General features: G+C 45.9%; 2 protein-coding genes across 3 annotated transcripts in view; one reads left to right on the top strand and one right to left on the bottom strand.

The window, feature by feature from the left end:
• Positions 1-8179, top strand: part of SMNDC1 (survival motor neuron domain containing 1) — an 8645-nt gene extending 466 nt beyond the window's left edge. Inside the window, exons 3-6 of the mRNA XM_042863853.1 lie at positions 3182-3324; positions 4381-4542; positions 5546-5699; positions 6421-8179. Coding sequence (XP_042719787.1) covers positions 3182-3324; positions 4381-4542; positions 5546-5699; positions 6421-6558 — 597 coding nt within the window. The 3' untranslated portion in view covers positions 6559-8179. The remainder of the gene's footprint in view (positions 1-3181; positions 3325-4380; positions 4543-5545; positions 5700-6420) is intronic.
• A 6743-nt stretch (positions 8180-14922) lies between these two features.
• MXI1 (MAX interactor 1, dimerization protein) lies at positions 14923-68813 on the bottom strand. Of its 2 annotated transcripts, none has more exons than XM_042863708.1 (6): positions 68632-68813; positions 60003-60135; positions 40718-40747; positions 19872-19986; positions 18498-18669; positions 14923-16804 (listed from the first exon to the last, which is right to left on the bottom strand). In XM_042863708.1, exons 1-6 carry the CDS (start codon positions 68810-68812, stop codon positions 16641-16643), a joined length of 795 nt encoding a protein of 264 aa, XP_042719642.1. In that variant the 5' UTR covers position 68813; the 3' UTR covers positions 14923-16640. The 2 variants fall into 2 exon arrangements, with proteins under 2 accessions (XP_042719642.1, XP_042719643.1); XM_042863709.1 differs by lacking the exon at positions 68632-68813 and adding an exon at positions 60745-60867.
• Between the last annotated feature and the right edge of the window lie 2612 nt (positions 68814-71425).

Raw genomic sequence — 71425 nt, 5'->3', positions numbered from 1 at the left:
GTGGTTTTTCACCTTTCCTAGATGTCCCTGTGGCAACCGAAACGTTGGTTGGTAGGTTTACTAATTCATTTTCTCATAACTTGTTGGAATTATGGAAGGGTTGGTTTAGGGGGGAAAGAACAGCAATAGAGTTTCCTTAACGTTACAAAATTACGAAGGAAGACAGACGTGCCCTTCATCTGCCACCTGCAGTTTTTTTAAATGCTTGAGCATCCTGCCCTGTAAAAAGCTAAAACCATTTCTGTGCTTAAGGTACCATTCAGTGCCAGAAAGACCACCGGCTAATTTTAAGTGGGCTTTTAGATTCTTGTGTATATAAAGTTAGGTTGCTGTATAAGAAAACAGCAGTACTGTTCAAGTGTCGTGTGAGATGCTGCCTCCTTTCTGTTGTGGATTGCTTTAACATGATGAAATGTTAAGATGCATAAAACAGCCCCAGTACAAAACTGAGAAGCCATTATTCTGCATAGAAAAGCAGCACTAAGAATGATGCGTCAACCAAGATACAAGCGGTGCCTCAAGTTAGTGATCTTTAGAATTCCTTTAAATTACAAAGGCTTGCTGCCCATGGGGCACTTAATAGATCATCTTAATGTCCTTTGTTGTACACTGTTAAAAGCGTGTGTATATTTTTATATTTTTAAAATGCACAGCAAAACCCATATGGGATGATATCAACACGACCTCGGCTTTGATATGCAGAGATCATTGATGTGAAAGGACAACTTGCAAACTTTTTTATAAAAGCTTTCTGCACAGAATGGGGAAGATGTTTACACTTTCGTCCCCAAAAGGTTTGCTATTCATATGTTCCACCTTGCAAATGACATAGACAATGTTTTGCAGACTTGATATGTCAACCAAACAATTGTAAAAATGGGTTTGGCGAGTTGTGTCCTGACTGTGTAGCTTTTCTTCTGTTCAGTCTTTTGTTTAGAAAGACTTACCATGAAACTGAAAGATCCTTTTACATTCTAAATAGAGATGCACTTCAGCATTTTGTATACCGAGCTTATTCCTGATTAACAGGATTAAAATAAATATTACAAGAAATTTTTATAAATGTTTTGCTCTTTGCCTTCTGTTTCACTGAAGGGCTTCTTTGGACATCGTCCATGCAGCAAAGCAACAAACTTTGCATTTTGCATGAAGTAGAATTGATGACAGCCACCACCTTCTGTAGTTGGAGATGATGTTAGCAGGTGTCGCACTCTAAAATATCAAGTTCTGCCTGAGTTTTTAGAGAGCAGCTGGTGAGGAAAAGCCCTGACCAATTCACACAGGAATTCTCTGCAGGTCACACTCCTGTGCCAGAGACGTGGCAGCCCGCCCTGCTGCTCAGCTCAGTTGGCTGGACTAAGCTGCTGTGGTTGTCTCTCGTTCAAAAGCTTTCATTCAATCAGCTATTCCCTTAAGGACTGCTACAGAACTACCTCAGGAAGATTTTTACCCAAAGTTTGCTATTCTTTGCTTCATGTTTAATGATGCTTCATCAGATTTGAAGAATTCCTGGTGGACTGCTTTCCAGCTGCTCCCATTTTGAGTTCTATCACAAACCCCCAGCAAACGTGGTGAGAACAACTCACCACTTGTGTGTCACGCTGCTAGCTTGCGTAGCTGACGTGCTGGTACTCAGTTTACATGTATTTGACATGCTGAGATGACACCCATTTCAAACCATGCCTCTTGATTTTCAGAATGTAGTTAGCTGTATGTTGATTACCAGTTTGGGATTTCTCACTTGGAAGGGAAAATTATGCTGATGCTGTATTTTCTGAACCTCAGTCTGTTTTGGGTCAGCTATGATGTTACAGAAGATAGAGACCAAAGTTAAATAGAAGTAATTTTCAGCATGTCACTGTGCTTGTGGTTGCTACCCATTGTGATTACTGTTAAATTCAGAAACAGGCAGGTCCTTAAAACAAAGAACAGAGCTGCTGTTAGAGAGGTGCTGATTAATTAAGACATTAACAGCTGCAACCAACAAACAGGACATTCATTCTGGTTGTGTAGGCTATTGGATAAAAGTGCCCAGAAGGGTATGTTGTGTTTACCTGCTATTTGGGAACTGCTTAGGATCACTTATGTTCTTGAGGAATGAAGAATAGCTTCTTCACCACCTTCTGCTGAGCTAGTCTTAAGTCCACAGCTGAAACGAGCTGTGAAGCTGTGAGGAAAATTGAGGCTCTGCTGACCCTCACAACAGATTACTGTTTATCTGTACCTGTCAATAACTGAGTTATTTGCTGTTAGTTGGATGAGCTTCAGTGTTTCATGCTGTGATGCTCTTAAGGTGTGAAAAATTGTTATAGTGACTGCAGAGTTTCCTTGCCTTACATAGAAAATTCAAATGTTCCTTTAGATGCTGGCTCCTAAGTATTTGTTAATCCTAGTCAAAATCAGTGGTCTCAGTGTTGGGGAGTAAGAACATAATATGGGGTGGAAGCTGGGGGGAGAGGGCTGGCTGTGTGCTCCTGTTTGAGCAAATAGTGCTTAAAGGAAGTGGAGAAATTTGTTAAGCACATGAACTAAAACCAACCTAACACTTGCTGGATTAGTAAGGGAATGCTGACCTGAAATCTTGAGGTCACTGAATGTGGAGAAAAAGGAACACCTAAAATGACTTAAAGAAATCTATTTCTTTAATATGCATCAGAATGCTTTTTAGAAAAGAAAGGGCTTTACTGAGTGTCAGTCCTAGAAAGCACTGCGCTCTTCCACCATGGATTTGAGTGCATCAGTTCAGCCAATCCCCCTATTTCTGAATAAACTGAAAAGTGTTAGATTACTTAGATCTGCTGCAATTACAGCTGTGTATTTTATAGATGACTATATATAAAATAGTCAGCTAGTCCCAGTGCAGAAGGGATGGAAGTAACTGCTGGCTAGACAGAACAGGAGTGTTATGTACAGCAGAGTACAGAAACGTGCAGCCGCGCACACAGAACGTCACACCACTGTTATTTTAGTTCCTTTCCCTCAAGGCTGTCCAGCTGTATCTTTATGCCTCTAGAATGAAATTGAATAAAAATAATAGGTGCCTTAAAGTTTTATGGAAGGTATGGGGATCTTTACTGAGACACAGTGAAGCCCATACATCTCTTCTGTAGGTGTGCAGTGTTAAAATATGAATGGCAACAGGACTTGAAAAATTATTCTTTGTTACTTTTGTCTTTTGTAGGAAGTCATAGAACTGACCAAAGATCTCCTTTCTACGCAACCTTCAGAAACTCTTGCAAGTTCTGACAGTTCAGCTTCTGCTCTCCCCAGTCACTCCTGGAAGGTTGGGGACAGGTGTATGGCAATATGGAGTGAAGATGGACAGTAAGTGTAGAAAACTTCTCTAACCGTTACATGAAATAGTTCATGGTAAGAGACTTTCATTCAGCTTGAACTGCCCCTAGGGCAACCAGTAAGCAAAAAGAAACTGGGAAAGAACTACAGAATTAGCTCTCATGGTACCCCTTTAATAAAGATCAGTACTGCAGATATAAAGCAAAGAGCTGTGGGGTCATTTCCTAGAAATGCCCTGTTTGTTACTAACCTCACACAAGCACAGTAGCATTGGTGAACGACCATTTATTAATGTAATAAATGGCAGACTTTCATTAATTGATTTTATGGCAGTGTTTCATAAAGGTTTCAGGCTATTCGATTCATAGTATCATATTCATGTGTTTGTAATTTTTCACTATCAAGAAAAAGTGTTTTCTGTATCTCAATTTGTGTGAATAATTGGAAATTAGTTTTTAATTTAAAATGTTATTTTTTGGCTTTGAAATAACTGACTATGTAAAGTAGCTGTGGAATTTTTGGATTTACTCTCTGCTGCACAAGCATTTGAAGTTCTGGGAACCAAACCAGTTTATTCTGACTTCCTAATTTATGAAACTGTAAGTGTTGGAGAAGAAATATTTTTAGTGCCTGAGGTTTTCTCAACTCTTATTTATATGGAAGAGAATACGACCAAATCTTGCTAGTCACGAGCTACCGTGTTTTAAAACTTGTCACTGAATTCCCTGAAGGCTGTACTCTTGGAATGCTGTGTCTTACTGGGGCTTTCCCCAGTCCTGTGGCCTGCCAGAATTAGAAACAAAATCAAGATTTCTGATTAGACTGCCCAAGCATTAATCATTAGTCTCGATAACTGCTGAGATCATTGCTTCTTGATGCTTAAGGTCAACAGAACCTAATCTTTGTACTTGTGTCCTTTTGGCCTTAAGAACAACCTCTTGGTGTGATCTGTGTTGTCCCTGAAAATGAAGGCTGATATTTGCAAATTATTTTTACTTTATGCCATTAGCTGGCTGACAGTGTAGATGTTGATGGGCTGAGTATTAAACCTTTACTCACATGCTTACAGCCATGATATCTTTACAGGTGTTATGAAGCTGAGATTGAAGAAATAGATGAGGAGAATGGGACAGCTGCAGTCACTTTTGCTGGATATGGGAATGCTGAAGTTACACCGCTGTTCAACCTCAAGCCTGTGGAAGAGGGAAGAAAAGCAAAAGAGGACAGTGGCAACAAACCTATGTCCAAGTAAGTAATATGAAGGCCTAAACCTGAAAGCTATTTGGCTTCCCCTCTCCCCCCAGCTATGAGAATTGGCCAATGTAGAAACTTAGAATTATTGTACATTCACGTATTTGTTAAAAAGGATCATAAATCAACGTGGCATACAACGTTCAGCAGATTATTGTGGCTGGCACTGTATGTTACCTGTCCTGGTAAGATAACACAGGACTGTTTTACTCAGATTATGCTATCTCAAGATAACAAATATGTATGTGGGTAGGCTAACAGCCCAGGTGCGCTGCAGGCTGCTCTCAGATCTGGTACCTGGCTCACAAGTCAGTACACTTATCACTGCAAAGCTCCTGCCTGTGTCTCTCTGTTGATCCCATCACTGGGGAGATGGGCTTTACTCAGTAGCCTACTGTGCCTGACAAAGAAAAGTATTCAAGGCATTTTTCAGGTTTGAAAGCCTTTAGGAACAAAAAAAGGGAGTAGGGTTTCAGAACTTGACCTTACAGGGTCACTCTGAGGGACATGGTTTTGGCATAGATTTATATGTGAAATTCCTTATCTTCAATGAAATAACTTGCGCTCCTTTCCTTCCACCCCTGCCCAATACTGGTTAGTCTCTCAGAGAAGTTTTGACTTTGCTCTCAAACAAGCTAGTTACGTTTTCCAAACGCTTGATGCTTCTGAAACGTAGAAGTGCCAGAAGATATATCTCCAGTTCTGGAAATAAATTGGCTTCAGTCCCATGGGTTGCTGCATTTCACATGGTCTTTATCAGGTGGCCATTATTGTTATGCCCAAAATACATAAAGGAGCATTGTAACACTTTAGCATGGAGAGAATTTTTTTTCCTCCCAGAATTTGACATAGTTTACAAGCTTTGTTTTATGTATTTACTTAAGAATAACTGTTGTGCATGCCCTCCTTTCAGAGAGGTTTTAGTTTCTTACAGGATACTCTACGAATATAAAGACAGAGACACAAACATAAAGGATCTCTTTTTTTTCCTATCTTCCAGAAAAGAGATGATAGCTCAGCAACGGGAGTATAAAAAGAAAAAAGCTTTGAAAAAAGCTCAGAGAATTAAAGAACTCGAACAGGAACGAGAGGACCAGAAAGTCAAATGGCAACAGTTCAACAACAGAGCATATTCTAAAAACAAAAAAGGCCAGGTTTGTTTGCTTTTTGTCTGTATGTCAGTAGTTAAAGATCATAGAATTCTATGCAGTAACTTGGGAGAGGGGAAGAAGGTGTTTTTAAAGGTAGTTTGTTCACCTGTGACTTATTTGAAATGTGCAGTTGGTCATTTTGTACTTTCAAGGCCTAGTTTTGCACTGGATGACTTTGGGGTGTTCTTATGAGGCTGAGCTTGCACTTACCTCAAAGAAGAGGGTTCACGGTGAGTTGCAGTGCAGCGTTTGTTGGAGTTAAGATCCTGAGGCCTGTCTAAACCAACAAAGTCCTCTTATGTTTATGATGCTGCACACATGGCAGTACTTACTGTGGACTAGGAAGCACATTGCAGAGAAGTTAGCAAGGACATCCTGCAGCTCTACTTAAATTTGTGTCATGGCTCAGCCAAGAGAGCTGCTAGACGTGGTGCTAAATCTGAATTCCCCCTTACAAGCCCTTACCTTCCTCGTAAGGTGGTCTCTATTGAATTGTATTCATTATTGGCTCGACCCAAGGCTGCGAGGGCAAAGATCCCATCCAGCATATTCCAGCCCTGCCTCTTCTGCTAATAATGTCAGAGGTGAGTTAGCCTCTGGAAAGCATGCTTGCCTATAGAGTAGGAAGCTGAGGGTTCTGAAACGCTTCGAATAATAATGGTTGTCTGTTTCTAAAAGTGAGTCAGTCATCACTGAGAAATTGTATTTTCTCTTCCATTTGCAGGTAAAGCGGAGTATTTTTGCTTCCCCAGAGAGTGTAACTGGCAAAGTTGGAGTTGGAACATGTGGAATTGCAGACAAACCTATGACACAGTATCAAGATACCTCTAAATATAACGTCAGGCATTTGATGCCTCAGTAGCAGGGGAAAAAGGTCGAACTTCATCTCTGCAGGGCTTTTCACTTATCTTTTTATCATTATATTTTTCTAAAAGTAAATTATTTGTTGGCACATAGCAAGTAGTCCATTTTGTCACCATCACTTTGGCTTCAGCTGATATGAGCCTTAAATTTCCAACTATTGATTTGACTCTCCTCTTCGTTTTTTTTGGTAGTTGCATTACAATACATTCTGCGGGTAAATGCTTTCATGAACTGCTGCTACCTTTTATGCTAAAGCAGTAGTTATCTGAAAGTTTGATCTCCGGATTCTTCCATTTGTATGGATACTAAAGTTTTTTTTTCCTTAAGAAAAGTGGTGGTATAAAAATGGCACCTATAAAGCCTCCCTCATTTCTGTAGTCACAGTGCTGTCTGCTGGTCTCAGTGACAAGCTCTGTGTTACAGAGCTGCTGCAGCACTGGGAGAAAGATTACATCATAGCATGTAAGTCATGTGGAATTACAAAGGAGGTTCTAAATTACTCCCTTACAAATCCACTGCAGATAGTTTTGTACAGCTGTAAATGAGGGCAGGACAGGGCTGTTGTGATTTTTATTGCTAAGTATTATTCATGTGCTAGAAACAATAAATCCGACTTTAATTCCAGTCTAAATTTCCTGTGCTAAAAGTAGAGGAGATCTTTTTCTTTAATAGTCATCAAATTTTAACAGGAAGTTATTGAAACGTAACCAGAACAACATAGGAAGAGACTTCAGTTTCAAAGAACAGAACTGTGCTTAAAGCAATGCCCCCTTGCCCCAGGGATTAGAGGTGGGAGAACTGGACAGTTATGCTTTGGAAATGTCATCACCTCCCCTCTTGCAGTTTTCAAGCTTAGAGTTTTGATGGTATGGTCACAGACCTTGAGCAGACAGTAACATCTCGTGTCTGGGCTGCCTCCATCTCGTACAGTAGTACTAAAGCATAGCAGGTATGAATGCCTAGATCCCACTTAGTTGTGAGTGAGTGAAGGTTAGTCTCAAGTTTCTGTCCGTAAATAACTGACTGGCCCTAGTGTTCATTGTAACTTCAGCTGTCTTACAGTGCTGCTGAGCCCCTTCAGTTCTATTCAGGAAGCCACGTGTAAAAGCTCTTGCTTTTTTGTATTCCATGTGATTTGCCTTTCTTCTGTTATTTGTCTCCCACTTACGGTAGTGGTGCCATCTCTGAATCTGTAACGTGTTCAAAGAACTTAATGGGTAGCCCTGTATACAATGTAGATATTATTTTTGTAAAATCTAGGGCTGAGTTAATGGACAAGAGTACATCAGCTGTTTCTCCCATTAAATGATTAAAGGGTGCATCTTGTTCATTAACCCTGACCGTTATTTCCCTGTATATTATGTTAATGTAGCTCATTTTGTAATTTGTTACCTAGATCAGGTCACGTCAGCAATTGTTGATGCACTGATTGGTGGAGATGTCCATCAGTTACCTGAGTCACAACTCAAGCTAAACTCTACAACTGGTAGTTTAGAATCCATGCATAGAAAGAAGTTTTCCCTATAATGGGAGAAGGTGATTTTTATGAATACAAAGTGTGTTAATTTCAGTTTTGTATGTTTAACTTTTATTAAATAAAGTGTTTAAAATCTGCTGGATATACTTGTCAATATAAGTCAATATAGTATGAACATAATATATGTGTGGCTGGGCATGTAAATAATCATGCTATAGGTAAATGTAGCATCTGCAGATGCTACACAGGAGAGATGGAAAAAAAAATGGGTACAGAGAACATGAAACTCAAAAGTGAATCAAAAGTAGGTCACTAGCAATGCAAAATCAAGTAGATCCTAATTCCTCGTCTTTGCTGCTGGTTGGAGGTAGGTGTAAACTTTCTTCTGCCTAGAAAAACTCTCTTATTTAAACTAAAATAATCTGAGGGCAGAACCCACTGCTTTTTGGAGAAAGGGTTTGTACTGCACCTGCACCCTAAAGGCCGTGTCTCAGCTATGCCATTGGTAATAGTTCTGCAACATTTACATCTCCTTGGGGAAAGTCACCTGTTGTCTTTTACAGATGGCTGTGAGAGAGGTTCTGTGCTGCTTTCACCAGCAAAGGAGCACCTCCTCAAGGTTACACAAAAAAGCACTAAAATAGAACTCTAAGGGAAGGCTCATTTGCCTTTGTGGGAACTATTTGATCAGTTTTCTTTTTTTTTTAAAAAAAAAAAAACAACTTTGGAGAAAGAGAGATGGACCACATGCTATGTATGCTGACATGCTCATCTTTCAATATATTAAGTATAATAATAGATGGTCTATCACAGGACTGTTAGCTAGTTCCGTAAAGAGCTTATAAGTCACCAGACCACAATGGTATGTGAGCCTCCCTTCTGACAGCCCAGCCCAAGTGACAGCCAGCTGGTTTCATGGGCTTTGTGCTGATCCCTTTTCTTAAAAAACTAGGGAGACTCAAATAGAGTTGTTGTGACTTGAGACAGGAAAAAACCACCATTTTCTTTGAGTAACTTAGTGACCTTTTATGCTGTTGGCTGCCTTGTGAACTTTGCTGCAGGTGGGCACTGGAAAGAAATGCTAAGTAAACCTTTGATAAAAGCTTTTTTCCCTAAATGCCTTGCCTACACCAGCTTGTGGCAGTTCTATCACTGTGGCTGGAGTGGCCTGAGCTATGGAACAGAGAGTAGCTTTAAGACCACTTGTTTAAACAAACAACACCAAAACAAAAACCTAAGACTGCTATCTTGCCCACAGCTGTTCCTTGTAAAACTAGGTTACGTGGCTGTTTCCTCATTCTGCAGCATCGAGTCACTTCTCAGTAGGACTTTCAAAAACAGGAATCGTCAAGCAATGCCAAAAAAAACCTCCTTACTCTACAAAAGCTGAAGTGACCTGAAGTGGTTTCTGACACCCAGCCTCTCGGCAAGCAGAATAAGCACCTACCCCTGTGCTACCACCTCATAACAGACAGTACTTCAAAGATAACAAAATGAAGGAGGAAAAGTTTGCATTAAGCATAGGAGTAAAAAGCGCAGAGGCATTTTGGAAAGGTATGTCAGCATACATATTTGTTTCTTTACTGCCCAAGACTAGCACTAGAGGATGTCCATCCCTTGCTACAAAAAACAGTTTATCCAGTACAGCTTCAGTCTTGTACAGACTGTAATCTGCTGAGGAAATTAAGACAGTGCAGATCTGAGACTCGTAACTTACTGCCACCATTCAGAACAGTCCTAAGAGTAATGATTTTAAATGCTGTGAATGTTGCCATTGTATCAGTTAACATTTCTTAAATTACTAATTTTTACCAGCAGCTTAATATGTTCAACATAAAGATGTAAGAGAGGATTTATACTGACCAATGCAAGTTTCATGGTCATGGCAATCCACTGTGACTGTTGTTTCACTTATTTCTGGAGCTGTTTGGCCTCCGAGCTGTTTGTAAATACAAAGAAGGAGTTTGAACTTAAGCAATTACAATTCAACATGGGACAAGTTTAGAAGCCAAAAAGATGGTAAGTTTCTACACTTCCTCTACTAGCCTGAGTTGGCATATTGGCAGCACTTTGTGAAACAGCCACTACTGTGTGTCTTTTGCAATCAAAAATGGGGTTACTGAAAATGTTCTTGGGTCAGGCCCAAGGAAAGTACCGCTGCTGTGCAGGTGGTACTGCTCTGCATTGCACTGCTTGTCCAATCTTTATCTCATCTTCAAAAAGCTTCATTTAAATCACACTGCAAAAGAGACAGAGATGTTTGCATCATAGGTATGGTAAACATCCATGCCGTAGAGCCAAGCTAGCTACATATGACCTGATCGATTAAACGACTTCTCTTGACTTCAAAGGTTCTGACATTTCAGTGAAGGCAGCTACACAAAAGCACTCTATTTCCTGTTGTAAAGGAATGATTTTTCTGAGCTGAACTCACCTTGCTATGATTCTTTGGTCCATACAGATGTGCAAAGCTTTCCCATGATGAATGCTGATGGAAGATGTCTGGAAATGTCTCACTCTCACCTAGATTGAAAGATGATACTGCTTCCCAGAGAGAAATTCTCAGTGAGAAATCAAGTGATGTAGGCTTTAAGCCTTATGTTCTTAACAGACCTATTGAACATTCATAAGGCAATACTGTTCTGTATAGTCGACCACTACTCCAGAAAAGCAGAGAGCATTTCTCTACCAAACTTTCTAGGAGGAGATCCAAACCAATTCATCGTTTTGAGGCAAACTGCTCTGAAAAGGGGATAAACTGAAAGCATTTCCAAACCTTAGCAACACTTAAGCACAAACTAGATTACCGGTAGTCTGTCACGGAATGAATTACGTGCAAGTTCTGACCAGCAGCCACACTTAAAACCACCATAAAGTGATTTATGTTCATTTGATGACACGCATTTTTGCTGCGTGTTCCTCAAGATTGTAATTATTCATTGCAGGAATGCAGCCCTGCTGCAACATTCACAAACTCAGTGGACATCACAGAGGGGGCAGATTGCCCACAGCTGACAGCACACACACGGAGTGCCATTCCAGCTCACTACTGTTTCTTCCACCAAGAATCATGGCAGATGAACAGATGAATCTTACATCTGTCTTCTCCCAACCTACACCTGTCATTATCACTTCATGGAGGAGGCATGTGATGGCTCCTCTCTGCCTGATTTCTTAGCTTTATTAACACCCCATCTCCAGCATGCAAACACACCTCATGGCTTCACAAGCGCTGGCTGGAACCATTCTTCACTCCCTAAAAATGCGCTGAAGCCACTGCCCTCCCTCCACCAGCTGAAGACTGATGTAAACCTTGTGCAGTGCTTTGATTCCTCTGAGTAAACGTCATATTAAAATGAAACTTCGCTGCAAGACTGCAGCTTGCAACAGACTATAATCCACATTTTATGGATGAAGACACGGAGGCAACTAGGTGTCAAACGACTCGTTAAAGGCCAAATTCATCAGCTCACCCCACCAGCTCACTCTGTTAATCAGGATGTTTGGAAGAAAAAGTGGATGTGTGGAAACGTTCAGCTGCCTGCTTGGTCCCACTGAAGTCAGCATCGAGCCCCTTTAAGCAGCAGCATGGATTTTGGATTTACATTTGGCCTCATGACTTATCAGCAGAGGATCCTGACAGGCAAGTTCATGTGAGCTCCTTCCCAGTGGGGCAGCGTTCACAGAACAGCACCCTGCATGTCGAGCCCAGCTGCCAGCCCTCCTCCCTGCCCTTCCATCACACACACAGAGGCACGGCACTAAGGAGGGGTAAGAAAGGTGACCTGCAAAGCCCCAGCCTCTGTCCATGTCCCAGAGAGCAGCTGCTTCTTCCCAAGGCAATCCTTAGGCTTCATGTGGGTACCGCAACCAAAGGGAACAACTTTTTCCTGTGTGGTAGGACAATGTTAAAAATATCAAATATTACCCATAGCCTTAACAGCACGGTTAACATTAAAGGCTCTTCTTGAAAACATTTCACGCCTTTGGCCTGCAGGGACATCTGTTACAGCCCCACACAGCCAAGTGCTGCAGGCAATGCGTGCATCACCTTTCCATCCAGCTCTCAGATGCCTCTCCTGTACCCCGAGGAACACAAGTCTCTCTAGACCTCTAAAACAGCATCCTCCCTTTGGAGAAAATTCCTCAGCTTTGGTCAAACAGAGCACCACCACAACAGAAATGGTAAATACCATATATTTAGTAGTACTTAGCACAACCATAGCACCAATACCCACTGCTTCTGTATTCCTACCTCTGCCTAATAATTAAACACATCACTCCTCTTTTCAGAAGGAAACGAGCAGCAAAATCAGGGCTCAGCACAAAGGTATCATCATCAGTTAAACATTTCTGTACGTGTAGCTCCAAAGGGAAACATTGCATATGCAGTCAACCACTCTTCTGCCTGATGTTCATCCTCCCAGCCATCACTTAGATCTATCAGCCAATTTCAAGCACGTTTGACAGCACATCAGTATTTTCAACAGCATTCATTTTCTAGATACCTTGTGCAGACTGAAGAACACAGAGGAAGAGAGATGCACTCCTCTTCCCTGAGGGTCTGCAGGACAATTCAGAGGATTTATCTCAGATGCAGAGGAGTTTCAGTCACTATCAGAGCACAGAATTAATCACTCAGCAGAGAAATCTGTCCACAGGACAAAGCCCCAGGAAAACAAACAAACAAAAAAAACACTACCGTTTTTATTCTGTTATTTATGGATTCCCCCCCCCCCCCTTTGTTAATATTAGCAGTGCCCTCTCTAAATTCAGAATAAATTGCTGTAAAAGCAAAACAAAACAAAACAAACAACACAACCTTCCAGGAAGTTACCTGAATTTCTCTTTCTAGTGACATAGAGCTGGTGCCAGAAAACATATAACAATCATAGCTTACAGTGCTGGGGAAAACAAGACTCTTCCAATTAGTGAACAAAATGGTGAGGCCAAGTATTTCTTCAGTTTCAACAGAGCAACACAAAAACATGGGCTACAAACAGGGAGCAGAGAACAAAGAGCAGAAAAGGAGAGGCTGGAGCTCAGAGCCCAGTAACAGACACAAGTAAACAAACGGAATGAAAAGACGACGACAAAACCTGGAAAATGATCCATGCGTGCAGTCAGCCCGATTCCTGTTGACCCACAGATTTCTTGAGACAGACAGATTTGTGACCACCTTCCGTCAGTGACATGCCTCTAATGGAACGGACATTAAAATGACCTTCAAGTGACAACTCAACACAGGATAACCGTGACAAATGCAGCCAGATAGTCATCTCCACCTTGTGTGCAGACACAAGATGACATACTGTAATATGCTTGTGTCAAAAGAAGGAAAATGCTGGATGGTCTTTTTAATGGGTTTGTCCGTAGCAAAAGGACCCATCAGAGATGTAATTTGCAGAGGGAAGACTTGGCAGAACGAGCTTACGAAGGAGCTGAGTGTGTGCACGGGTGGGTGTGCTGCCTAAGAAAGCACATCTGATTCTGTTTCATAGGAAGAGGCACCGTGTTCTTGTAAAATTACCTAGGGAATAGATTTAGGGCTTCTGTTACAGTCCAAACATAAAAGTAGGCCACAAAACAATAGCATACAAGAAGAAAACCATAAAAAGAATATCACTCTATTTTGCAAATATAAAAGGGAAATGTGACTCCATGCCCACATTACGGCATTACTCCGGGTGAAAACAATCTGGTGGGTAGACATCTAGGGCCAATAAATCTTGCTCTATGGATTCTCTTAAAGCTAAGCAGTACGAAGTACCATCTTGGCTTTCCAAAGATGAGAAACTTGTCCTTACAGAAGTCCAGGTAAATGTCATCAGTTGCCCTTATGTTGTCCACAGATGCCACCCCACCACTGTAGGAGGCCATCAGATTGGTCAGGCACGATCTGCCCTTGGTGAAGTCACGATAAACTCATGTCTCCCTGCTACATTTTGCCCCAGTATCTGCAGCCGATACCAGACTCCTCCAAGCCCACAATGGTATAAAAGGTGGGAGATACTGGCCCTGTTGCATGCAAGCAAACATTTCAATCACATTTAATCCAACCACAGACGCATGACAGTTTTATACCAACTAAGAGAACAGAGCAACTCCTGAACTTCAGTATTTCTCAGGTGTGATGATTCTTTCCCCAGTGGCCATTTAAAACAAACAAGAATAATAGGAAGGAAGAGGTGTTGAGACAGCTAAAGAAAAAGGCTGTTAGATAAGTAATTCCCACTGGAATTCAGCTGCACACCACCAGGGCCGCCAGTGATCAACACTTTCAAGTAGAGTAATAATGAATAAATGAAGTCAGGCTTGCTAGAGCTGAAGATTCCTCTTCTTCATCACTACCCCAAACTCCTGTCATTCAGAGGTTATATGGGCCCCAAACAAATCTGAGCAGCACATTCTTCTTCCAAAACCCTTGGGCCCTATTAATTAACCTAGCACTCAATTCAGTCTGTGACAGACTCCTGTTCCTTCCAGGTCACCTCCCAGAAGGAAGAACAGATGTACTGAGCCACTGTATTACACACACACAAGTGAAGATAGATTTAACAACAAGCAACCTGATCCAGACATAATAAATTAAAAAATTAAAAATAATTAAAAAGAAAAAACAAGCACACCAAACAAACAGAAGCTTATAGCCATGGAAAGATTATTTCTCTACTCAAAGGTATGTGCTGTGCCTCTTACAGGGGATGACACATTTTGAGAAGAGCAGGGAAAACACCAGGATAGTTAAACACAGGCAATTCATCGTAATGCACAACTCGACAGCAGAACCACTCCAGATCTTCTCATCACAGGATCAAAGGGCACAAGAAGAACAAAGTGTCAGCTAAAGTGATACGAATGACCAAGATGGAAGAACACAACTCATTTCAGATACAGAAATGTTTAATGGCGTTAAAGTGCTACTTTAATGGGGACCATATGCTAACATTTAAACACAATTCCACTGCACTGCTAAATATGGTTGTTTTTATTTATTTTTTTTTTATTTTACCTTTTTGCCCAACCCTACCTAAAACAATAAAATAAAGTCTAAAGGACTGAAATTAACAACCCATTCAAATCAGCAATAAGTTATGAATTTTATAAAGCATTTTTTTCCTCTTCTTTTCTTAGTAATGAGGGGTAGTTAAATTACTTAAGGATATACAAAGTTTCAAACAATGCCATAGGTGAGAACTCTATTAAGGTTTTTAAAACTTGGAAAATGAAATAATCCTGGCCATTAAAAAGACAAAAAATAAAAAAGCAAAGCCCTCAAAGTGCAGGTTAGAACGCTCGTCTCTGAGAAAATTAGAAAACATTTGCTAGAACAGCTCTTAACAGCACCTGCACAGGTGTGATGGCAAGGCCCTTGGGAACAGGACGTGCAGTCAAAAACATTACATTAACGTGAGAGACGTGCTGAGCTTAACTAGGTTAACTACTGGACTGGAACTTCAAAAGTCAGCAAAGGGAATGATTCTAAAAAGAAATTTGAAGAAACCCTCACCAAATCTGGCCTTCTGCAGCTAGCACAGCCTCCATCCACTGTGTGCACGGCAAAAAGCATCTTTGCATTTCATTGGGTCAAGTGCTTCATCAAAACAGAGATCTTCTCGTGGCATAAATTCATATAAAAGACATCTAAGGTTTTGTATGGACAAGCTCTAAAAAGACGCATCAGACTTGGGGTGTTTTCTCTCCCAACACATTTACAAATGTTTATCAAAAAATCTCATCAAATAAAAAGGTCATAGTGGCTCAGTATCTGGGCATGACTTTCTGGCATATCACCTCTTCTGTGTGCTGGTTTCTTTCTGTCCTCAGTTGGCTGTGTGCCGGCGTATGGGCACGCATCTACCGGGAGATCTGCTGTTGGTGTCACAGCCTGAGGCATGACACAGCCCATGAAGTGCTGGTAGATTACAAGTTGTACCCCTTGCTTTAGCCACGCATCAGAGGTACTTGCTTTTTAAATGACGTCCAACAGAAAGCTGAGCTGAATGGTATTCTTTCCTGAACATCTCTTTGCTGCCCCTCTCTCTGGGCACAGAATGAGACCTTAATGTTATTGTTGATGTTGTTATCCCTAGGCTACTTATGTCCTCAAAAATTTCCTAGTACATTACAACAGCATTGGATGGTGATAAATTGTAGGACATGGTCCTTTTAGGACCACAAAAGCTCTTCAGAAGGGCCTAAATTAGGTTGTTCAGCCTGAATGCAACATACAAAATTCTGACATTTCCCAGATCTCATGACAGAAAGAGAGGGATGAGTCTCTAGTATCCTCTTTCAAACAAATAAATTCAAAACAAAGTGTTTTGTCACTAAGGTCTATATCCAGGTCCCACAGAAACAAATGGTTATCGCTGACTTCGATGGGACTACAGTTTGGTCTAACTTTTTGCCAGCAGGAATTGGAATTGGTAACGTGACCAAATGAATATGTGAGTTTCTTCCTTTACCCAAAAGGTTTTATTTACAGGTCTCTCCAGGACTAGTTGTCAATGTGTCATTTCTGAAAGAGGATACCGGCATCTAAGACCCACTTTGATCACCCCAGTGAAATCATTCACCCTGCACTGTCATCTCACTTGGTTCTAGGAAGCAAACGAGAGCTTGACACTGGCGCTGGAGTAACCCTCGTCACTCCCAATACTCTGCAAGCTGCTGTGATCATCAATGTCACTGATGCTGGTTGTGCTGATATTGTCCACTTCTCCATGGGAGAACTCTGTGCTTTCAACGTCCACTTCAATCTCTTCTAAAAAAAGGAAATGAGAGAAACACACACACATTAGCACCACAAACACAAACACCTGCTCCTTGCAGGTCAGCAAAGCTGCCAGGACTCCCTAGGTAGAGATGAGGCAGCAGTCTGGCAGGAAGACTTTCAATGCTCTTTCCTTGAAGTGAGATAGGCTGTGGACATGATTTATAAAAAGATAAGCTACCAGCCTGCAGTTTTTCTTAGGGAGTTTGCAAAGGGAGCATGCAGGCCACATTACCAGCATAGGTGGGCCATCCCATGCACTGAACTTGTTATTTTATCTCTGTTCTTTGGAACTGTATTACCCCAGTGTTGGGGAAAAAAAAAAAAAAAAAAAGAAAGAAAAAAAAAAAAAAAAAAGGATAAAACAGAGCATAAGAGAGAAAACAGAGCATGAAGTTAGCCTTGTACCATGCTACTTGCTTGGCATCACTTTCTGAAAGCTGGGATCACAAATAGAGGGCATTATCATGAAGATTTGGGTTATTTTCTGATGGGAGAACTAAAAGCTTAAATCTCTTTTTGTAAGAAGGAATTAGAAAGCAGTATAGGGTGCTTGGCTGTCAGTAAACATTGAAACACCTTCTGTGCCTACCTAGGATCCACAGCTGACATGTTTCAAAACAGAAAATTATTCAAATTAAATTAGCTATTCAGATGACCTCTATCCAGTTTTAATTGAGATGAACATATAGGAAGCTTGGAAAAGAAAGGGAGGTGGTGGCAGAATGATTCCTGGAATTTTAAGAGTCAATTTGCTTAGTTTTGTTTGTGCTTGGTTACACCACAGTAAGCCTGACAACAGGAAAATACACTGGAGGGAATGAGAAGTTAGATGTCGTCTTGCTGCATGCTTTTTTGATGCCAAAACATAAAAAAACAAACAAACAAACAAAAAAAAACCCCACATATATTCCATCTTTGACAACAAGTATTTGGCTACCATCTTGTGACCACAGCCGTTTATGTTTTTGTAAGGAATGCTTTCACTTTTCAAAGAGCTCATTAGAGAACAGGTCACATTAAATGCCATAGGAACCTGTATGAGTTGACAAAAGCAATGCTTCTTCCAAACTATTTAATTAATGCAAAAGACAAAAATTTTCATGTATGCTATAGAATCATAGAATCCCTACAATTGGAAGGGACCTTTAAAGGTCATCCAACTCCCCTGCTGTGAACAGGGACACCCACAGCTCTATCAGGTTGCTCTGAACCCCATTCAGCCTGATCTTGAATGGCTCCAGGGATGGGCTTGCATCACATCTCTGCGCAATCTGTTCCAGTGCCTCACCATCATTCACCATAAAAGACTATTTCCTTATACAGAATCTAAATCTCCTCTCTTTTACTTTGAAACCATTTCCCCCTATCCTATCATCACAGACTCTGCTGAAGAGTCTGTCCCTTTCTTTCTTGTAGCTCTCTTGTAGATAATGAAATGCTGCTATCAGGTTATCTCAAAGCTTTCTATTCTGCAGGCTGAACAGCCTTGACTCGCTCAGTCTGCCCTCGTAGGAGAGTATGTGTGTGTGCACATGTATGTGCATACGTGTGTGAGCAAAATCAGTAGCCTAAATACCAAAGGTCACAGAGAAGGGCATAGTTGAGAGACAAGAAATGGATCTGCCTCGTGCTCCCTCCTCTCAGAGCTCTGGAGATTCACCAGCAATTCAGAGACACCCACCTCGCTCAGAGTCTGAACGATCAGAGGAAATGGTAGATCCAATGCTGTCCATTCGTATTCGCTCTATCTCCTGAGGACCCTGTAGTTGTTCCAGTCTTCTCTTTAGAAATCTTTGTTCTCGTTCCAGGTTCTCAAGCTGGTGTTGGCTTCTTCTCTCGACCTCTTCAAGTTTCTGACATGATCAAATACATCTCAGTAACAAGTTTCATCCTTTTATCTTTCCCTCCCACCTCTATTGCCCAGCCACCTGCTTTATTTAAGACATTTTGAGATCCTAAAAGGATTTAAGCTGCAAGAGCACTGAAAGAAGCTGCCTTCCAGGTTCCAGAAGCCTCTCTTGGCAGTTTCTATGCTACCTCTTCACAACTTTTCCAGTTTCCAAACTTGGATAAATCATGTACATGGGTATCAAAAGGCTTTGAAGACAAAGCCTCTCTAAATGAAACTAAGTGTAGCAGCTTGTGGGTCATTCTGCACGGGTTCAGCCACCTGCATTACCAAGAATGTCCACAAAGGGGCCTCAATTCCCTTAACCAAACCAATCTACTATTTGTTATATTTCACTGTAACATAAAAACGTGCCCTGGGAGCTCCGCATTCCTTGCTGCATGGTTTAGTAGGATTTCTCAGAAACAGTTTTCTATTTAGTGAGTGATTTACATAACCTACTACAGATTTCTTTGATCACAGCTGGGAAATCTACCAGGGCACTGTTCTTTGTTTCCTACAACAAGCACATTGCATAAGGAGGAGTCATTTCAGGCTAACTCCGTCCCTCCAGCAGTGCTTTTTCTCCTTCACCACCCATCCTCCCTCCCACTATCCTGAGCTACGACAAAGGATTCCAGCTTTTTCCAGATACTGGCAACGTTGTATTTTCTTTTCATGCTTCACTCTGCCAGAAGTGAAACTAGAAAAGTGCTGGGCTAGCTGGCTGCTTCACGTATGAAACTTCAGTAAGCCAACCCTGTCTCACACTCTTGAGGTTTTGTGCTAATGCTTCAGCAATGGAAACTTACTAGCACAACAGGAAAAAAAAAAAAAGTAGCATTTCCCATCAAAGTGGAGTTACTCAGCAGTAAGCATGTTTTTCTTCTAGGAGCTTCTGTTGTCAGTGGCTGACCACAATACAAAACAAGACCTTTAGTCTAATCAAACATTTTCATAGCTAACGGAGTTCACCGTGGACTCTTCAAACAACGTGGCCTGCCATGATGACTAACAATTACATAGGGGCAACACTTACCTAATACATCTATATATTAAACAAAGGTGCTAACATCCTTTAACACAAAACCATTCTCAGCAGCAAGAGAGAGCAACCGAATTGCACTTCCAGTGAGATGGAAAGAAGCTGGGAAAAGCAGCTCTTACCTTGATATGTGCTTTGGCTTTGTTCAGCAGCCCAAGCGTTGTGTGCCTGGTGCAGTCTGGTCCTAGTGGTATCAGAACTTTTAAGCGTTCTAGACACAGGCGGAGGTGAGCTCGGCTGCAAGGGGAGAAGAGGATCAGAGTTAGCTTCCAGAAATGCAATGTCATTTCCTTCTCTGTTTCCATTCTGTGAGCCACTTTTCATATTTCCTTCCCTTCATGCATCACAAGATTCCCCACAGGTGCCAGGACGAACTGCCACTAAGCTATTTACACTGCAAACAGCATCTGCTCACCAATACTTGCACGATTGCTAACCCCTGACAGACACTGTTTATTCTCTTGCTGTCTGAACTGATAATCTGATTCAGTGGATGAACTTTGTGCAGACACAAGGCACAATCTGTACTAATATCTTAGGGGTTGCATTTCCCTCGGCTGCTTGCTGTTGTACTGAGAACTTTGTGAGAGCACTTTCAAATGACTGCTACCACTGCACACTTGTGCACTGTCAGTTCAGGGTCAGTTCAGGGACATGTGAACCAATCCAAGCAACATTTCTAACATTTCTTTACACAAAATTTGAAAGAGCAAAGAACAAAACTAGTCAGCCTAACACACCCAAACAATCCCTGCTGGCAATTAAGTGGCCCAAGCACTGCACTGGGCCCAAGTCTGAAAGGCTGCTGAGGTGCAAGGTCAGAGGGAACAAGAGAGCCTGAACCCCTCCTCTGGGCAGCCTGCTGACCTTCTATCGGATCTCCAAAGAGAGTCTCAAGCACAACAGCATTGCTGATGGTTTGAGCCATTTTCTGCAGAATGTGATATGTGGGGAAAATGGTTTGGGCAGCAGTGGCAAAGCACATCATCCTCAGGCTGCACAGGAAAGGCGACCCTACAGATCCTCCTCTGTATCACATATGCAGGAACAGACAGTAGATTTATGGAAAACTATCAAGCGTGGGTTGCCTTTTTCTCCCCCTCCCTTTTTCTTTCTCAGACATTAATGATTTATGTTTAAACTTGTCATCTCAATCAATAACACAATGACATCAGCTTCACCATTCACATGCAAGAAACACCAGTGGAAAAGAGTCCTGAAAGCCTATCCCAACCCCTGCTCATACACAAAGAAACTGAATCCTAGCCTGATCCAACTCAATACAGGGGAAAAAAAAATAAAGAGCATGGACAGTTCATTTCCATTTGTTTTTCAAATTCACTATTTCTCCCAGTTTGAAAGGGGTGGGGGAGAAGAGTCTGTAATCAGGCAATTATGTCAGTGACAAGCAAGGATGATTAAGGGTGGAAGGGTCAGGGGTTTTGCTGATGAACTGTCAGCACAGAGGAGTGTTTGCTAGCAGTGCTGTAGCTGGGAGCTCCTCAGTATTTCTATTATAAATCTCTTTACAAAGGGTCCAGCATTCTGTCTCAAGAGGAGCCACAGGGCTGCGTATGAGCAGCAAGGCCCTTGAAGAACATGAGTTTTTCATTAAACATTAACAACAAGGAGGGTGAGAGCGTCATAATAAAAATAAATAAATAAATAAATCAAACAACAGGAAAAAAAAAAAATCACATCAATCTCATCTCTTCCTTCTGCAGACTGCTCCAGGGCAAACTCTACTAACTCTATTAATATTAAGCACATATGGCTAACATGAGCTTTACCTTTTTGATTTTTAGCTACCTAGAAGCTCATCTTCAACATACAGGCTGATCAACAGGAGCTGCGTGCGCCCACTGCAGGTGCTTTGCCCAATGTGGTCAGCAATGAAAGAGCAGTGCTGGTTTGCTGGCACTTGTCGTCCCAAGTGACACCAGGCACTGCCTGCTGGCAGAGCAGGGACTGAGGAGCAGGGCCAGCTCCATTTCATAGGTACAATAGGAAATAAGTTTGGGAAATCAACACCTGACCAGTTTCAGGTTTATCATGGTGCACTCCTAAATGCAGAGGGAAACGCACAGTGCATTTACAATCTGAGCCCAAACACTGGGTGGAAGGGGAAGGCCCTGCACCAGGAACCGTGGTTCTAGGAACAGAAATCAGCGCTGAGTAGGAATGAGCACAGACAGGATTGCCCAGACAAAGTTAGGCGGATGGCACTGTGACCTGCTGTGTCAAAAGGGTTATTTTGTGCATTTGGCAAAATCAACCTTGTCAGGCATCTGAAAGCTGCGTGCAAAAATCCAACCATTTAAAGAGAACAAATGCTGAAACTCTAACTGGATTGGTCTTGCTTCTGCCCCAGGACCACAGCACATCAGAGAAAGCGGCAGCACCCTGCAAACAGGGGCTGGAAAGTGAGCTCCAGAGCCTTCACACTGAGCCATCACATGAGCGTGTTGCTTTCCAAGGCTCAAAAGCATCAGAGCAAACTTAGCAGAGCCTGTTTCAGGGTGAGAGCAATCACAAGCCTATTAATCTTCCTTATCAAGTTGTGTAGCTGTACCTGGGCAGCCGTAATCCCAGAGTCAGGCTATAATAGGAATCCCTTTCCCACATGCTTACCTACAACATGGCTTTGACACCGCTGCAGGCTCTTGCCTGCAATGAAAATGCCAGCATTGTGCAGGCTCCAGACAGAGCCTGCCGGCTTTCCATGTAAACCTCTGGGTTATGCCAATATTTGATGCATCTGCCAATATCTGGAAAAACAAGCCTAAATGCCCATATTGTTATGTAACAGAGAAACAACACAGGCTGGGTACAGAGGGCTGCTGCCTCTCACCGCCCTGATCCCAGGAAGAGAAAGGAGGACAGGAGAACTTCAATTCTAGTTCTTCAACTAGAGGGAACTGACCCACAGCGAGCCATTGGGGGCTGCTGATGGGAGCGAGGGCATCAGCCTTTGAGACAACAGCTCTGTGGCTGTGTGCTGGGCACATGCTGCTCTCCCCTTTCCACCTTGTGCTGTGTGACAGCTTCTGACTGTATGTGAAGCATCTACTTCCAATAGCCCCCTCAGTTCTCCTCCAGCCTGAGCCCCTGTCCTCTCCCAGAGGAGCCTAGCCCTCGCTCCACATTGCCCCTGCTTGCACTTGGCTTTGCTCGGCTGCAGAGGGCTGTAATTTCACAGCCTGCTCTCCTCTGTGGCTCCCAATGACATCATCCTTTCTGATTATATAAGGTACTGGGAGGAAACCTTTATTTCTGCATGCTTTTTGCTCATAGCTTCAGCTGTCTCACTGCACAACCTGCATCCAAATCCCACTGCGGAAACTGGGCTCCCCACTGCCTGAATCAAAACTGCAGTGCAGGAAGTGGTTTGGGTGCAAATACATAAACAAACAAATAAATAATTAATCCCCATTTCCTTCCCCCTACTCTGCCAGAGACATTTCTGAGGGGTAGCATTAGGAGTCAGCTCCGCACCACAGCCTCCCCTGTGTCTGGGGATTGCCTCGCCCCTGCCCCACAGAGCTGGGGGCATAGCTCCTAGCCTTGTACTTGTTGGCCACAAAGGGCCTGGGAGCCCACCTGCTCTCAGTGCTCGAGGAGCCTTTTTAGGGACAGCACTGCTGAGCTCAGCCTCTCTGCTTGAGTTGTCTCTCTCCAGATTGCAGCAGTGACAGCACAGCCATCGGGTTCAAGCAGATACACAGCATCCCTTGAATCTGCTCAGTACCCCTTGGAGAGCCCAGCCCAGGCTAACTGCAGCCAAATCTACCAAGAGATCTCGGTTCCAGTCAGATTTGGGCAAGTCCCTGAATGTGAGCATCCCTGGAGAGACTGCAGCTGTTCTGCTGGTACAGGCTGTTTTTTTTCCTTCCCCCCCCCCTCCCCCCCCATCTTCTACCATTGGCAGAAGCAATGGAAACAGAGAGAAGAAAGTTTTTCTGCCTAGAAGTCATTAAACCACGTGCATGCCCAGCTCTGAAGCAGCACTTTACAGGACTCAGCACTACCCTGCAGCCAGGAGCTGCTGAGAGACTGTGCTGAATCAAGGCTGGAGCATGTGCAGAACACACACAAATGTGCACAGGCACACTAACACAGACACTGCCCATCTTCAGAAGATCAAGCCTCCCTCCCAGCAGGAGATGACCAACAGCATTTCAAAATGCTGAATTCCAGTTCTTATATGTTGAAAAGAAGAGCATCTGAGGGAAAAGGAAAGCACTTCACAGATATTTCTGTACTATGCCTGCAGGTCTATAGGGCCGAAATTCAACAATCAATTTCAGCTTGTGCTCAACATTAAGGATACCAAAGCTCAAGGCCCACTGAAGCGGGATCAGACACCTGATATCCAAGAGAAATTTATATATATATATATAAAATAAACAATACAAAACCAAAAAACCCCAAGAAGCACTGAAAGCATCAGCACAAGGAAGATCCTAAGATGAAAACGAATATGGTCATCCTTCCCCTGCGCTTTCTCTTCACCTTTTCAAAGTCGAGTCCAATTTAACCCTGAAATTAGAAACCACAAACTTTGTTTAGATTTCAGAGCTAATAGATGGCTTAAAAAATTCAGAAGGGATCGCTGGTTAAAGAAAACAATTCCTGGAGCGACGCAAGTGACCCCACATCAATAATTCATTGGACCAGAACAATTTCGAGATAAAAGTAATGAGAAACACATGCAGAAACTACTGGACAGGGAAAATGGGGGAAAATAGTTTCCTCCCATAAACGATTCACAGGTCAGAAACTCGCTTATCTATAGCAGCCATCACAGGACAACGGGTTTTGCCTTGTGCTCATTTCTAATCCTTCCCCTGTCCGCAGAAGGATCTGACCCCTGCCTTCACGTCTCCAGAGAAGGAAAAGGAGATGCTGCCAAGTGCCTGAATCAGAAACTGAAAGCCAGGCGGGCGCTGGGGCAGAGCCTGCGCTGCTGCAGAGCGTTATGTAAGCACTGTGAGCGCTGCGCTGCCCCAGCCTGCAGCAGCACGCACCGCTCACTGCGCAGCACCGCCGGGCGCACGCTGGGAAGGAAATCTGCTGCACAACGGCGCCGTAAAAGCCCATCTTCTCCACCTGCGCTGTGCAATCATTCATTCGGTCGGATTTTCCATCAGGTCTCTTTATGTAGTTATTTGTGTTTTGGTGCTCACTCCAAGCTGAACACAACACTCGCTCACCGCCTCTGTTCCCTGCCATTCCTACCCACGGCTCCTCAGTGTACATGAGTGTTTGTATTGCAAATGTTAATAAACTGCATCATGAGAAAGTAATGGGGAAAAAAAAAAAGCCTCCAGACTTTTTTTTTTTTTGTAAGCCTATCATTCGGAAGAAACAAAGAAATGAAACTTGAGTAATGATAATAAAAAGCCTTGACAACATGCTGTACATAGGGATTGAAGGGAATGAAAACATTCTGCAGGCAAAATGTTCAGCCTGATCTTAACCAGATCAGATCTGTGTGCAAATGCTGAGAATTAACATGCATTTAACTGTGCTCTCAAACCAAGGGCAGACGAAAAAGAAACCACAAATTAAGAGACCTGTAATTAACAGTATTAATAACAACAGCAATAATAAAACCAACAAATACATTGAGGTAATGCAGCTCTGCCACGTAACACGCTGCCCGACAGGCAGGTAACTGGTGCTGCGTATCTTGAAGCTTTTCCCCTTGAACTAGAGGGCTAAAATACAGACTACACATTTAAATTAATACCATAATAAAGTGACCATCTGTAATCCCATGACTCCCAAAACTAGGATGCTGAAAAGAGTGGCAAAAGAAAAGCAATGAATACTGGTACCCACAGTAATAAAAATGATGCTGAGAAAATATCCTTTCGGAAGGTGCCTCCTCTCAGCTGCTTGCTAGCTGACTGCTCATCCTTCCCTAACCTCTCTCGTCTTCAGAGGGGCCAATGAGAGAGGCTACAACTCAGTAGTAAAAGATCAAGCATAGCAGCCTGCACTTTGCAATGAGAAGGCGATGACAGCAGCAGAAGTGGCCATCTGCCCAGCAGAGGAACTGAGGTAAGCAATGCCTGGCATTTTCTCTCACCCCTTCATTTTCACCCAGCCCGAGCACCATGCTCTCAGCGCCTCTTCATCAGTTTCTCCTCTCCCCTCGCAGCTTCCCTACAGCTTTCTGCCTTCCTTTGGAAGGCAATAAAACTTGGGCAGTTGTTAAGAGACATCAAATAGCAACAGATGCTCTGGAGTAGAGTCTATTACAATTTATCAAAGTTAATCTCCCCCTGAAATTATATATCAAGGGTTCATTATTATTGATCTTGGCCATTACCCACAAAGTATTTTTTAATCCCCGGTGAATCTAATTAACTGAACTTCGGCCTCACATAGCACAATATACAGCACTGCCAGATAAATCCCTGTCGGGCTCAGCTGTGCTTGCAACTGTCCTAAACCCTGCAGCCACCACAGACTGTAAATGCTCCACGTCCCATTCACTTTCTGACCTATTTGCTGCCAGTACGGTCACATCCAGAGTCTCTTGCACGAGAGATCATTTGGCACCGACTTTCTGATTGTGCTCATTCCCAATGCTGCAAGTATCACAGTTTCACTACCTAGCAATAAGATACGGTCACAGTCCTGCATTTGTCTATTGAGGAACACGCAAAGCAAGCCTTAAACATCAACGTGCAGCCCACTCCAGTTAATTATAAATAGTCTGGTCTAATAAATCTCCGGCTTTCTTAAAAGGCAGTTAAAAATAGAGCCTTGCTCTTGAAATAGCCAACGGTGCCCTGTGCCCCCATTCCCACTAATACTGGTCTAATCACCGCCGGGGACACGCACTGCACTCCTGCGTGGTGACACCGCTCCGAGCAGAGCTCCATGCCACCAACGTGCCCACGGAGCAGCTGCGCCATCCAGCAGCAGCCTCACTGCAGAGGCGGCAGTAACCTGCTTTGCTGCGACCTGCGGATTTTCAGCTTTACTGCTAGAATTAGGTCAGTGGCAAAGATAGCCGAGATTTTCCAAACTCGCCCGCTATTCTTGATTGCGTTTGGAGGGTTTCCTGGCTAAGCACCACGCCTGTGGAAAGGATTGCCGAGGTATTTTGGGCTCTCGCAGGGTTTCTGCAGTCAGTGGTTGAGAATTGGAGATGCTCGCACCCAGAATCTCCAGCTGCCTCCTCCAACGCTGCACACCGAGCTTTCCTGGTGGGACCCACCTTGCTTCGCAGGCATGGTATGCCTGAAGGCACGCTGCTAGCACCACGGTGGGAAGAACCTGAGATATCAGCTGGAGAGCAGCCCATTCCTAACCTAGACCTCCCTTTGGGTCTGCAGCAGCAAAGGCACAGAGAGACCTCAAATCACAGAATTGCCAGGGTTGGAAGGGACTCCATGACTCCATCATGAATCTCCAACCCCCTTCCACATGCAGAGCCACCAACCTCCACATTTGATACTAGACCAGGCTGCCCAGGCCCCCATCCAATCTGGCCTTGAACACCTCTAGGGATGGGGCATCCACAACCTCTCTGGGCAGCCTGTTCCAGCACCTCATTATTCTCTCTGTAAAGAACTTCCCCCTTGCATCCAACCTAAATCTTCCCCCCCCTCAACTTAAAACCATTTCACAGCCTGTTTTTTCATAATACAGAAAAGACCCCAGACTTTGGTGACCACTAAATATAGTCAGGCTTTAAGCTAATGACACCACTGCAGCTGGTGTTGCAAGAAGCAAGCACTTGTTAGATATAAAGTTGTCCATCAGTCAGAGAGCAAAGGATGCTGCCAACTTACTATTTGGGAAAACACCTTTCCTCTTTCCAAAATAATGAGCAGGAACATACCAATATCAAGAATACATTCTGTGTGGTGCCAGTTGTTATTAAGATAGGACAGAGCTTTTCCAGCATATGCGTTTCTTTTCTCATATTGTATTCCAGTTTCCTCACCTCACGGAAGCAAAAATAATCTTAATTCCTAACAAAAAAGAAACATTCCAAGAATATAACTGTATGCAATATTTGTTTACACAAAATTTTTTTACACCCGAAGGAAAGCATGTGCTCTTCATCTAACACCACTCTGCACTGTCAGAAATATTTAAGGAGTCATCAAACGGCCGCTGTACCTCTCAGGTACAGAGTGCATGCATCTGGAACAGAGGAAGCAGTGCATGTAATTTAACCTTGTAAAATTATTGTAAATTTAACCTCAGACTTCCCAGGGAAAAAGAATTAGCAGCCAAGGTCGTTGTAGGATATGTGGTTGGACAAAAGCACAGTAAGTAAGAAGGAGAACATAAGAGACCCTAGCACTGTCCTTCCTATTGGATATATATTTTTGCACACAAACAACAGTATTTCAGAAGCCTAGGAGTGAGCTGGCATTAAGCACCAAGCAGCTGTAATTTAAGTTAACTCCACGTGCTGCTCAGCAGGAAAACCTGAGCAGAGAAAGGCGCTCCCAGCGTTACTGCAGCAGGTGGGCTGTGTGCTGAGCTCGCACGCTCCAGGAAAAAAAGGGGCTTCTGAGAAGTGGCATCAGAGCACAGAACACACCTTGCTCCTGCTCACCTGGTGTCATGTGCTAACACAAACTCACCTGCTCAATACTGTTCTTCCAACAAGGAGCAGGGCCTATCACCAGAAGATTATCACTATCTGAAAATTATATTTACTGCAGGAAAATTATAACAATGTAAACTTCAGAAGAAAAAGCAAAACCAAACTAAACTTACACCCTGCCCTTTCCCTTTACTACCTCTGACACCTTCCTTGCATTTTCTTTCTCTTCTGTGGGCATGTCTGAAAGCAAAAGTATGCAGGACTGCTCAAATCTCAAACAAGGAAGAAGCACAAAGCTGGCCACTTGAAAACTATTTCCTTGGGCAAGCAGTAAAACAGAGTACATCTGTAAGAAACAAAAATTGCTCCAGTGTTTTTTTCAGCTCAACTACAAAACTCCTAATGCTTCCAAAAGCTCAGTCACTCTGTTATATGCAAGACATTCTTCCTAGTGCAATCCTAGCTGGAGAAGATCAACAAGACTCCTGCCTTGCTCAGCAATGCCACAAACAGATATAGCTATTATTCCCCCAATCCGAGAACAGCTGCAGATGAGTAAACTAACATTTGTGGGAGGATTACTGCCTGGCGCTTGCCCACCCTGTGTTCTCCCAGCAGGAAAAGTTAGGATCCCACCTGGGAACAAATCAAACACTGGAAGGTTTGTGGTTTGTTTTGGAAAGGAAAAGGGGAAAAAATTAAAAAAAGAGGAGGAAGAACACCCAGTCCTCTGGTGTTGGGGGAACTGGTTTCCATTTGCTCAACTACCAAGCCAACATTAAAAATACAGCCACACAAGCTTACAGAAATACCTGCAAAAGCACTGCATTATCATTGCAACCACATCAACATTCCTTGTTGTTTTGTAGAGCTAATGATCCCCACAGGGCCTCATGAATTGAAGCATTAATTAGAGCTTTGTGGTCAGATATTTCCTACATGTTGTCCCATCCTAAGATCACTCCTTTGTTTAAAAAAAAAAAAAAACACACAAACAAAACAACAACAAAACCCAACCCACTAGTTTTAAAAAATAACAATTGGAAGAAAAAAAAAACCAAACAAACCAAAACACAAAGAAAACCAGAAACAACTAACAGGATTTTCTACCAACCATTCACCTGGGAAGAGGCAGCAGTGGGCTGCCTCTCGAAAAGCAAAAGGCATCTCAAGAAGCACAGACTGTTCACTCTGCCCAGTGCTACGCCAATCAGGAGCCTGCAGAACCTGCACGCATTCTCATGAAGAGTAAAGCAGCAGCAAAAAGGGGCCAACATTTCAGCCCTCCCCACATTCAAGGAAGGCTTTGTAGCAGGCAAGATGCTGAAGTGAGAGTTGGGAGAGCTGTGTGCAGCCAGCCTGCGTGACCTCAGGTAAATCCCTCAAGGAACTGAAGCATGCACCACACATCCACAAAATGGAGCTAAGCCTAATTCCTTCACGGGGCATTGCTAAGCTAAATCCACTCTTGTTTTTCAGGTGCTCACATAGCTTGGAAATGACACTGGCGTTTGGAGACAGCAGGACACTTTGGAAAGCTAATTCATTCAGGTCTCTCTGCTAGTCAGCAATACCCAAAGCACAAGATGGCCATGTTTTTCAGAATGCGTCAATAACCCCTCATTGCTTCTCCCCAGATATGCAGCAAAAAATGTCTTACAGCTGTCCCAAGGAATTCCTAAAAGGGAATTTCAACAGAATTCAGAGCAGCCAAGTCTGAACGGGGACTATGAGGTGAAGGCTGTACTGCAGACTTTGCAATCAAACAGTCACAGAGCTTTTTATTTCTTTATAACATCTAGTTTCTCATGTCCCGCTGTTAATCTGACATGCCCAGATTATGATTTAGGCCCCATAAAATAAATAGATCAGAGTGCTTCAGACATCGCATGATCATAAAAAGAAAACTAACAGTTCTTTCCTGTGTTTTAAATACAGATGTTGCACTACCTTATGCTTGGGATCTGTTGTGGGGACAGAAGGCACCTCACTCCCAGGTGCTGGGATTTAAAAGTCATTGAACATCACCAGAATTGCACTGAAGAAACTCCAAGGGAACTCAAGCCTCCAGAGGGCCTTAGCATGCTTTCTACAAGTACAGCACAACACAGATTTCTCTTCTCCCCCCTTAGCAACCCCTTCACTGAAATACATCCCCATATGTGCTTCTCCCAATGAACACCAAGCCTGTAAGCTGCTTTTCCAAGCCAACAAAAGTTTAAAAGAGTTCATGCTGTCCAGAACAGTATCTGCATTTTTTCTTAGGGAGTCGTATTACACAGAATATGCTTTGGGGACATAGCGTTCCCAGGCACTTTCCTACTTCTTTTGGCATTAAAGTTGCTCATCTGGGTAGATGAAGTGGCAAACGTGTACTGGGAAAAGGGAAGAGGAATGCTGGTGTTTTTTCCATATTCCCTTATCTCCTCAGAATTCCTCTTCTGGCATCTAGCATTTATTATTGCTGTGAAAACTGATGACTATATTCAGCATCCAGGACTCTTCCCATTAACACAGAGGCACTCAATTTCAGGTGTTTTTTTCATTCCTAGAACAATGCTGAAAACATTTTCTTAATTAAATGTTAGGAAAAGCTTTCCAGTGGTACCAGCAGTTGATCGATGCAATTTGGCTTCCCTAGGCAGCCTTGCTGTCAGAAGCTTTTAGCACCACGTTAGATAAGCATCTGTCAGGTAAGGGTTCAGATGGAGCTTATTCTCCTCTGGGGCACCAGATGAACTGTGCAGGCCTCAACCCCATCTCTGACAACGTCGTGAAATGCTCTGTAAATTGGAAGGGTGCAGATTCCTCTTTTAGGCATAGGTCTGAGCCAGCTGCAGAGGCACTGCTCTGAATCCCTGGAAAGCAAAGGGCAATTTTGCCTCTCTGAGCTACAGCTCTGGTGAGAGAGCAAGACTTACTCTGCAGTGGCAGCTCTCGCTGCTGTGTGCAGCTGGGAAGGGGCAGTGATGCCATGTGTACACAAATAGGCAGCCAGAGGAAAAGAGAGAACCAGGAGACATCTGCAAGGCAAAGTTTCCAGTACCAGCATGCATCAAATCCCTGCCCTACAGGTTGGTGAGGATAGGACAGGAGAAAGCAAACACCGAGAAGCTCTGCAGATGCTGTGACAGCATTTATGACTTATAATTTTCCAGATCAGGTTTGGCTGAGGAAGAATCAGCTGAAGAGAAACGTGCACTACAGCAGGTAGCAGGAAACAGGAGGGAGGTGCCAGGAAGCAGAAGTCACAGCAAGCAGTGGGTCATCAGCACGTCCCAAGCTAGATGAGAAACAGAAGGAAGCAGGGGGACCTCAAAGATGCTGGCAGCATAGTCTCAGCTCCACTGCTCTCACTCCTCCTTGCCTACTGCAGTTTTTATTGCACAGAGAAGAGCAAAGATCCCCCCAGTCAATGGCAGAAACTAGCTATGCTGCAGCCACCCCTGCTAGCTTCTCTGCATGCAGTTCAGCAGCTGCAAGCAGGCAAAAGAGCAGCCAGCTCTGAGGAGTGCCAGGATCCAGGCTATGAGAACACTGGAAACAAACACAGATCAAAGGGAAAAACCACGCTGTATACACAGCTGGGATTCTGCCTTCCCCTTTTAAAAAGAAATGGGCACATAGATTTTAACTGCAAGCTCTTTGTGTGTTCTTGCACGTAAACTGGGTGCATCTGTGCAAGCGCGAGCACTCACCCTGCATTTGGCCTCCTGACATTACTGAAGTGTAGCTAATGAATGGCATTCTCTGAGCTGTATGGAAGATTCCCACACAGCTGGGCAAACTGTGACTGGGCAATGCACAGCTCAACCTGCCCTGAGGAGAAAAGCCAAGTAGGTGGGAATTAAAGACAGGGAAGATACAAAGCAATCTCTTTTTAACCTCTAATTCCTGCTACGCAGCTCCCCTTCTCAGAACTCAGAAGAATCCCCCCCCCCGAGTATCCAGAAGGAATAGAACCCTTCCTGTCGAAGAAATCAGCTTTGGCCTTGACAAGTTACAGTGAATTACCCCAACTGTTCGAGAAGTTGTGCCTTCAAGTAGCACTGGAAAGTCCCTCCTGAGAGAATAAGATGCAGGACATACCACCCTGAACCTCCAAGGTCATGGAGAGCCTGAGCAATCCTTCCTGCATAATCCAGCTTTGAGTAGAAAGAGAGAAGAAACACAGCACTGCTGCAGATGAAGTGTTGGCAGCTGTCTGCACTCAGGTCCTGAGACACTCTGGCTAACCAGAATCTTCACAGCTGGGGTCAATCCCAAGGTCCTCAGGGTTCATCTCACCTCTGAGCCCTCCTGCTCTGTTCCCTTTTTCTCCTGGGCTGCTCAGAGAGAACTCTACCCACACAGAAGCACCAAAATAGATTCTGACATCACTCCTGTCCACATACTCCTCTAATAGGTATGTGTTTTTGCTAGCCTTTACTCTTATAAAAAGATGTTTGCCCTTCCTCTAAAAATACATCCACTTATTCACACGCAAGGGTGGCACCCATCAACACTCTCTCTTCATTGGGGAATCACGCTCTGAACTGGACAGCAAGGCATTGAGTGCAGGAGTCCTTGGCACTGCTCTCTAAATGATCATGCACAGCTATTGCACTGCAGGGACAAGCAAAGGGAGCACTGGGTACCCAAGCAAAGGAGCAAGTATTTATTTGAAGGTCATTAAGAGCTATGCTTCTAAATGATTCAGATGCTTTTAAATATTCCACCCTAGCTCAGCAACCAGTCGCCCCAGCGATAGCAGGCTGCACTTCACTTTATAAGCATGACTAAGTTGTGTGCAGCTGTTTACTACCTGCTGTGATAAAACCACACCCCTATCAGACACAGCGTTATCAGCTCGGACCATACATGAACTCACTGATACTACTCACAGACTCTGCTGAAGTAACCCTGCATTTCAAGCTCAAGTCCTGTTTCCACTGGAAGTTTCAGTGCATGAGCTTTTTGTATCAATTTCTGCTGTGCCTCCACCTTTCCCTCAGCCCCTGAAGGGCAGAATTTCTTCTGTATGCAGCTACAAGATTGCTATGCAAGCGCTACATTCCCTCTCCTGCCTCAAATTCTGCAATGCCCGTCTGTGAAATCCCCCATTCGTAACAATCCCTTCTTCACCTTGAAAATTCTGGTTCTCAAACTCCTGGGCAAAAAAATAAGTGCAAAAGGCATCTGGCAGAAGCTTTTCATTTTTCTCTAAGTCATGCATGCTGCTTTCTGAACACATTCTCAAAGGTAAATAATTAACAGGCAAGAGGGACAGAAAATCTTATTACAAAGCTAATGGAAAGCGATGCTTAAGCAGCAGTGTATACATAAAGGGTACCCTCAAAAGACAGCCATTAATTTTTTTGATGGTCTATTGGGCAGAAGACCTGACTCATGCCACCATGCTGAGATCCAGCAAATCCTCAGCATTCCTCCCAACTCAGAGGAATCCCAAAACTTTCTATGAGATAGTCTGCATCTGGCAGGTTAAATGCCACCTTTCTGAAGGGGGATACTCTCATTTTGCAAAGGCACAGCAAGGATTTACCAAAGAGCAAGCAGAGAGTGCTAGATATAATCTGTATTTCTACACAAATTCAAACTCTCAAGACACACAGGGAGGCAGGTTATGATTCCCCTGGGTCTCCATGGTGTCTCCCCATCGCTATGTTCTGGCTTGGCCCTGTCTATATTATCCAGTGGTTTTATGGGAGGGGAGGGAATTCCTGACCCTCGGTTGCACGCTGCCCATTTAATTGTTTTATGGTTGTCTCATGTGCTCTTTGGGAGGAAACCTGCCTGGTCTGTTTGCCCACAGCTATGCAAACTGCTCAGCACTGTTTGCAGCCAGGCAACCACAGCAACAGCCAGGCAAAGCACTTTGCTTTCATTTCCCAGGCAAGGCTGGGAAAGTTTGTTGCACACCTGCTCCCAAATCAAGGGGCTAAATCATACAGCACAGAGCACTGCCACTCTCCTGCAACAGCAAAGGTACTTCACATTGTGCCACTCTGCTCCCTCCAAATGGGAGCAGCCTCAAGGGCAACCAGACAACATCACTCAGCATGTCCCAGCCCTGGGCAAGGAGTAGAGGCACGTGTCTAACTCTTTGCCTCCCCTTATTGAAATATCATAAAAGGATACAGATTCTCAATGCTGTAACATCCACAACAGGAGAATGTGAAAGTTTCCTACCTACATTTCCTATTCCACATGAAGTTTTCCTTTGCTTATCACTGGGCTGCATGGGATATGTTGCTAGAGTACCTTAAACACATGCATCAGAAACAGATACAGATCATCACATATGCACAGCTGCGGGCAACACTAGCTTCTACCCCAAGTGTACCGAGCATTGAAACTTGCAGTCAACACATAATCTACCTCAAAAACTATTCCTGTTACCTTACCTTCTCGAGGACAGAAAGTCCCTGAGTGGTATTCACTAGTAATGCTTTCAGGCCCATGAGCAGCAGTAGTCACTTGAACAAGACAAGTTGTTGTATCAGAATTTCTGGCTCTCGACACTTCAACAAACAGCACCCCATGAAAAAAAAAGAATTAAAAAAAATAACAACAAACCTGCAAAGTCTCCAGAGGCACACTTAGGAGAGATATGGCAAGTACAGTACCCTGATGTGACTGAAAACTGAGTTAAGAAAGCTGAATGCTTGACTTACTGCTGAAGACCAGACTCTTGGCCTGGTTCAAGCTCAGTGGTTACAGGGTGGATTGCCTGGTCTTAATTTTTTGAGCACATCCATAAACAAACAGAGTCGGTTCAGCCTGAAGAAAAACCCCAACAACTGTGGCAACAGCCCCAAATAAAATGTGAAGAACGCATATTTGGGAAGAGATTGAAGAACCAGAGCTGGCAATGACAGCCTCCAAATTAGATATCTTCTAAGTACATCTGACTGCTTTCATTACACATCCACAGAAGCGACCAGACCCCCTTCTGAAGCTCTGAAACAGGAAAAAGCCTGTAAAGTACTACTTGATTCCTCTTTTATTCACTGCTCTGGAGATTGTAGGTGCAGGATGCTGAATGCCAGAACTCAGCCAGCAAAAGCAGGGAGGCCTTGCTGTAAGAGTGAGTATCCTTCTTCTGAGAGTGGGGTCTCCATTCTGGCAAACAAAAGGACAAATGAATTCTCAGCATCGAACCATTCTAGCCAAGGCCAAGCAGACTGTGCTAACATTCCTTTATATACTCTGGGGGAGAGCACACCAGAAAGTGTCCCTGTAACACATCCCAGTTGAGACGGGGTTTGTGATACTGTGTGACAACTGGCATACGACAGCGATTTTACTGAGCAACATGGCTGAAACAGTTTGCTTTGAGATAGTTTATTCAAAATAGTAGTATTGTTCTTTTTCCTCTTCCTTCTCTATCTGCTATTGGGTTCATAGGGGTAGTGGAAAGATCTGGGAGCAAAAAGGAAGCCATGCAGGCATCAATTCCTCAATGCATTGCTTTGATTTTTTTTTTTTTTTAAACAACAATAACAACAAAAAAAACCCAAATAAGCAAACAAATACTGAAACTTGAAATTCTAATATGAACAGTGCTGAAGAACTTCCAACAAAATGAAGATTGCTTTGTTTCCTTTGAATTTTGGCATGGAAACTAACTTTCCCTTTTCAGCAGCTTTACTCAGTTCAAGATGTTCTGCTGCTCGGCAAATGTGAAACAAAGCCTTTGCAGAGTTTTGACTCTGTGAATTGCAACATTGCTTTTGCACAAGGGGACACTTTGCATGAACAAGTGTGGGGGTCAAAGAGATCAGATCCCAGTCGCAGCATCTGACTGCTGAGTTCCTGAAGCAGTGCAGGAAAGTAACAGCACTGTAGCAAAAGGCAAAGTGACACTAAACAACCACAACTGAACCTGAATGTATGCAGGATCAACACCTCTCTGATAACCTTACTCCACAAACTAGACTTCCCTTTCTGAAGGTTAAACAAAAACAGGCATGGTAGTGTAAGTTAAACCAATCTCTTAATAGAGTGGAACATCTTTCAGCTCATTGAAAATTGTTGGTCCCAGCTGAAAATGAATACATCTGTCATCCAAACAGCAGTTGAAGACAGCTAGCTACCTCCAGCTCTTGTTCCGTGCTGGCCATGGAGACAGCAGGGCTTAGCCTCAGTTCCCACAAGGAGCAAATTGGATTGTGGCACGCTCCGACCTTTGGATGTGTCAAAAAAAGATGCATGCTCAGCTGCGTTGGCCATGTTTTGACTGCAGGGAACATCACAGGTTCCAAGCTTTATAAATGTGGAAAATAATATGTACTGTCAATGTATGCTAACATGAAAACAAAGACCACTCCAGAGAACAAATGAAATTTACTGGATTAGTTTCTTGTTCCAGCTCTCCTGGATAAATAGCAGTGAATTCAACACCACTTTGATTAGTTACTTCAAGACAAACACTGATCAGATTGCCTTGGCAAGCACACATAGCACAACAAAAGCACAATCAGCCCTGTTTACTCAGAGCCAACGAGGATTCACTACACTTTCATTTCCCTTCCCTCCATCTTCCAGCCTAGACAGCACATCCACACTATTTAATACCCAAACTATCTAAATGCAGCAGTGCACTGTGTTCTGTAGTTAAACGCTTCCCCCCCCCCCCCCGCTGATACAGACACCCTCAACAAGCCCCTGTTCTGCAGAAAGAGAATCAGATTGCACCATTGCTGGGAGCCTCAGAAAGCCCCATGTTTCAGTGCAAACTGACCCAGGTCATGGTTTTCTCCCCAAAATTCAGTAGGTTTTTCCTTTACCTTATTTGCTACCTGAACTATGTAAAATAGGATAACTGTCAGCTTTACATGAGAGACCAACTTGGAGAAATCTCTGCATTTAACAGTCTGTCTCATGTTTAAAATGAGAATGTGTGGGGGAATCACAGAAGGAAGATCCAGATGAGAGTCAGAAAGTTTAAAAACTACAGTACTTGACCACTGCTGCACGTGTCCTCTTGCTTTGTTTCTGATCATCTCAAAAGAGAGGATCTTACAGCACTTTACTTTATGCTTTCTCAATAAGCTCACAACATTTCAACTTGACTTAGAAGTAGATCTTCACTTTGCTCGTTTTTTGTTTTAAACAAGTTACCTCTTGCAGAGACCAAATCTCTGATATATCTGAATTCAGTGGTTGTCCCAATGTCTCTTTCCATCCTCAGATCTATCTCTTGAGCTACATTATTGTTACCAGAAGCAAAATCTCCCCTAATAACTTGTTCCTCGCCCAGTTACTCAGGTTTGTTTCACTTATTTCTACTATATTATAATGCAATCATCACTAAAACAAATAGGTCAATCTAGAATATATAGAAAGACTTCAAAACAAAACAAAACAATCTGATCAATAGCTTTGTAGACATCTCTCATTCCACCAGGAGATGCGACTTGTCTGACAGGCATCCCCACGTGGGTCTACCAGAACTGCCACTTCACAGAAGAGCAGGAAAGCCACTCTGTGCTGCGTACCTTCTCCTCGCACCACACTGACCACATCCTTCCAAAACTGGCTTGTGTCTGAAACGTTCACAAACAGCAGTTCATTCTGCTATAAGACACATGCACACACAAATTAACTTAAGCCTGAAGTTCGTTTTTTATACCTTTTGGAGAAAATATTACACTATTAGAGTTTGTATTTCACTCACTTGCTTTACTGTGTTTTCTTTCAGAAAACGATGGGGGTATTGCTTAGGAATCAGTTTTTGGTTGGCATGTTAACATACTAAGAAGTACTATTTTAGTTATGCCTTGCAGCATACAAGAAACACAATTCTGGCTTCGTGCTTAAATGCAAGCTATGACTCATCCTGGGCAAAGGGAAACTGTAACACATACCCATTAAATAAAAAACACAAACAATTTTCCAACATGAGGATTAATGACAGATAATAACTATAAATTAACTTTAATCTTTCATAAATCAAACAAAGCCCCTTATATAAACGTCACTGCAATCTCTTCAGACAAAAAAAAAAAGAAAAAGAAAAGAAAAAAACAAAAATCAGTAACACATCAGAGCAGAGAGAGAAGTCACTGCAATATTACAGTTAGCATTCGGCACCAAATCAAGCACCTCCTTAGCAGAACCACTCCAGTGCTTATGAAATGTTTCCATACTTAAGGGGCAGCTTAAGACATTGCTTTAGTTTTTGAAAGCATATTTTTAGTTACTTTTGGACAGCAGGAGTTAGACGATCCTTCAACCTGATGCACTGAAACTTCACAGCTCTGCAGAACCGAGACCAAGTTACAATTGCTTATTCAGAAAGGAATAGGAGAGAATTGTGGTTTTGCACTCATCTCCTGCTACTGCTTGAAAGAAACTAATTGTTGAAGGGGTTAAATCACAACTTAACTGAGTAGAAGGCGGCTGCTGCTCACAGACAGGAGGGGGGGAAAAAAAAAACACCAGAGTCAGAGACCTAATAGTGGACAATTTTGAAAATTACAGTGTGTCAATAATGGAGATAACAGTGAGACTCAGAAGGAATAATCTCAAATAATAGGGAAAATGAGCACCTGCCAGTCACAAAGCCATTAGTATCTGGGCTTTTATTTTTGCCACAGTTAAGTCTGGGGACACTGACAAACTTAAGAATGCTGCAAATAAAACAGTGAAAATCTAACTGGGAAGCAATCTCACTGACTGGGAAAACACTGCCATGGAGTTTGAAAATAAATGTTTCTAGTACAAAACTCACTGCCCAACTGTTGATAACAAACACTGCAAACCCAATACAGCCACTTCGGGGTCTGGCTAAGTTTGCCCATGCTACAGCCTGATCAGCTGCACACATCTGTATTAAGAGATCTCACCCACAGAGTTTGAAGCTCACTGCCTGCCCTGCAAGCGTGAGAACAGAAAAAGATGGTCACACACAGACTGGGCCTATGTGAAAAGACTGGGGTGGTACAAGCAAAGATGGGGACAACTGTGCTCTAAAGCTGCGCTCAGGGCAAGCAGCATTTGCTGTAACAATTAGATATGCAAATAAGTACACTGAAAATTAGTGACGGTTTACTGTTGTCATGGAGAAAAAAGCAACCTCCATTCTGGGTACAACCCATTTTCCTTTTTTTGCTGGTGAATAAAGCTGCAGAGAGCACTGGAAAATCCACGGGCCAACACTTTTTAGCAGAACCCTACCTGAGATCAGAGAGGTCAAGGCTCAAGGGAAAGCAACATAACTGAAAAGAAAATCTCCCTGCATCACCCTGGAAAGGCAGGGCCATGACAACTCTGTAGGCTACCTCCTGTAGGAGGTACAACCACAGTGAGGGAGAACTCACCCACACCATGCAACACTGCTGCTTAGAAGGCCCAAATGCATGGGAAACAGAGGGCAACATAGTATATAGAGTACTCAGCTCCAACTCTCTTGATGCTATATGGGAAGATACTGCCTGAATTGAAATGCACAGCTGGCCATCCTTCTAATACCCCCATCCCATCATACGAGGGCTGCTAAAAGGAAAGAAGAGGCAATCAAGTAATTTAGACTCAGCTTTCCCACCCTGGGGGCTTCTTCACAGGAGCAGCTGGCCAGAACACTGCCTTTGTTCCAACAGCCACAAAAAAACACAAACACTCTCCCCCCCTACAAATCCCTCAGAAAAGCCACCGTAAGTTTATAATGGAAACCCTGACACAACCTTAACTATGGCATCCTGAATGGAAGGCGATAATCTGATCTGTGTGTGAATTAACTCCCCTTGTCTCAATGGTATTTATCTTACTTTAACTCCTGTTACAAAAGGGTTGAGTCATATAGCAGAGCTGGCCAAGTACCAGAAGTGCAAGCTTTGCTAAAACTCCAGATTCAAGGATAAACAGGCTCAATCCTAAAACAGGTTAGAGGAAAGACTCTCCACAGGCGCGCTGCTCACCAGACCTCAGAGCCTCTGGACAATGGCATTTGCTTCTGTGCTGCAGAGATTATTACAGCCCAGCAGAGGGGCGGGAGGGAGAGGGTGCAGAGCAAATGGGCTCTGCCCTTCACTTCATGGTAACACGTATTACCCTGGGCCCAAGAAACCTGATCCCGTAGCAACCTCATGTATGGAAAGTGCCCCAATCAGATTTCACTGTGTCAGGAGAAGAACAGTATTTACTCTGCATACAGATTAGTCACAAAACTGGGTCACTTCTTGCCTTTTCAGGTAGCAAAAAGAAATAAAAACAAGGCTTCTTTTTCAGATCTTTTTGTGTCTTCCTCTCAGTTTTAGAGCTATGTGATGCACGGTGGTCATTCACAGCTGCCTAAGCAGATCAAACAACACCTGCGTGGTAAGGTTAAAGCACATTGCACTCACCAGGCTTCATTTCTTAGAATGTGGCTCATTACCTACTTACCGGTTCTTTTCTAGTTCGTTGTGCGTAGACCTGGAAGATAAACAAAAATTTGCATTAGCCACCTTTGAGCTACGGTGCTGAGAATTCAATCACTGAAGGCTGTACGCATCCCCAGTGGTGTATCTCAGCAATAAAGCCAAACAGCCTCCTACATTAAAGCCCATAGGTATCACCCCCCAGCCTCACTCCCTGCTGACAAGATTCCTCCCCTCCTAAGTCTATATTTACCTGACACGTAGAAGTCTGGTGCTACAAAATGCAGCCAAGAGACTAAAAAGCACACAAAATTCCATAGAAAAGCAGTGATTAGAATAGAGGTCCAGAAACAGCCATTTCCAAATTATTCTGCCTCTGCTACCAGCTCAGTCCAGGGCATATCTTTGTTCAGTGTCCCTATCTACCCTGTAAAAATACTGCCATCATCTGCTAACACAGGAGCTAGTGGTGCGTTCATTTATGCGCATTAAATACTTGGGGACCTTCCAGCAGCACTGGCTCTGTAAGGACAACCCCCGGAGACCTTCAGCAGTCACATGCTGGATTTATCAAGCTTAGTAGAACTCCAGATATGGTCAGCATTTGGGCATGAAATAGGATGACCAGCAGCACCATGTTTGCAAACATCAGCAGTGCTGAGTGGTGCTTTTAGGATGCTTGGAAGCCCCTCTGGAACACAAACAGCACTGTCCCAGCAGTGGCTTGCAGCAAAGTGAGTGACCCTACAAGTGGCACTGAGACCATTTGACAAAGGAGGAGGCTTGGTCTGTACACCTGCTTACAAATTCCCCATTTACAGCTCACAGCTTGAAACTGAGACCAAGTAGAAACAAAAGGGAAACAAGCAAGTCCGTTCTCCTGTCTGTGATGACTGCAAGAGTAGCAAAAACAAACCTAATCAAAAATACCTAAACTTAAAGCCTTTCAGGATTTCTAATCTAATGGTGTTATTAGAAACCTAGGTGAAGTTGTTGAGGATTATTTAAAATAGCCATTTACCCAGCATTTCCCTTTAACAGAAGGTCACCTTAAAATAAGAGTAAAAGGAGCCCAAGAGCTTAATAAAAAGGATCTATTTTCTGTAATTTGGCATCACATTTCTTCCGGAGCTCTGAGAAGATTATCCTCTATCCCCCATCTGGAGAATCCCGCAGAGAATTCTACAATTAGGGAACTGAATGGAGGATGTGCTCCAAGGGAAACCCTGTCATAATTAAATGCTTCTCTAAAACCAGGAAGGAGGAGCACCTAACAGGTACCAGAACCTTAGTGAGGATGACGTGTGTGTGGATGCCTGCAAAAACCAACGCAGTTGAGTCTCAGCTTGCTGAGCCTGAGAGCTGGGGGTGGATGGAAAAAAAAGAAGAAAAAAAACCCAACCACCAGAGCTCAATTGTAGGACAGAAAAAAACACAACAAAAACTCAAGAGTACATCTGAGCAATGTACAGCAGCATATAGGATGTTCCTAAGGCAAGACAAACTCCTAAAGTAAAGGAAACTCCCAAAGCAACCGCTTTCACCTGACCCCTCTGAAAACAGGAGGTCCCTTAGGAGTGGCACCTCAATTCAACACAACACAAATTCAGTCCAGAAATTTATCCAAATCCACACTCCCCAGAGGGGCTAAACCACCCCTTCTCCACACATCTCAGGTGCAAATCTACACACTGGTGGCTGAGCTGAGGCCACCAGGGCCAACATGTTCTTTGGAACATGTTTATGGATCTTATTTACTGCACGCTCCTGCAGGAGACTTTGCAGCCTTCTTGGCTATGGCATTAGCAGTTATAAAGCCAGAGATATGCAATGGCTTGAATTCCTATATTATTTCGAGCCAATTATCAAGGCCAGCACTGAAAGAACAAAGTTTGGCCCACTGCTGTGAACAAAATTAAAACAGCAGGTTCTCCATACTCCTCTCACATATGAGACTCTTTATTACCTATCTGCCTTCTGATGAACAACACCACTGAGAGGGGTCAGAGGCTTTTCACCAAGTCAGGAAATTTATGCTGTGACTTTTAACCATATCGGTGACAGGGAAAAAAATTATTAAAAAATCACTTCCCTCAAATGCAGCTACTACTGCAGCTGAAAGCAAAGAAAAAAATCTCAGCTACACTGAATAAATCCTATGTGAACGCTGCCTCTCACCTGCCTATGCTTTGCTTAATTTTACTGAGGACACTTGGAAAAATTTAATCTTTCCTTTCAACCAAGGTTAGGAAAAAAAAAATTAGCACTGCTCCCCAGCACCACCACCACAATTCACTGCCTCTTGTTCTCTGTGCCAGTTTCCCTTTGCTCAGATGACGGATACAGAAAAACCCTCTCTCTTCTCTGTTCATAATTCATTTTCTGTGGCTCCTGATCGAGATTAATCTTCTCCCCTTCTTTGGGGCTGCACATGTTACTAAGATTTATTTGGAGTTAAACAAGGACAGCATTGACTGCAAAAGTGGAAAAAAGCATGGGAACCTCTATTGCCACTGCATTAGAAAACAACTCAAATAGGTACAGAAACAAACGTAGCTGGCCTCTAGCTGAGATGGTCTCATCAACCACAAGCCCAGAGAGCATCACTACACTGAAATGAAACTCCATCCCTGAGGCCACCACCAGCTCTCTGAGCAGGTTGACCAGCACAGCTGTGAGCCATTGCAACACACAGGAAACATTCAGGGTCACTCTTACAACAGCAAGGAAATGGCGCACGCAGCGCAATGTTGCTCTGCTGCTGCTGATGGTTGGGCACTGTTTGTGTCATGCAGTAAAATGAGGACACCGCTGCTGAGCATGGAGTAGAACAGGGCAAGCAGGTCTTGCCCTGCCTGCAAAGCTGAAGCCACAGCCATGCAGACACAAACAGGAAAACAAAAGCTCACTCACACACACACACACACACACACACACACACTTTAAACGCAAGTTTCTACAGCAGTCAGTTCTTTAATAATAAATTCAAACCATCCATATTGGTAACTTTCCCTAAAAACTCAAGTGTTACGTAAGGAGGAACAGCCAGCTGAATGCATTTTGAAAACAGCTCAGGAAGAGATCATGAAAGACTTTCAGAAGCTTAACATGAAGGAGCCAAGAAAACAACAGAAATAGGAGAATAGTTCCTACTACACTTTAAAAGACTAAAGCTGTAGGAGAGGAAACTGAAGTTTATCCATCTCTACCCCAGATACCTCGAAGTCCATACAAAATAGCAAGCAAAAAGGAAGCACTTGCAAGTCATGGCAGTTCAAGGTCCCCACGAACCAACCTCTTTGCATCAGTTACTGTGATTATCCCTGCAACATTGCTACCCAACGTTGTAGCAAGGTGCTGCTGAAACACTGAACAACCTCAACTCCCTCAGTGAGGCACTGCAGATCATTGAACGCTTTACTTCACTGTCTTCATTTAAATAGAATCACCTCCCTGCCAGAGCACAGGCAGCTGAAATTTCCCCAAGCACAGGTAAGGCAGCAGAACAGCGTCAGGGAGGAACAGGCTCTAAAGAGCAATGAATTAGTTTGTCACTTCTCTACTGTAATTAAAATCATAAAGCTGCCACATGACATTAAACACAGCTGACCTTTGTGTTTTACACATTTGATATTGATAAACAGCCCAACAAATGCACTGGCAGCATATCTGCATTTTGTTTTGATGTCTCACCGAGGTAACTTTCCTATAGGGAAAACACAACAACGAGGAGTCCTGCAGTGATGGCACTGAGACCCAAACCCTGCTGTGTGCTCACAACCAGCCTTGCTCTGGGTGTGCCTGGCCCCAGGGCAGCTCAGGGGCTGCATTTCCACCACCCAGAGCCCTCTCCAATGCACGTCCTTAATTCAACACAGAACTAGAGCTCATCTTCCAAGTGATATCTAACTCGCTCCACCACACTCTGCTTTAGCAAGAGGTTAATCAGTAAACAAATACTCCATCTGTCTGCAAAAACTAATGCACAGTTACCTGAATCATGTTTAGCAAAACAGAAAAAAACATTCAGAGCAGGGCAACCATTTTCTCTTACTTCATTCTGCCCATGCAGTCATTTCTGCATCATCATAAAAAAAACAAAACAAAACAGCAAAACAACCCAAATCTCCTCCTTCATTCTCCAGGCCTTTCCCACATTCTGCTTCTGTTAACCCCCATTCACTTGGCCACCAACTTCCCCTCCAATAAATGTCTTCTACCATTCTCCAAGCCAAAAATCAAACTACCCTTGTGGAACCAATGAACTAAGGTACTGCCCTTTCTTTTATGCAAGTCTTTTCACAGAAAGGACTGCTGTTAGAAGCAGCCAGATGACAGGACAAAACAAACAAAAAGGAAGGCTGATTAATTGCTTTGTTCTTTTTCACATCCACCTGTGTCCACAAAAGCAAACCTGGCTGAAGAATCCCTGTGTTCTGCCAGTTGCAAACAACACTGGATCAACACTGTGAGCTATGTATGAAACTAAATGCACAAGTTGCAGGCTGGGAAGCCTGCAGGAAAGCTCTGAGAGCAGCGTGGGTTGAGGCTTTCAGCCCAATGGTAGAGCAAGTGACAGATAAGTTCACAGCTGCTGCACGAGTCAAATCTTCCTGCCAAGGCAAAGATGAGCAAAGGCTGTACCTGAGGGAGCTGTGAGTCCACCTTGCCTGGGGGAGTAACCCACCACAAGTACCAGCCTCAAGCCCAACAAGACTCACCTCAGCCTCACTTGGCAGCAAATTTAACAAAACATTTCTTTGCAAGCAACACAAAGACAAAAGGTATCTCAGTCACTGCTATTCCATGATCCTCCTACGCTGTATGGCCTCGATGTCCAAAGAAAAAGCTTCTCCACGAGGAACTGAAACAAGGAGACAGAACAGGCTGTTTCACCTGCTCACTGACGTCAGTGGAGATGCACCAGATTAACCTGGCCCCAAATTCTGGCTAGTCTTTCTGTTGCTCTTAGACTGACATGGTATCAGATTCCTCCCAAGGCTCTGATCAAAGCTGTTTTCCCAGGATCAAGTCAGACAGTTTCGAAAGTTCACATTCTCAGTCTCCAGCAGAGAAGGGGACACAGCCATCCTGGCATCTGTTCCTGTTTTTTCATCTTTGGAAAAGGAGAAATGGCCCCACCATGTTTGCATCCCAACAAGGAGAAAAGAGCTCCTTCACGTGGTTCACAACGACTGCAGAAAGTCGCCCACCCCTCTGCTTCTACACAGTCCTGGAAGCCTCCTGCAACACTGTCAAGCACTACTTTATAACACACTCAGCACACACTCCTCGAAGAAGTGAAATCCACACAGCCTTTCTCAGTTTGGAACCTACTCCCATAATCACTGTTTCTGTTCGCAACACTTTGGGAATTAACTCTTCCCTGACATTTTCTGTGCAGGAGGGACACACAACAAGGAATAATGTTCCCAAGGCCACCCAAGAAACCAGTGGCAGGGTACTCAACCTCGTTCCCTAAATGCCAGGGTGCAGCAGGGGGTTGCTGTTCCCTGGCTGTCCCTGTTAGGTGACCCCTAACAAGGATGTCCTAGTGCCACCTGACTCTTGGGTCCAAGTCAAAGCCTGACATAACCATTGTATGCTGCAAGTAGAAAAATCCCCACATAAATCAAACCTAAACAAGCCCTCATGTCTTACTCACCAGCTGCCAAGTGAACCAGCCCTACTCTCAGACACCACTGGATAAAGTGACAGAGAATCCCCTGAGGAGCATGCTGTCCTACTGTCACTTGTTCTGCTGCCTCAGCACAAGGAAGGAGTGACAGCTCTCTCTTGCTGAGCACCACGAGCTTCTCCCAGCCCCAAAGCTGGGCTCACCAGACTCCAGCAACATCCCAATTTAGCAAGGCAAGGTGGCTCACTGCAGCATATGGCTTTGCCAAGCCAGGCTACCAAACAAGAATACTGTTTTGCATTCATTGCTGCAGCCTGGGGATCAACAGAGATGCTCCTGCTTGCTTCCTTTCCAACTCTGCAGTCTGGGAGCCACGTGCTGTCATGGCCTTTCTCCTCTGCCACCTGAGACCTGAGGTGCAGAGCCTGGTCCTAGCTGTGGGAAAACTGCCCCATTGCATACACTCCTTCATGCAGCACCCTGCGTGGCCAAGAGGAACTGAGTTTGCTGAACAAGCAGCTATTCAGTTTTTTGTTTTCTCCTCATTGTTCGATGTGTGGCCTCAAGCCAAGCCCTGCTCTGAATACAGAACCGGTGGTTTTCTTACAGACTTTACAACAGTCTCACCAAGAGCAGCTCACAAGTGCGCTTACTGCTATGCATCTTCACTTTCCAAATGGAAAGCCAAGAAATGGGGAAATGAGAGTTGCAGGTTCTCATTCCCTCCAGTGCCTTTAAGAGGATCCCCAAGAGTTTTCTGAGCTACTTTGTAATTTCAAAGCACAACTCCCCCTGATGCTCCCTGTGGCTGCACATCATCAGCGCTTCTGCAGCTCAGCTCCCAGGTTCATACCTTGGAAAAAAACCACAGGATGAAGAATACACTGTTTGGTGGACTCCCTTGACAAGACAGGCTTCAAGTGACTTGCTGAACGTACACAGGACTGCTGACAGGGGTTGGGAGGGAAATAAGTTCTATGTGCTATTCACTGCTTTGTTTGCCTGCCTTCTAATTTCAGTGACAAGTGAATAAAGTTCTACAGAAATCACTTCCTTCCCTTCTCAGCCCACAGTTAACCACATCAGAAGGGGCTGGTGCATGCATAGCAGACACAAAGGCTGACACATGACCCATCTGAGCCATTTCAGTAGGGAAACCCTATCCCACCTCCCTTGCACGTGTGACAGCTGACAACTTCTGTAAAGACCTAAAATTTAGTCAAATTACAGTAGATTCTCGCAGTTCAGGAAAAAGTGATTTCCTTATTCTCACCAAGGCAAAATTATTCATCGTGATCCATGACACAAAGGAGCACGAACACAAAAGCAGATTCTTAATTTTAAAAATACTGACAAAAGGACACAACAAAGAAAAATATCAAGTGGCCTCACCACGGCACCTCCAGGCTCCATAGTGAACAGAGGAGAGGAAGGCACCAAGTGAGAGCACTGAACCAGACATTTCCTCACACCACTGCTAGTCTCCAGGTGCTACCAGGCACAGCACCCCTACATGCTTCCCTTCATGATCACCATAAACACATTACAGCAAAATGCATTGTTTAAGTAGAATGATGCACAGAGTTTGACAAAGCAAAGACTTCACCCAACTCCCACTAGCACCTTAATATCTCTGCTAATGACATTTTCTCTGTTCAATATTCAAGTATACTGGAGGGTAGATAAGAAATCAAAATGATTTGCAGAAAGAGGACAATGACACAAGGGCTATTTTCAAATCTATCTAGAAGACTCAGGTTCCTAAGTTCTGTATTCTTTCAAATAGTCACACGCTCCAAAACACCGATGCTTCCTCCTGAGAACAGGATTAAAACAGCACACGCACTACCCCAATGTACAGATGGTGGGAACCGTGGAGGGTACAGATGGTAGGAGCCATGTAGGTTACCTGATGTGCTCACATCTTGCAGTGTTTCAGTGGCAGACTCGGGAATGGATCCAAGGGCCCAGCATGCCAGCCCTTTGCCTCGTACCGTGCTTCTTCCCACACACAGTGCTGCCCTTTTGAGGAAGATGGTCACATCCAGAAACCGCTTCAGAAATGTCATCTGCAATGCTAAAGTCTGTTTGGAGAACATGTTCCTCTCTGCAACCTCTTATGACCCAAGGAAACTGCCTTCAGGTGCACTGAGGAAAATGAGGCTTTTGGACTAAAATGTCACCTGACAGAAACTGACTTTGTTTGAAAAGAAACTGATGACTTTTGTACAGCTCTAGGACAGGTCAGACTTCCTTCACTATTCAGACTTGTTAGTTATCTCCCATGTTACAATGACACTGCTGCAACACAGTTCCTGGAGATGAAGGCAGGGAGAAGAATACCTGAAAACAGGAAATACAATAACTCTTCTGTTAGCCATAGGTTGTCTTCAGGAAACTGAAGCACAAAGACTAACATGGACTGTAGGAAAACCAGCAAGAGAACCCCAATGTTCTCTCAATTGATCATGCTCATCTACTGTCCTGGAGATCCATCAAGAAAGGCTCAAAAAGTGAGAAAGCTTGTTTTTCTTTCTGTTCTTCCAGTTCTGGCTCACAAACAGCAGAAAGTCACAAGAAAGCAGCAAGGTGGTACCTCCTCAGATGGCCAGACTGTTTGTGAAGCAGCTCAAACTGCTGCTATTTGCAGCGTAACAGTTAAAGGCAACCCAGAGCTGGTGCCATGTCACCTTACACCACAGTCCTTTACATCATGTCCTTGCCAGAGCAGCAGAGCAACGGCAACTGGGGTAGCAGTCAGTCCCAGTGTCTGTTCCTTCCCACAACTGCTAGCACTTGGTTAATCCCTTCTTGATGGTGCAAAAAGTGGAATGGAGAAAAACAAAAAGTTTTCAGAAGACAACTGAGTATTTCATGCAGATGAACTTTAATAAAAACCGAGGCAAAAGTGCAGCTCTTAATCCATATGCCTACTTGCCACAAAGGAAACAGTGAATTACAGACAAGCAATTAAGATAATACTGAAAGCGGTCAAGTCTACTTCAAACTGGATTCATGAAGCAACAGAACTGAAGTGAGATCGCATTCCTATCAGAGAATGGAAGTACAGTAGGCAGCACAGACATGAGAGATGGGAACATATCCAGCAGGATGGAAAAAGCAGGACTGTTCCCTCCAAGCTGAGCAAAGGCAGTGTCTCACAGACAAGAGATCCCGGCAACAACCCGCCAAGTGCACAGCCCCAGTCTCTGGTCAAGAGAGCCCAAGATTGTCAACAAAAACAATTACTATCTTTGTTGGTTCAAAGCAGGCAGGGAGCAGAAGCCAACTCTCTCAAGAACAAACAGAAGTCAGTTTTTGAATTTGGGCAGAAGTTGGTCAGAAAGGATCAGGAGATAATCAACAGCAGGAACTCCAACAAACAAGACAATTAACTTAGCAGCATGAGATGAGAAGATGTACTGGACTGTCTGGGTCAGAAAAAGAAAACGATTTCAATGCTCCACCAGGAGCAAGAAAGGAAAAAGCCACTCTTACCCACAGTGAGGGAGCAGATGGGAACAACGCTACAGGTGACAACCAAGCCATTGTCAAGCAAAGGATCGGGTCACGTTAAACACCTGACACATGAGGAATGCTACCTGAAGTAGGGAACTGACTGTACACTAAATACAGACTCCAGAAACAAACGGCCAAGTAGGGACCAAATATCCTCCCCACCATCCTCAGGCACCAAATCTCGTTAGAAGCTGGAACTAACAACCTTAATGTTTCAAAAGGCCATAAGCACCAAAAGCTGCAGTTCCTCGTCACTGTGTCAGAATTGCTATCAGTAATGCAAATCATCCCACGCTGTCTGCAGCACAGCTCTGCCTGGGTAGAATGCTGCAACATGAACACCATGAGCCCTGAGTAACAGGCCTACTGCTTCAAAACAGCACACTTTTGCAGAGACCTTCCCTAAATCTGGGAGGACAAAGGGATTATAAACCTTCAGCCACAGACAACTCAGCAGACAGATGCTGCAGCAGTAAATTACAGCTAGGTTGCAGATAACATCAACAACTGGACCTGCTTCTGGTTTACACAAAAGCCTCTTTGCACAACTTTGACAGTTTAAAGAACAAATTACATTTTACACCTACTGAATGTATCAAAAGTCTAAATTCAGCCCAGAATCACGGGGAACACAGTGGGTTCCATGATGGGAACTGTTCTATCAGCCCTACTACTGATACTGCTGATTCAGAGGCCCTGTCCCACACTAAGGAGTGGGACTAATATTTCTCAAGTCATTTGCTGTACTTTCTGGAAAACTGTCAGCTGTAGTACTGTAGAGCCAAACATCACTGAGAAGACACTGCATGCAGAGCCTCACCTACACTGGGTAATTTTTGTCTACATCACTGGCAGAATCTCAGCTTCTGATGCAGACTGGCAAAGACAAGGAAAAGCACAACGTAATGCCAGCAGGTTTGGAAGCTCCAGTATCACTGTGGCTTGCCTGCCTGTGCTTGCAAACTCCATCAGTGCAAATTACATCAATTGGGCAGATGGGATGTGGCTGAGGTCTAAAGGAGCTATGATTGAGTACAGCCCTCCTCACCAACCAGCTCCAACCAACCACAGCCTGGTAAAAACGTGGAGAAGTAAGAGGATTTTAAGGAGTGATTTGCCTCTCGTGCATTCAGTGTAGCTGCACTGTTACACAGGCTCCTCTTTGACAAACAAATTTCAGACTGCAGCATGCACAGATGCTGCAGTCAAATCACACTCCAAAAGATCATTCCTCTGTCTGTGCTACATGCAGGTAACAGTGGGGGACCTGAGCACAGCTTATCTTGCCAAATGAACTAATGAAACAGAACGGACCTGCAATCCGCTTTCCCAGCCTAACGCTTAAACTATCATTATGCTTTCCCAAAGAGAAGTCATGCTTATGCCTAACTGTTGGTTAATTCCTCTTACTATCTCTATCAGGGAAGCATACCTTAACAGCTCAGTCCTGTCCAGTTTTCCTTCCTTAAAAATCTAACAGATGAATATATGCTCTCTACTAGAAGGCAAGACCCCGCTCCCCCCACCTCCTCCATTCTTACTAGACAAAATTTCAACAGAACCACAAAGATTCCAGAGAGTAATCTCACTGTTGGTACGTTACCAAAATGTGGCACAAACCAAAACGTGGCACAACGAATCTCATCCACCCTCTGTATCACATATGTAGACTTGTACCACACAAAGACAGCCAAGTCCTGAGCCATGCATGGGGCGTGAGGCAGTCTCTATCCCCAGCATCTTACACAAAGGCCAGATTCTAACCCATCTACACACAGCAAGTCAAAATTTAACTCCCACTAGCTGTGGAGTAAGTGTGATCCAGCGTGAGAATAAGCAGATTAAAAAATGTCCCCAAACAAATAAATATTCAGAAACAAACAAATATCTACCGCGGGTGGGGGGGGGGGGGGGCAGTGAATCTCCTCTGACAAAGAAGATAAAATGTATTTTACACGGCGAGCTGCAAGAGCTCCAGAAGGCTCTTGGAATCCATTGATGATAGCTTTCTGGTTCAGGTATTGGACAGACCAACCAGAGGTGAAGCGTTGCTGGACCTGCTGCTCACCAACGCCGAGGAGATCATCAAAGGCGTCAAGGTTGGAGGCTGCCTGGGCTCCAGCGACCACGCCCTGGTTGAGTTTGTGATCTCAAGCGATGTGGGCCTGGCAAAGAGCAGGACCAGGACACTGAACTTCAGAAGAGCAGACTTCAAGCTACTCAATGGATTGCTGGCCAAGATCCCCTGGCGCGCTGCCCTCAAAGACAAGGATGTTGAGGAGAGCTGGCGGCTCTTCAAAGATGCCCTCCTGGAAGCACAAGAGGTCTCCATTCCTCTGAATAAGAAAGTGGGCAGGCGAGGTAGGAAACCGGCTTGGCTCAGCAAGGACCTGTTGAGAGAACTGAGGGCGAAGAAACGGGTGTACAAGCTCTGGAAACAAGGCTGTGTCACCTGGGAAGAGTACAGGAATGCCGTCCGGACTTGCAGACGTGGGATCAGGGAAGCCAAGGCGCAGGCAGAACTGAACTTGGCAAGGGACGTGAAAAACAATAAGAAAACCTTCTACAGGTACATTGCCCAGAAGAGACAGGCCAAAACGGGCGTACCTACTTTGGTAAATCTAAAAGGAGAACTGGCTTCAACAGATGAAGAGAAAGCTGAGGTGCTGAATGAGTTCTTCACCTCGGTCTTCACTGGTGGCCAGGATTCTAGTCTTTTTCACGTCCCTGAACCCTGCATCACCAAACCTCTATGTGGGGACCAAGGAGGTAAATCCCTCCCCACTGTAAGGGCAGAGCAAGTCCGAGAGTGCCTCCTTAGACTGAATGAATACAAGTCTATGGGGCCGGATGGCGTGCATCCCAGGGTCCTGAAGGAGCTGGCTGAGGTGGTTGCCGAGCCGCTCTCCATCATATTTGAGAAGTCGTGGCTGTCAGGTGAGGTCCCGAACGACTGGAGGAAGGGTCATGTCACTCCCATATACAAGAAGGGGAGCAGGGAGGACCCAGGGAACTACAGGCCGGTGAGTCTCACCTCCGTGCCTGGGAAGATCATGGAACAGATCCTCCTGGACAACATGCTCGGTCACATAAAGAATGAGCATGTGATCCGAGACAGCCAGCACGGCTTCACCAAAGGAAGGTCATGCCTAACTAATCTTGTGGCCTTCTATGATGGAGTGACAGCGTTGGTGGACGAAGGGAAGGCGACCGATGTCATTTACCTGGACCTGAGCAAGGCCTTTGACATGGTCCCCCACCACATCCTCATCTCCAAATTGGAGGGAAGTGGATTTGATGGGTGGACGACCCGATGGATAAGCAATTGGTTGAAAGGCCGCAGACAGAGGGTGGTGGTCAATGGCTCTATGTCCAGGTGGAGGCCGGTAACAAGCGGTGTCCCCCAAGGGTCTGTCTTGGGACCGGTGCTCTTTAACATCTTTATTAATGACATCAATGAGGGAATTGAGTGCACCCTCAGCAAGTTTGCTGACGACACCAAGCTGAGTGGTGCGGTTGATACGGTGGAAGGAAGGGATGCCATTCAGAGGGACCTCGACAGGCTGGAGGGCTGGGCTCGGGTGAACCTGATGAGGTTCAACACAGCAAAGTGCAAGGTTTTGCATTTGGGCCGGAAGAACCCCAGGCACCTGTACAGGCTGGGAGGAGCGGTCCTTGAGAGCAGCTTGGCAGAGAAGGACCTGGGGGTCCTGATGGACGAGAGACTGAATATGAGCCAGCAGTGCGCTCTGGCAGCTCGAAAGGCAAATGGGATCCTGGGCTCCATCAGGAGAGGGGTGGCCAGCAGGGACAGGGAGGTGATTGTCCCTCTCTACTCGGCTCTTGTGAGGCCCCATCTGGAATACTGTGTCCAGGTGTGGAGCCCTCAGTACAAGAAAGACATTGAGATTTTGGAAAGGGTCCAGAGGAGGGCAACTAAGATGATCAGGGGGCTGGAGCACCTCCCCTATGAGGACAGGCTGAGGGAGTTGGGCTTGTTCAGCCTGGAGAAGAGAAGGCTGCGGGGTGACCTCATTGCAGCCTATCAATACCTGAAGGGAACCTACACCCAGGAGGGGAGTAAACTCTTCAAAAGGGCTGATAACAGCAGGACTAGGGGAAATGGATCCAAGTTGAAGGAGGGAAGATTTAGGTTGGATGTTAGGGGGAAGTTCTTTACTAGGAGAGTGGTTAGGCCCTGGAACGGGCTGCCCAGGGAGGTTGTGGATGCCCCGTCCTTGGACGTGTTTAAGGCCAGGTTGGACGGGGTCCTGGGCAACCTGATCTGAATGTGTATGTTTGGTGGCCCTGCTAGGCAGGGGGGTTGGAACTACATGATCCTTGGGGTCCCTTCCAACCCGGGTGATTCTGTGATTCTGTGTGATTCTGTGTGATATTTAAAGCTATGCCTATGCAAGTGTCCACCAGCCCCCTGCTCCTCCCCTGCACAGTGCTCTACGGTAGCACAGCACTGCTGTTCTGGTAAATCAGGCTTTCCTGTGCATCAGACACCCAAGGCTGACTTGCAGCTACACATGCCACATTCTTTTAGCTTCTGCACCCATGTTTGTGAACCTGTGGCACATCAAGTCATCACCTGAGGCACACGAAGTACCTTCTGCACACCATCCTTCCACAGGGATTCTATGTGCACATGAAGCTTAAAACCAGGAGTACCTGAGGGTTTAAATAGCTACAACCCCCAACCCTATCCTCAAAAATTAGCTTCAAAGGTTATGAGAGCGGAGGGTTACAAAGATTCAGCACAAAACCAAGTGATGGGATTAAGAAGCATGAAAAAAAGACAGTTTTTAATGGGATAGAGGAAAGCAACAGTATAGACAATGAGAAACTGCATCACTAGAACAGTCAGACAGGCAAACATGCCCAGGCCCTTAAGACCTGGAGGCCACCAATTTCAAAACACCTTTGCCTTCCAGCTGCAGATCTCAGGCTCTCCACACAACCTGCTACTGGGCTGTAGGTGTCTCAAAGACCTTTGGGAAGCAGCCTTAGACACAGGAGAGGATAACAAGAAAGGGGAAAATGAAAGGAAAAAGAAACTGGACAGAGATCACACCCTCCCAATGGAGCTGAGCAATAGCTTATTTGTGTGCCCTTAACCACACGAGCCTACTGGGAGAGCTGAGGGCTCCTCACATCACTGGAAGAGGGCTTAGCACTTCCCCAGGATCAGACCAAAAAGCAACAGGCTTCTCTATACATCTGAGAGTCTAAAAAAAATGTACAAAGAGCAATATGATATTGTAACATAATTTCAGATTCTCTTCTAAATCTTAACTTTATGAAACCACTTGTATTTTGGGTGGAAAAAAAAAAAAAAGCCACAAACCAAAACATTTGGCATCTGCTTAATTATTTTTCAAAAAGTGTAAGTATGAAACCAGCCTAATCACAGCCATAACAATCTTACTGATAACTGTCTATTTAGAACTGCATATGGAAGAGTTTGAAAGAGCAGTTTTCAGTAACAGTCGATGTATCCACAGAGCTGCACTCCCAGAATGGACTACTTAACTTTTCTGGCTGGTTTTTAGAAGCCAGCTTCTGTCTCAGAAACGTCTTCAGACAGAAGAAAACTAAATAAGCGATACCATATGTTAAAATATATCACTGCTGATTTTTAGCCCATTCCAAAAACCATCAGATATTCTTTTCAAGACACAAAGTAAATTGAAAAAAATAATAATTCTAATTTAATACGGGTTGGCTGATTGGCTCTTCTTTTGTTGTTATTGTTGTTTGCCTATAGCTGTATTTTAAATGGGATATTTCCCTTGTTTATTAGAGACTCCAGATCACAACAGCTGTAGTTGATCACATATCCTTGCAGGTGGGTCATTCTCAGTACCTCAATATCTGCAACTAAAGCCAAGACTGCACATCTTTAAACGCATTCAGGTTTTAAAATCACAGCACACCATGCTAGCCACTAATCCCCAAAAGGTCTTTAAAATGTGCATGCAAAATACTGTGCATAGATATTAGGTAATGCTACGGGATGGCAGAGAGGAACCCCCTGCAGGGATCAGTTGCACAATTGGAATGAACAAGAGGAAGGTAGTGAGAACCTGAACTAAAATAATTTCATTTTTAAAATGCAGTTACATGAATTAGAAATAATGAAGCGACGCTTTCTGTCTTAGTTACACACTTCTGCTTGGGTAGAAATAAAACCATTTTTGCGGGCACTGTGAGACCATCCTTATTTCTTTAAGAGTAAGATTTGCTCTATCAGTGCCATCCAAAGGTAGGCTGCCTGCTCCTCACAACTCTGCAGGTATTTATGCCATGAGAACACAGAGTCTGCTAGGAAGAAATGGCTGTCATTGCACAGAGCAAAGGGAAATATTTGGATTTAATCTAGAAGAACACGTGAGTACTTTGAGTCTCATATTCATGGCTTATTTGGTTGAATAAAGACCAGCAATGACACTCAGGTGTCTCAGCTGTAGTTTGCCTCGGTTGCTCAAGAGACATTTTCTACAGGAGTCTTAAATCCTGTGCATATTGCTCGTTTAGAAGCATCATTTCTGTATGCTAATTAAACATTTTGAGGTAAAAGAAATCTAAGAAAAATCACACATCTAGGTCTGAAATGCAAGTTTTGTCCCTCATCAAGGGCTTGATGTTTATTTCAAACTTCACTGGACAGAACCTCCCAAGAAGGGATGACTATTTCAGAAAACTATCTTATACCTGCAGTGGGCCATCAGGGCAGCCTGCATCTACAAAGGATGGCGTAAATGTAACATCCTCTACTGCATGTTTGTGCCTGAGGCCCCCCCTCAGTGTAAGGGCACACCTTCCACTTGGGGCTGGGCAATGTGAGGGAGATACCACCGAGAAGTCCTGCCTGCACGTGGAGCTGGAGCGCTCCTGGGCAAGGCAGCAGCTGCTGGGGGATGCGCTGTGCTTCCTCCACCACACTCAGAATGAGCTGAGAGGGAAAGATTAGCCCACCCTCCTAGATACCTTCTGCAAGGGCTCCTACCTGCATATTGAGAAAAACACCTGCTGGCTCCAGAACCAGTGAAAGCAGCTTGGAGGCATCTGATGGTGCTGCCCTCCCATAATTCCTGTAAGATCAAGCTAACCAACTCCAGGAGTGCTTGGAGCACAGTTCTGTGACTCGCAGACCTTCCTGAGCATCAGGTAGGCTGACTTGCCCAGCCTCTTCCAGAGCCTGATGTAGAAGCCAACCACCCAGGGTGACCACAGAGAGCTGCATTGATGGGATTCAGCTGGTGGCAGAGAAGAAACACCCTTCTTGGGATGATCTCCCCAGCACAGCTGTCAGTGCTGTTGCCAGTGAAATCATCAGTTTTCACCTTGCCTTCTCTGTCCACAGACTGGCACAGCCCAGGTGGCCATTTCACAGAACCTGGCATTACCCCTCTCAGCTGTGGCTGTGCAGGGACCATGCAAGAGGGGCCCTGGCATGCTCACTGAGGGCAGGGTGGAAAATCTGCCCATCCCAGACACACCCTGGGCACTGGTGCCACACAACTGAGCATACTGGACACACAGCAGACATTGCTCAACAGGCAGTGGGAATTGCTTCTGCACATTTTCTCTGCTGCCAAACCACATTTTGGGGAACCTGTCTTCATGCAACTGAAGATGATGTCGCACGGAGGCTTGCAACAGAGAGGCCTGCTAACAACCAGGCAGTCACCACTCAAAATCTTGGGAAAAGTCCATTACCTCTGGGAGCTCCATCCTGTGCAGAGATGCCAACAAATTGTTTGTTTGAACAAATGCTCTGCCTGTGAATGTCTGCACAGAACTTTGAGAGGGAACAGGGGCATGGAGTGCTGAGTGCACCACTGCCACACAACCATGGAGCGTTTCCAGAAAGAAACAGACTGACAGAGGTTGTAAGGGACTTCTGAAGCTATACTGGGGGGCCATAAGAAAGAATAGGATAGACTCTTTAGCAGGGTCTGTTGTGACAGGACAAAGGGAAATGGTTTCAAACTAAAAGAAGGGAGATTTAGATCGGATATAAGAAAGTAAGTTTTTACAATAAGAGTAGTGAGGCACTGGAGCAGGATGCCCAGCAAGGTGGTGGATGCCCTGTCCCCAGAGACATTCAAGTCCAGGCTGGAGGGGGCTCTGAGTAACCTGATGGAGTTGTAGATGTCCCTGTTCATTGCAGGGGAATTGGATTAGATGATCTTTGAAGGTCCTTTCCAACTCAAACAATTTATGATTCTGTGATACAGAGCTAAACAAGGCTAACGCTCTACTCAGCATCACACAAAACACACTGCAGTGATTCTGGAGGCATCCTAAACTTCACAGTTGTCACTTCCCAGCACTGCAGCCATCTGGAAGGCCTGCCATCTCCTACAGCAAGTGCAAGCTGCTACGACTTGTGCTAACAGAAACTTCCATTTCCAACTGTATGTATAAGGTCTGAGCTCCCCAGAAAGAACCACTCAGATCTCTGCCTGGAGCAGACCTTCCTCAAGCCAAAAGACGGCGCCTACCAATTTTATACCAAAAATTTCATTTGGTGCTCAACACTGCTTGAATAATGAAGGTTTTAAATAAGGCTGGAAAGCATCATTTCTGCCTCTCTGTTACCCTATCCCCCTCCCCACCACAGATTCGGTGCAAAGCTGCCCTGAGAGAGCTGTGCCTGGGGGCCCTGTGCTGGCATGCCTGGGAGCTCTGTGCCAGCAGGGCAGGCCATACACCCACATCCCAGAGACAGGGAGTGCTCTGCATCCCTTGCTAGTCCCAAGGCAACAGGATTCAGTGCTAGGAAGCTCCTGAGGGGTGTGTGTGCTTCCAGCCCTCCTCTGGAGAAGGGCAGGTTGCCATGACAAAGGCCTTTGAGAAAAAGAGGTGTGGGATGGAAAATAACATGCAAGAAACCTAGGAGGGAAAAACACACATCTCAATTCAGCATTTGCTGTCATTTCTCAACACAGAGTGATTGGGATTTGGGTTCATGGGAAATAGGAAATGACTACAACTGTCCTCATATCAGGAGAGGGTAGGTGAATGAACCTCCAACACAACACAAACAGGCAGCACACAGTGAGACCAGGGTGTGACGATGCAGCAAGGTGTCCTAACATCACTTCAAACAACCTTTATTATCAAATGCTGCCAAAGCAGAATCACTGTAAGCAAAGACACCTTCCTCTACGGCTTCTTTGGTTTCTTTTCAATGGCCTTAAGAAAGCTTTAATCACCTGAGCCACCTGCTACTATTTTATGGATTGTATGAGCCCCACTAAAGTAAACGCAAGCTTGCAATTGCCTGTTCAAAATCATACTTTGTTTCTAAAGTTTCCCTGTGCCAGAAATCCTCAGCACTGTCCAAATAATTGCAGAGAACAGTTCCAAAAAAAAATCCTACAACACTAAACACACCATCAAAAAAAAAAAAAAAGGACATCAACTAGAGGGGAATAGCAGATCCTTTCACAGCACTGAGTGATAGGCCTAATCCGGTTGTCTCTTCTTGATTTAACAAACCAAGAAATATGGCATTGTTTAATAAGCAATGTGTCAAAACCATGAAGTTCTACAATTACCAAGCTATCAGAAAGCTGGGAAATCCCACTGCCCTGAAAGCCAGAGTGAAAGACAGCTTCAATTTCCTCAACTGAATTTTTAACACATTGCATGTAGCAGCCAGTCATCTCCCTCTCTCCCATTTGTTGTAGGGGATCCATTTCAAAACATCATTTCCTTGCTTCAAGTCATGCCTGTCATTACAACCCCAGAGCGCTCAGGTTGCATGCATGGTATCCCTTAAGAGCAGTGACTTCTGGGTTGGAAAAACATCAGTTGTACATAATGGCAATAGCTATTGCCTATTTCCTCCCTGCACCCTCTGAACAATCTCCCTATTTCTCTTCTCTCTGCAGCATCTGAGCACTGGCACAGAGTCAGCTGGCAGTGCCGCAGATACAGCTCCCCTGTGTCCCTCTACTTTAAGTGCTACACATTCAGAAGGGATGCTGTGCCTGTGTGCCCCAGCTCTGAATCCCCCTGCACTCACATTCTCCCCATTTTCCTGGGGGAAAATTTTCTCACCTCTCCCAGTTTCCCTCTTCAGCTCCATCCTCCCACCCACCTCTGCACCCACACTTTCCTGCCCATGTCGTACCTGTTGGCAATACTTGCATTGCTGCCACTGCCGCTGTGTTTCCTTGCCCGGCTCAGCCTCCGCGTGGGCTTAGGGTCTTGTAGTCCAGGACTTGGAGCTGAGGGGAAGGTCGAGGCATAGCCATGTTCGCACTCTGCACAAGAATCAACAGGCAGGGCATAAAAAAGGGGTCAAAAAAAAAAAAAAAGAAAAAAGAAAAAAAGTCAGCTGGCAGGCCTCACCACTGACCCGTCAGCCTAACTGTGGATGCCCTTAAGCACAACAGCACAGGGAAACACGACTGCTGATATATTCAGAGGGAAATGGAGCAAGAGGTGGAGAAAAGAAAGACAGTGTAAAAGCTCTGCCAACGTCGCAGGAAGACCAGCACATCTCCACTACCTGAAAGTGTCAAAAGAAGCCGGGACAGCCCAGACTGTGCCTTATCTCTCCTTCTGCTCAAGCTCTGAACCAAGCAAATCAGGCACATTTCATGCTGCAACGCCAGGACCTCCCACCCCATCCTTCCTGTCCAGTGGGAAACTTTCCAGCCAGCCCCTGCTTTTCCTTCCAGAAATCACATCCAGCTCGTCCTCCCCTTCTTGCTAACCCCCCCACCTCACCCTCACCCCAGCCTCAACCTCTGCTGGAGGATCAACCACCAGCTCCGATCCCCTCGGCCTCTCTCACCCCTCCGCGGGGACTCCTGGCCCCGACCCCGCTCCCACCACAGGCGGTCAGCCCGGCTCCTCCCTGCCATTACCTCTCTCCCTCCGCTCCAGATACTCGGCCGCCTCCAGCAGCCGCTGGATGTTGATCAGCTGCACCTGCTCCATGGCCCCCGGGGCTCCGGGCCCCCCTCGGCCCCCAGGCTCCCAGCGGGGCGGGGCTGCGGGGCGAGGAGTTGCCGGCTTCCCCCTGAACCCCAGCCCCCTCACATCGACCCCTCTCTCCCCAGGACGGCTCTCCTCAGAGGGGCGCGGAGATGGCGAGGACGCCCGCTCCCGAAGAGGCAACGAAGCGAGGCCTTTCCGGCCGTCCCTACCGCTCAGCCTACCGCCGCCCGCGCCTCGCTTCGCCCCCCAGCCCGCCCTCGCCCCCTGCCGGGCTCGGCCCCTCCGCCCCGGCCCGGGCTTACCCACCCGCCGCCCGGCTCTACCCCGCGGCCCCGCCGGGACCGGCCCCTCCGCCCGCCCCACCCGCCTCCCCCAACGCCTCGCACCACTTTGTTTACCTCCGCCGGGCGCTCACGGGAAGGGGGGAGGGGGGCGCCGCGCCGCGGGGCTGCACGGGAAATGTAGTTCCGAGCCGCCGCGGGGCGCTGTGCGACGGCCGCTGTGTCCGCGGGGGGACGGCGGGACGCGCAGCCCGGCCCTGAGGCGACGGCGGCGGGAGAGTGGGCACGGCCAGCCGCCCGCCCTCCCTCGAGCACCGCCGGGGCTCAGGACTCGGCCGGGCCGAGAGGCCTGCGGTCACTTCGCGCTTCTTCTTGAGGCTTCCGCACGTGGAAGGACAGAGAACGGAGCAATAAAAGAGCAAAGAGAGGCTGCGTCTGTAGAGGCGTTAACTAAAGAGAAGCTGCCGTGTTTCCAGGGCTTCTGAAAGCACCCTGAGGTGCGCGACCCAACGTGCTCTACAGACAAAAGAGCACAGACAGCAGTCTGTGTGCCTGGGAAAGCCGGCAGGGTGTCTGAAGCACCACGCAAATAATGCACGCTTCACCTGGACACTGCCACACCTGCATGGTGCATCCCACTCTTCCCGATCCCCCAGTACAGCACTTCACATCCCAGCTTCCACACCCAATCACCACCATTTCTGCCACTGAATTTTGCCAACAACTTTTAAGGCTTGCTGGAGTAGAGCTTCAAAACCTGTTAGCGTGCAACTGTATGACAACCAGTATCCAAAGTACTTGATTGGGACACTCAGAGTTAAAATACAAGTCTCAGGCAGATACCAACCTACCAGAAGAGCTGTTTGGTTGGGCTTACTTTTCACAGGTCTGGACCTTTAGCCTGTGACCAATGAAAGGTATCAGGAGACTCATGCAGAGTTGCAAGAGCTGACGTGAAAGAAAACCAAGTGGATTCAGTGTACTTAGCTTTTCTTTAAATATTTCACTTATTCACTGTTTCTGAGGCTTCCGTGGAAAACTGCGGGCTTGCAGCTGATAGAGGTATCCAGCCACTATTCAGCTCTTACAGAAACCCTGTCATCCCTGAATCCTGTTTCTCTTAAGATGGGACAGTCCTCTATCCTGGAAATGATTAACAGCGTGGATTATTAGGAGCACACGTTAAGGCTCAAATTTGAGCAGGGAATACTCATGTGATCTTTGGAAAAGGACGCAGGTGCTCTGCACCAGTGGGGTTAGAGCAACAGCATTTCTGGGCTCTAGCTCGACTTCCTGCTTCCAAAACAAGGCAGTCATTTGCCTTCCAGGATTAGCAATAATACTAAACATCAAACAAAACAAGAAATACCCACCATGATGATGAAGCTCACAATCACTGTACTGCAATCACCACTGCCAGCTTTCAGGTGGTACGTGTGGAGATAAGTGTTTCCTTAAAAAAAGGAAAAGCCACGGCTGGGATACAAAGGAGTGATTTGGGAGTACATCCGTGAGTCAGCCTCCAGGAGCCAACGTTCAAGACACAAAATAGAAGAGTACAGAGGAGAGGGATACACGCATATGGTGAATTAAATCAGCACCAGAATGAAGCAACAGCAGGATCAGTTCTGCATGAGATGATGTAAGATCAACTCGTCCATGCACACATCAGCTCAGCTTCCACGTCTTTGTTTCTTAAGTAAATAATGCACGATTACAAAAATCTGTGTGAAACAAAGACAAATTTGAGAGTAAACTGGGATGTCTTCCCAAAGAAGGAGCCTGATGGAGATCAGGCAGCCAACCACAGAGCCACAGCTTATCTGCAAAATCTGTCAGTTGTCATCCCAAGTGGCACTGCGGGCAGGTCAGCCTGCAGAACACAGAGTTGTGTGCAACAGAAACAAAAGTGGGTGGAAAGTGAATGGCACGAAGACGCCTGGTGCTATTCAACTACCGACCAAAAAAACCCCAAAGTCACATTTTAAATGGGGTTGAGCTATGCTGGGGAGGGGCTTAAGGAAAAAGTATTTTAGGGGAGAATGAGATCATTTAATTTAGTGGCTCCGAATGATCTGTAAGTACAGTTTTCTGATTATAAGTGCTTGCTGCTTGGCATCCCTTCTGGCAGCTGTGATTCACTTTCATTGTGTGTTCTGCTGCTTTGCCCTTTAGAAAGGGGCTTTTTACATTTTATTAAATGGCACTTCGGCAGCCCTCCATTTCCAGCCTTAATAATGGATTTGTTAATCTCCCTGATAGCCTTTCCCTCCTCCTTAGCAACAATTTAAATATCCAGGAAGAAATCTGCAGTGCAGAAATCAATTAATATTTACATCTGAAATGCTGCTGTGTTATTTTATTCAAGTAAAACAGATGTGGTCTGTTTTGATTTTGATTTTTATTTTTTTTAACCAGTACCACAATCACTGGCATTAAAGTAGCTGCTTCCATCAGGGGAATCTTCTAGGAGCTTTCCAGAAGATAATGTTTTAGGCTTCTCAAAACTGCAATGACTTTATATTTCTTTTCTTTCTGCTCTGCAGGAAGGGAAACTGAGGTGTAAGCAGCATAATCACTGCATGAAGACGCCCTCAGCTAGAGGTAGAACAAGAATACAGCTCACCCATCAAGATGCCCAACCCTCTGCTTTGGGCACGAGGCTTAGAAATAACATGGTGCTTTGCAACCTGGAAGTTATTTTCAGTAAGGGCGATACCTTTAGTTGAACTGCCTAGTTTTCCATCCCTTCTCTGGCTTCTTCTCAAACAGTCCTACCTCCAATTCTTTGTAACCTATGGGAGGAATGCGAACATGGCAACAGTTGCAGGGTTTGTTTGAAGGTGGGCAAAGGAAACGCTTGCAAATTCTTAGCCTTGCTTTCAAACCCTTCAAAATTAACACCCCTGCAACCAAGGCAGGAACAGAGGTATCCATTAGGAACCATTTTCTGCTGCTCTCAAATCAGTAAAAAAAATCCACAGAGGCTGTCAGATGAGAAAACTTTTGGTGACAACAGACTCACAAAACTGGTTTTTGGTATCCAGGGGAGCAGCAGCTATGACATACCTGAATATCCCACCTACCAGCACACACTGCAACAACCACGTCTCCATTCCCCTACTTGACACTCTTCCAATGCTTGCAATACCTTATGCAAGGGTCCTACAGCACCTATAGGATATGGCCTCATTTCTCACCCTGGAACCTTGTTCTTTTGCAAGGCACCAGATAATCCCTTTCAGCACTCCCACTGGCACTTGGAGCCCATTGATGGGGAGGACAGAATTTTTTCACAGCCAAACCACCTGGATATCCAAGAGTTTGAGTGTGAACAAAGCACGTGCTGTGTACTCTGATCCAAAGACTACCCTCTGCCAATGGGTAAGGCAAAAGCCAGGGAGGAGTGTACTCCCTGCTCCCAGCCTCTGGGAGACATGCTGCTGTTTTCAGACCTGAACCATGCCCCAGTTCATTCCGAGTCAGTGACTCAGGCACTTGACTGATCCACCTACAAAATTCAGTAATAGGGCCTCCCTCAAGAAAAAAAATTAATAAATAAACAGCAAAACAATATACACAGGATGGGATCTGTCAAAGGTAGGATTTTCCAGACAACAGCAGAAGACACTTCTCTGCCAGCCTGAGGATGCCCTGCTGCCAAGGACGTGATCAGTTCTCAGCAGTGCTCCTGGCACAGCCCTGCAGCTCTTGCTCTACCCTATCATTTCTCCTGCTGTGGCTTCCTTCTGAACTTCATGATGATGTACAAACAGCACGAGTCAAAATAACACAGCCTGGAAGTAGCTGACACATGAATCACTGTGGCCAGGTTATGAACCAGGAGGAAGGAAGGGAGCGTATTGTAAGTTGGAAGAAAAATATATAAGTGAAGGAGGTCTGTACTGCACCATATTACACCACTGTAAGATCCAAGACCCTCCATACTGACCTTGAGCCATGTGTTCAGCTCTCACTGACCTTATGGGAACCATCCTTTGGTTTGTCAGAAAACAGACCCTCAAAAATGCATAGACAGTAGAAGGAGCAACAAGCTGAACACAGTGTTGACTCACCCTCAAGGCTCAGTTTTTCTACCTTTCAAGCAGATTTATTGAAGAGCAAAGGACAAATCTACAGTCACCCATTTGTTATTCTTGGTCAGAAGGTCACTAAACATAGACAGCACTTGAAAGTCAGACGGCAAAGAAAATCTGCCTGTCTTTTTGCAGGGACCAAAGTCCACTGTCCTGTACACACACACCTGTGCTAAACTGTGAATAAGGACACCGCTGTCACGTTGGTTTGCTGGCCATCATGCTTTTGGAAGAGGATGTGACAGCATGTCTGCCTCTGCAGTGAGCTCAGCACATATACATACCACATCTATTATAGATAAGGCATCACATCCAAAGAATTAACCATGTGCTTATGCAACTTGTACTGACATAAGCAGAAGCCTGTGAACACACAGGTAATGTTTGGCACATACCAACCCCAGCTGAATTTGCTTCAAGTCCCTCTAATAACGCCTTCCCAATTCCAGCACTTCAGCTGCTTCTACACACTGCTATGCAGGCCTCATTGTGAGGTGTATTGCAGAGGTGATAGATACACACCACCAGGGCTGCCCTCAGCAGGGCTTTCATTTCTGAAAACAGCCAATGTAATTTTTCATGTGCTGTTTCTATTCCTTTGATACCAAGCTCAGATTTCTAGAAACAGGTCATTTGGAAACCTGTACATGTCAGTTAGCAACGTGTGTTGGGATTGGGTTCCACAGTCTAGGTATGGAAGCTCCCCCAAGCAGGCAGGCAGCATTGCTCCCATTTCCAGCAATGAAACTGGAAAAAGGATTCAGCATTATCTTCGTAGATAAATACTCCATTTTACCCAAGCATTACAACAATAGGATTCCATTCTACCCAGGCTCTGTACTATAATCCACTACACTGTAATGCACTTCTGCTGCTGCACCACCCAGCCACATGGGCATGGTGCTGATGGGTTGATTGCTGGACTAGATGATTTTCTGAGGTCTTTTCTAACCTTAATTATTCTATGATTCTATAATCTGAGTGACAAGCAGTGCTATCCCATGGGGTCATCGCTGCCTGCAGCTTGCCCAAAGCCGCAACACCAATCCCAGACAGCACCCAGTACTTCACTGCCTTATCCCCATCATGTGCACAGGTCAGGTGGGGCCAGACACCTCTCTGCCAGTCCTGCTTTCTTCAGGCCATGTTTCCTGGGGGCAGGCACTGTCACTCCCCACGTGTACAGCATTGGTTTAACTCAGTGGTCACATCAAAATGCAGCAGAGCCTTGCCGGGCACCAGCCAGAACCAGCAGGCAGCAGGGAGCACGTGCCCAGCTCAGCCCTAAGCTTTTGGGGCTGCTTTCCTTTGTTGCTGCTAATTGCCAGGTAGGAGCCTATAAAGATAAGCACGGAGCCATTATCCCCGTCTGGCAGCCGGCACGGAGCGCACGGAGCCATCGGTGTTGCTCCAGCAGCCAAAGGGCAGCGGATCCCGGTGCCATAACCGGAGCTGAGCTCACGGCTCTCCCTGCAGCAGGACCAGGTATGCACTTAGGCCATCACCCTCCCACTCCTGCAGCTATTTTTCCCTTTGAATCGGTCCCGTGGTGTTCAGGGATTGTTTTCCAATTCCAGCAGCAATTTTCTTTGTTTGGGAGGCAACACATCAAAGCCGCCCGTTCACCGCCGTCACGTACCGCACCGCACGCTCCATAGCGAGCCCTGGGCCAGCCGGGACTGTTCGAATCAAAACGCCAAGGTTGCAAATAAACACTGAGACATTGTGCAGCATCTCCTGATGGAGGCAAGGAGTTCCCTGCTATCAGCACGGCTCTCCTAAGCGGAAGATGGAGAGAAAACAAGTGCCGGGAAGGGAGCTGGTTGGATATTACCGCTTCCTCTCAATATTTGGCAACAAAACCCCCATATCCCCACGTGCTGCTCACGCAGGGGAGCACCATTCTCCATCTCCAAACACGGAACCTCATAAAACCACGCATTTTTAAATAAAATGCGTGAAATGTCAGATACTCTTGCAAGACAATGGCAGAACAATTCTGTTGGCAATCCCCCTCCCGCGTGATTCTGACACATCCCCTTCAAGCTCAGAGAAGAGGAGGAAAAAAAAAAAAAAAAAGACAAAAAACAACCGGCGGTCCCACAGTGATCCCCAAAGCACCGCCGCTCTCCCAGGCGCAGCGCTGAGCTCCGCCCGCTCCTCCATCATCTCAGCGCTCGCACCTCCCGGCCGCTCCGCTCCGCTCCCCTTAATACGGGGCTCTGCGGGCTCATTACGAAACACCGATTCGCATGTGAGGGAAAAAAAAAAAACAAAAACACAACAAACAAACAGCGAACCAACACAACAGTGCTATTTCTACTTTTGAGAGGAGAAAAACAGCGTGGAGCTGATGGTGGAGAACAAGGGCTCGCGGTCCCCCCCACCACTGCGGCTGTGGGATCTGTGCAGGGGCAGCCGCTCCTGCACCACGGGGGCAGCGAGGAGAACTGTGCGAGAAGGAGAGAGGAAGGGGGGGGAGCATGGGGGGACGGCGTGCGCCGGGAATGGGAGAGAAGAGGGAGCTGCGCGTGTTTCGGGAAGAGTGAAAAAATAGTTAAATAAATAGGGGGAAAAGGAATAAATAAATAAGAGGAAAATAAAAGAGGAAAAATAGGGAAAAAATAAATCGATATGAAATAGGAAAAAAATAAGAAGAAAAGAAAAGAAGAAGAAGAAGGAAGAGAAAAGGAAAGCAGCCTGCGTGTGACCCGGGGACACAACGGCAGCGGCAGCCCGGACTCACCCCTCCGGGCCGCCCCGCACAGCAACGCGTGACGTCACGGGGGACCCCGGCGTCGCTTATTGGCGGAGCGAACACCCGCGGGCACGCCCCGCTGGAGGTCTCCGCCAATCAGCGCGGCGGGTTGCCTCCATGTGCGAACCATGTGGCTGCGCGGGGGCGGGGCGCCGGCCCGGGGCGCAGCGCAGCGGGGCCGCTCCGCGCAGCTCCGCGGTGCGCGCAGCGCTCCGCACGCTGTGCCCGCTTTGTTCCCAGCGCGAAGCGGCAGCCTCCGTCCCGCCGCCTGTCAACCCTCACTCTCACTGTGCGCACCGCTTCGTAAAAGGCAACGCGCATCCTGCGCGCCCGCGGAGCGGGAGGCCGGCAGTAAGGCCGGCTGCTGCCCCGCACCGCCGTTCGGCCCGCGTGGCCGGCCCTGCCCTTCCCGCGGCGACGTGGCGAGCGCGGCCGTTTGCCTACGTGACTGCGCCCATGCCCCGGCGGGGGGAGCGCGGCGGTGACACCGCCTCCTCCCCGCGGCCCCGAGCGGAGACCCCCCTCCCGTCCACCGCCTGCGGCCCCGCCGCTCCCCCCGAACTTTACACAGTGGTCCCACGACTGTCCGCCGCTCGAGGCGAGGGGGCCCGCAGCCGTCCCAAAGTTTGCGCGGTTATTTATTTCCCCCCTCCCGCGGAGCCTCCCGCGCGCACTCACTTTTATTTTCCTTCTCGATCCGCTCCAGGTAGCTGGCGGCCTCCAGCAGCACCTGCACGTTGTGCAGGAAGGTATCCATCCCCGGCCCGGTGTTAAAAATGTCCCCCAGGGGACACCGGGCCCCGCCGGCCTCCCCCGCCGCTTCCCGCGGTTCTCTCCGCGGCCGCCCGCGTTTCCCCATGCCCCGCCGCAGCCCTTCGGCCCGGCGTGTGCGGCGGAGCGTGCGGCCGTGCCCGTGTGCGGCGGAGCCCGAGCCCGGCGCCGCCGCGGTCCTAGCGCTGCCGCCGCCGCCTCCTGCCGCTCGTGCGCTGTTTTCGTCCCGAGGGCGGCCGCCGCCGTCCCGCCCCCCCCACACTCCCCCTCCACGCCCCACGCTCCCCGTCAGGGCGGCCTGGCCCGTACGCGCCTGCGGAGTGCGAGCCGCGGCCGCAGCGCTGCTCTGAGAGCGGCTGCCGGGCTCGGAGTGGGGCTGGGGTGCAGGAGGGGCCACCGCGCGTCCCTGCTGTGCCCCCTCCACCTGCAGAGCCCGCAGTGCCCCGTGTCACCCCGTGTCACCCTTGTCACACTGTGTCACTTCTTGCCATCCCACATTACCCCTTGTCACCTCTTGTCACCCCGTGCTGTCCCATTGTCACCTCTTGTCACCGCATGTCACTTCCCACCCCCTCATCCAGGGATCTACATCCTTCTCACTCAGGGATGCGGGGACTGTCATATCCCCATGCAAAGCTTTTGGTGCCACCATGTCGCCAGGGGCTCCCGTGGATCCCCTCAAGACGTAACAACAGTGGTGTGACATCACATCACTCTGAATGATACCCCCCCGTGGCCCTCAGCTGCTATCCCAGCAGTGCATCCATCTGCACGTTACTGAGCACTAATTGATGCTGTGAAGTCACCGGGACCTGAGTCACTCTGGCCAAACAAACCCCTTGGGCTCCCAGTGGCAGGGCTATTTTTAGGAGGCATGGCCACAGCATTTCTTCAGCCACACGTATGTCTCGGGGCACGTGCTGGAGCCAGGGGGGCTCCCAGGCAGCGCAGCGTGGCTGTGACTCTGTGCCACCCACTTTGGCCCTCCCATGCCACTCACTGGTGGCTCATTGGAGCAGGGCTTTCTGTGCCGGCAGCGTGTGCTGCTTCTCCCTGCGTGGCAACTCCAGGTTAAAAGCCAGAACAATCAGAATTTTTATTCCCTTTCCTTTTAGCTCAGTTCAAGATGTCTTTTGCTCCCGAAAAACACGGTGGTTCTGGCCAGCTCTGAGCCCCAGTTGCTGCCTCACACCCTCAGTGTCCCAACTTTCCTTCTCTGAGTCTGCTCTTGGCTTCTGGATGCAGAATGCTGAACTGCCTGAGCATGCTCTGCTTCACACATTGTTAGTGGCCCAAAATTCAGTCCCCATATGAATATGGAGAGCCTGGGAAGAGGTGGACCCTCAGTGGGACCTGGGCACCTGCAGGGACGTGGGCTGCCCGGAAGGATGGGATGCCAAGGTTCCAAGGCAACCAACCTCAGAGAAATGGGGAAGAAATGAGTTTCTAGGGGATGTGTGCTAGGGGGCACAGAGGGGCATTTCCACAGAAGTCCTCCCCCCCCCCCCCAGCATTGCCCACCGGGCACCTTGGCTCGCCACATTCCTCTCTGCTCCAGCTGCAAACAGGAAGGACAGGACAATCAAGAATTGAGGAGGCCTTGCTATTTCCCCAGTATCACACACTCAGCAGTCATGGTCCAGCATGTCACTGTCTGCATTTGCCTTCTCGTTAACGCTGTTTAACCTTTGAGCTCACACTGAAACTTCCTTGCCATCTCCCCAGGTGGGTGTCCCCACCCTCAGACACTGCACAGCACTGGCTGATGGTGCAGGGTTTAGGGGCCAGAATAGCTCTAGATTTTGGTCAGCAAAGGCCCCTGGGTGCACCTGTTCTCTCTTTTGTGGCTGAGACCACTGTAATCCTTTTATAAAACCCTACCTGCAGCACGCTGCTGCCCTTTGGAAGGATGAACCTGTTTTCCATGAGATAATTCTGTTGCCCATCTGTCAAGGGCAGACATTCCTCACTGCTCAATGGCGATAAAAAGGTATTAAAAATACATTTTGGAGGGCTCTCACATCTCTCATTTTATTTTGCCATGGTTGCTGGGCTCATGGATAAGCGATGCAGAGCTCTGATGGATCTGGAGTGACCAACTCCTAAAGGGTCCACCTTGCTGCTAGATAGCCCACACCAGGAGAGGAAAATCCTCAGTCTGTGCTGAGGAACATGGCTACGAGAAACAACATTTCACTTGAGAAGCCTTCCTTTTGCTACTCTGACACTGACCTTTTCACTTTCACGTTGCACTCTTACCCCTTTTGCCAGCCTCTCTGGGCTTTTGGCTGTGGTTTCCTGCAGGATGCCAGGTGCTGGGGTTCAGCCACAGCCTCTGTCCACCTGTCCTGGGGTCACTCTGTCCCTGTCCCTGCTCTAACTCCAGGGCAGTAGCAAGTCAAACACAGATAATGAGCTCCCAGCCTCAGGGAATGGAGAACGAAGCACTTATGGGGATGCCCAGTGTTAGCTATGGGATCAGCGCTTTTCCAGACCTTGGCGTAGTTCACTTTTGGCTGCACCTGGGCAGACAGGCAGGGCCGAGCCTGACGTAGAAAGGCTCTTAACTTCCTTCCCAGCTGCCATGCAGATTACAGCTGTTTCACCCCAGTCGTGCTGGCTATACTACTCGTTCGGTCACTATTTAATTGCTTCTCCTTCACAACGCATTGGACAGGGTGCAATTTGCCACTGCTGGGCA

Source organism: Lagopus leucura, unplaced genomic scaffold, assembly GCF_019238085.1.
Source record: "Lagopus leucura isolate 7727_CA_CO unplaced genomic scaffold, USGS_WTPT01 Super-Scaffold_741, whole genome shotgun sequence".
Lineage (NCBI taxonomy): Eukaryota > Metazoa > Chordata > Aves > Galliformes > Phasianidae > Lagopus > Lagopus leucura.
This window is presented reverse-complemented; position numbering and strand designations above follow the sequence as displayed.

What these genes read in the sequence shown, in the direction of transcription:
- MXI1 (XM_042863708.1), bottom strand. Translation starts at nt 68,812, where the DNA reads ATGGGGAAACGCGGGCGGCCGCGGAGAGAACCGCGGGAAGCGGCGGGG. An exon ending in GATCGAGAAGGAAAATAAAA is followed by an intron (nt 60,136 to 68,631) that starts GTGAGTGCGCGC and finishes ATTCTTGTGCAG; the next exon opens with AGTGCGAACATGGCTATGCC. An exon ending in AACGAACTAGAAAAGAACCG is followed by an intron (nt 19,987 to 40,717) that starts GTAAGTAGGTAA and finishes CTCCCCTTGCAG; the next exon opens with CCGAGCTCACCTCCGCCTGT.